This window comes from Mauremys mutica, chromosome 5, assembly GCF_020497125.1.
Source record: "Mauremys mutica isolate MM-2020 ecotype Southern chromosome 5, ASM2049712v1, whole genome shotgun sequence".
Taxonomy (NCBI): domain Eukaryota; kingdom Metazoa; phylum Chordata; order Testudines; family Geoemydidae; genus Mauremys; species Mauremys mutica.
Genome location: NC_059076.1, coordinates 79,111,817 through 79,183,905, shown reverse-complemented (window position 1 = coordinate 79,183,905; position 72,089 = coordinate 79,111,817). Strand labels below are relative to the sequence as shown.

The following is a 72,089-nucleotide window of genomic DNA, read 5'->3' as shown; positions in this document are numbered from 1 at the left end:
CTCCCACCCCCAACTTGCATCTCATAATCCAACAAGAGTGGCTGGCTGATTGGCTCCAGGGATCTTAAAGGAATAGCCCACCTTGTTACACATCCCAAGCACATTCTGTCATTTAAAACCATCCTTCATTTACTGTCCAACATTGAGAGAATTCAGGCCCTTATTCAGAATGGCACAGTGGGGTGGGAGTGTTTAAGAAAGGGATTGGGAAGGGAAGAAGTCAGGAGACAGAGCTCAAAGTTGGATTATATTTTACCTATCTCTGTAGTGGGCTGAAGTAAAGCTCCCTGCCTACACAGTGACATTTTGGAGTATTCAACATCTGAATCCCAAATCAACAAAGAAGTAGAACAGTATTTGGGCTGTCTGATAGAAACAGTGTTAATAAATCATTGGTGCTTTATGTATGTTATGATGTTATGCTCTCAGGAGGGAATTCACGGTGATACAGAGCCAGGCACAAGATCTATGTACCACCTAAGGCCTAGTCTACACTGTGAGTTTAGGTCGAATTTAGCAGCGTTAAATCAAATTAACCCTGCACCTGTCCACACAAGGAAGCCATTTACTTTGACATAAAGGGCTCTTAAAATCGATTTCTGTACTCCTCCCCAATGAGGGGAGTAGCACTGAAATGGACATTGCTGGTTCGAATTAGGGTTAGTGTGGCCACAATTCGACGGTATTGGCCTCCGGGAGCTATCCCACAGTGCACCATTGTAACCGCTCTGGACAGTAATCTGAACTCAGATGCACTGGCCAGGTAGACAGGAAAAGCCCCACAAACTTTTGAATTTCATTTCCTGTTTGCCTAGAGTGGAGAGCTGAACAGCACAGGTGACAATGCAGAGCTCATCGGCACAGGTACAGTCCGAGAATCGAAAAAGAGCTCCAGCATGAACCATATGGAAGGTACTGAATCTGATCACTGTATGGGGAGACAATTCCGTGCTAGCAGAACTACGTTCCAAAAGACAAAATGCCAAAACATTTGAAAAAATCTCCAAGGGCATGATGGAGCAAGGGCACAATAGGGACTCAATACCATGCCGTGTGAAAGTTAAGGAGCTCAGACAAGCGTACCAGAAAACCAAAGAAGCAAATGGACACTTCAGGGCAGAGCCACAGACATGCTGCTTCTACGCTGAGCTGCATGCAATTCTGGGGGGGGGCGCCCCCACTACCCCACCCCGACCGTGGATTCCGAGGAGGGGGTACTCTCAGCCAGGCCTGAGGATTTTGCGGACAAGGAAGATGAGGAGGAGGAGGACGACGAGCTTGAGGAGAGCACGCAGCACAACATTCTCCCCACAGCCAGGATCTTTTTCTCACCCTGACTGAAATAGCCTCCCAACCCTTCCAAGGTGGTATCCCGGACCATGAAGCTAGAGAAGGGAGCTCTGGTGAGTGTACCTTTGTAAATATAAAACATGGTTTAAAAGCAAACATTTTTAACAATTAATTTGCCCTGAGGACTTGGGATGCATTCACGGCCAGTACAGCTACTGGAAAAGTCTGTTAACGTGTCTGGGATTGGAGCGGAAATCCTCCAGGGATATCTCCATGAAGCTCTCCTGGAGGTACTCTAAAGGCCTTTGCAGAAGGTTTCTGGGGAAAGCAGCCTTATTCCGTCCTCCATGGTAGGACACTTGACCATGCCATGCTAGTAGCAAGTAATCTGGTATCATTGCATGACAAAGCCTGGAAGCGTATGGTCCCGATGTTTGCTGGCATTCAAGCAACATCTTTATCTCACTGTGTTATCCTCAGGAGAGTGATATCATTCATGGTAACCTGGTTGAAATACGGGAATTTAATTAAAGGGACATTCAGAGGTGGCCATTCCTACTGGGCTGTTTGCCTGTGACTGAAAAGAAATCCTCCCCGCAGTTAGCCAAGTGAGTGGGGGGGCATCGGCACTGAGCTGTTCGCGTTTGGCTAGCCGGGATTTTCCTTAATACCAGCCACGCGGTTGGGGGAGGTGTAAAGCGATCGTCCCAGAGACTTGAAAGGGGGGCAGAGGTTAGTTTGATTTCTGCTAAACCGCAGCACTCAACGGGCTTTGCTTGGTATGGGAAAGAAGGGCACTGCTTTTATGAAGATTGAAGATGCCGAAAGGCTATAGCTTACCATGGCCGCATGCAAGCCGAATTCTGTTGCCCGGCCCTGCGTCTGTGATCTCTAACACCAAAGCCGCAGGCACTCAATATTAAGATACAAAATGCGCCCTTGTACCGAAATCACATGTGCTATGTAATGTGAATAGTGTTATTCACCATGAAAGAGTATACATTTTACAGAACAATGGGTATCTTTTTAAATACTTTTCTCCCTTTTTTCCCTCCCGCAGCTGCAAATTTTTCAAGCCTCCCTCCTTCATCCCAAAGACTATCTCAGATAAGGATCCGAAAAAAACGCGCACACGATGAAATGTTCTCTGATATCATGCAGTCGACCCACAATGAAAGAGCTCATCTGAATGAGTGGAAGGACACAGTATCACAGTACAGGGAAGCGGCCAATGAATGTGACGACAGGAGGGATGAACGCAAGGACAGGAGGGACGATCGAGATGAGAGATGGCAGCAGGAAGATCAGACGAGGCAAGATGCAACACTGGGGCTACTGTGGGGTCAAACGGACATGCTCCGGCATCTGGTGGAGCTTCAGGAATGGCATCAGGATCACAGAGTGCCACTGCAGCCCCTGTTTAACTGCCCTCCCCCATTCCCAAGTTCCACAGCCTCCTCACCCCGACACCCAAGAATGCAGGGGGGGGGGAAAGGCTCCGTGCACCCTGCCACTCCACCCTGGTGGAAAGCCCAAGCAACAGAAGGCTGTCATTCAACAAGTTTTGAACTGGCCTTTTCCTTCCCTCCTCCTCTCCTCCCACACCCCACCTGGGCTACCTTGTCAGTTCTCTCCCTATTTTTATAATCAATTAATAAAGAATACATGGTTTTTAAATGATAGTGTCTTTATTTCCTTTGCAAGCAAGCTGTGATCGAAGGGGGAGGGTGGGTGGCTTACAGGGAATGAGTCAATCCGGGAGTAGGTTTTCTTCAAGGAGAAACAAACAGAACTGTCAAACCGTAGCCTGGCCAGTCACAAAACTAGTTTTCATAGCTTCTCTGATGCACAGCACTTCCTGGTATACTCTTCTAATCACCCTGGTGTCTGGCTGCGTGTAATCAGTGGCCAGGTGATTTGCCTCAACCTCCCACCCCGCCATAAACATCTCCCCCTTACTCTCACAGATAGCAAGCAGCAATAACAATGGGAATATTGGTTTCACTGAGGTCTGAGCGAGTCAGTAAAGTGCACCAGCGACCCTTTAAACATCCAAATGCATATTCTACCACCATTCTGCACTTCCTCAGCCTATAGTTGAACAGCTCCTGACTACTGTCCAGGTTGCCTGTGTATGGCTTCATGAGCCATGGCATTAAGGGGTAGGCTGAGTTCCCAAGGATAACTTTAGGCATGTCAACATCCCCAACTGTTATTTTCTGGTCTGGGAACTAAATCGCTTGCTGCAGCCATTTAAACAGGTTAGTGTTCCTGAAGACATGAGTGTTATGAACCCTTCCCGGCCATCCCACGTTGATGTTGGTGAAACGTCCCTTGTGATCCACCAGTGCTTGCAACACCATTGAAAAGTATCCCTTGCGGTTTATGTACTGGCTGCCCTGGTCCTCCGGTGCCAAGATAGGGATATGGGTTCCATCTATTGCCTCACCACAGTTAAGGAATCCCATTGCAGCAAAGCCATCTACTATGACCTGCACATTTCCCAGAGTCACTACCTTTGATAGCAGCAGCTCAGTGATTGCTTTGGCTACTTGCATCACAGCAGCCCCCACAGTAGATTTGCCCACTCCAAATTGATTCCCGACTGACCGGCAGCTGTCTGGCATTGCAAGCTTCCACAGGGCTATTGCCATTCACTTGTGAACTGTGAAGGCTGCTTTCATCTTGGTATTCTGGCGCTTCAGGGCAGGGGAAAGTCAGAAAGTTCCATGAAAGTGCCCTTACGCATGCGAAAGTTTTGCGGCCACTGGGAATCATCCCAGACCTGCAACACTATGTAGTCCCACCAGTCCGTGCTTGTTTCCCGGGCCCAGAATCAGCATTCCAAGGCATGAACCTGTCCCATTAACACCATGATCTCCAAAATGCCGGGGCCCGTGGTTTGAGAGAATTCTGTGTCCATGTCCACATCACTCTCGTCGCCGCGCTGCCGTCGCCTCCTCCTCCTCTGGTTTTCCAGGTTCTGGTTCAGCATAAACTGCATGATAATGCGTGATGTGTTTACAACGTTCATGACTGCTGTGTTGAGCTGAGCGCGCTCCATGCTTGCCGTGGTATGGCGTCTGCACGAAAAAAGGCGCGATACAATTGTCTGCTGTTGCTCTGATAGAGGGAGGGGCAACTGACGACATGGCTTACAGGGAATTAAAATCCACAAAGGCAGAGGCTTTGCATCAAGGAGAAAGACAAACAACTGTCACACAGAATGGCCCCCTCAAGGATTGAACTCAAAAGCCTGGGTTTAGCAGGCTGTTGATTTCATGGAGGGAGGGGGCAGCAAATGAAAACAAAACAAATCTGGTCTATTTCTTGTTTTGATCCATTCCATCTATCTTTTACATCTTAGGCTGGCAGCAGACGGTGCAGTATGACTGCTAGCCATCATCATCTCCTGGGTGCTTAGTAGAAGATGCTGCATTATGACTGCTAGCCCTCATCATCTCCTGGGTGTTCGGCAGAAGATGGGAAATGACCTGGCTGAGTCACTCCCATCTCTGTATGATGACGATGGCTTTCAGTCCTAATGCACTATCTGCTGCCAAAAGGCAATGAGCTGCTGCTGTGTAGCAATGCAGTCCCACATCTGCCAGCACCCAGGAGATTTACGGTGATGGTCAGCTATGTGGGCTCTATGCTTGCCATGGTATGCGTCTGCACAGGTAACCCAGGTTAAAAGGCGTGAAACGGTTGTCTGCCATTGCTTTCACAGAGGGAGGGAGGGAGAGGGGAGCCTGATAACATGTACCCAGAACCACCCATGTTTTTTGCCCCATCAGGCATTGGGATCTCAACCCAGAATTCCAATGGGCGGGGGAGACTGCGGGAACTATGGGATAGCTACCCACAGTGCAACACTCTGGAAGTCGACACTAGCCTTGGTACTATAGACGCACACCACTGAATTAATGTGCTTAGTGTGGCCGCATGCACTCGACTTTATACAATCTGTTGCCAAAAATCGAATTCTGTAAAATCGCAGTAATCCCGTAGTGTAGACATACCCTAAGTCTCACTTATGACCTCTGGTCTTATCTTTCCTAACAATGAATGTCCACATTCAAAAGGTAATTGTAAGAGAGTATAAACTGGTATAACTTACATGCTAAAGAGCCTCAAGAATAGTTCAACATTTTGTACATTTGTTCATAGACTCCAAAGTCAGAAGGGACCACTATAATCATCTATTCTGACCTCCTGTATATCACAGGTCATAGAACTTCCCCAAAATAATTCCTAGAGCAAAATCCCTACTGACCGAACAGTAAGATGTCCCCTGAAGGAAGATGCAGAGAATAATACATTGTAGTGTGGAATCACCTGATTTCCTGTGAACTCTTATATATTCCAATGAGTTTTCAGTTTAAAGGTCTCCCCTGTACCATTTTCCATATTTTTTCCTTTTTTTAAATTACTGATGAAGTAAGCAGCTTGATTTGCAATTCACTTGCATTCTTGAGCTTGAGCATCCCAAGCTCATTCTTGAGCTTGAGCATCCCTTTCAGGTCACATAGCTGTCTGAATTTCTAATTGTTGGGAAACTGGTAAAAAGGAGGTTTTCCTGTGTTACTTAGAAACGTATTTTCTCTGAGCTACTTATAAAATTCAGGCCTAAGGGTGAACTTCACCCTTTGTGGAGGACAAGCTCAAGGCCACTGCACCATATGAAGCTCCCTATAGCCCTATTTTTGGCATCTTAAGTGGGACTTCATACAATGCATAGCCTTGCATTAGCCCTCTGCAGATATGAATTTTACCCCACAAGAGACTGTGCAATAATTGTCAGTTTAATAAAGGGAATTTACAAACAATTCAGATAATGTGATGTTCAACACTTTTAAAATGTTGTCCTAATCATTATTAATTCCTTTGGTATTTATGGTAATAGTAATTATGATGAACTCACTTAGCACTAATGTGCTTCGGGAACTCAGCATCAATTTGTAACAGTATATTAAAATATTACCTAACAATGTTATATCTTTTATTTTTAAAATGCTTGCAACCATTTCTTAAAAGACCTCCCAAATATACAGTGGTTTATAACTGTGGGGCTTTTTTTTCCTTTCTTTTTAAAAAATAAACCTGTAGTTATTGTCAAGGTTTATGACGATAAAAACTAGCAAGGTTGAAGTGTGTATGCTGAGACTCATGCGGGGAAAATCCTCTACTTTTCTTAGGCATTTCTTTAAATCATTTTATTTTTAGCTTTAATACTAGTGACTAGTTACTCCTTCTGATGGCAGATTAATGCTACAGTAGGATGTGACAATGAAAGAATGAAAAGAGCAATGGGAATCATGGGTTGGGAATCATTAACCAAAATAGTGAGAGACTCATTGAATAGTGGATGGTGTCTGACCTAGTTCTTCCAAGCACTCTGTTCCTTCTTACATAAAGAAATATTGAATTCACCAGATGGCAAAACAAAAAAACGGATCGATCACATCTGCTTCAGATACCGATCATCTGTCCAAGACACCAGGGTATATCGAGAAGCAGATGTCAGCAGCAACCACAATCTTTGCATTGCCAAATTGAAGTTAAAACTGAGAAAGATCAACTTTAAACAGAAAGCAGCAAAGAAAAATCAACAGAACGGAGAACAAAAGAGTACTGTGAGAAATTCCAACTTGAACCAACAAACAGATTTGAGGGACTGCCAGAGGCAGAGGAAGGTAAGGCACTGACTGGACCTGAAGAAAAATGAGCAGTGCTCAGAGACAATGTGATTCAAGCTGCAGCAGTTGCAGTTCGTTTTCAGCATAGACAGAGCAAAAATTGGATAAGACAAAAGATGTGGCATCTTACTGAGGAAAAGAAAGGACTGAAAGGAAAACTCCTGAATGCTAAGACCAATGAAATATTGGAAAAAGCAAAGGAATACAAGAAAGCAGACAAAACAATGAAAAGAGGTACAAGGAAAGATAAACTGAGATATACTGAAAACTTAGCAGCTGAAGCTACTGCTATGATAGGAAAGCAAGAGTTATTCACCAAGTGACTAAAATCCTGTGTGGAAACTTCAAATCAGGAAATGGGCCAATAAAAAAAGATGGAAAAATGCTTATAAGTGAGGTAGAATAGAATAACAGATGAGCAGAGCATTTAAAAGGAGTCCTCAATAGGCCCAGCTCTACCTCAGTATCAGAGTTCAATGAAACATGTGAATCTAATCAACTTGATATTAACATTGGTCCAATAGAGATATCAGAAGTACAGGCTGCAATCGAGAAGCTGAAAAACAAAGAGGCAGGAGATAAAATCACAGTGGAAATGCTAAAAGCACTTACCATTACCACCTGCTCGAGGAGCAGGAGCCTTACTGGGGGTGGGGGCAGGGAAGTAGGTGTGGTATGCTTCTAGATCCACAAAAATCTCAACCAGGGGAAGCTGTGGAGACTGCATGATGTGTAGCAGCCCTTCCCTTCTCCCTGCTTGCAGGAGATGGGGGTGAGGGATGTGTAGGGCTGCCACAGGAGTGTCATGGCTCATGGGGGAGGGTGTCAGGGCCCATATGTTGATGGAGTCATTTCAAGGACACCATCAGGCCCTGGTTCCCTCCATCGTGGGAGAAGTTGGGGAAGCTGCCTCCTCCTCTGCCACCACAGAAGTGCTTGGTTCTGCTGGTGAAAGGAGAGGCACAGAAGCAGTCGGGAGCCGACCCCTCTCATGCCCTGGAAGGCCCCAGTCCAGCCTTCATGGAGACACTGAGTGGTGGCCTCTGAGATGTGCAAGGTTTCCTTTGAGCAGATTTGCCAGGACATTGTGGGATATTCAGTTTTCAAAGGACTTTGGAGTGGATGAGGACCGCTGGCAAAGCAATGATACTGAGGAGGGGAGCTGGAGGAGAGAAAGAACCCCCCTTCTCAATCCCAGATTGAGGAGCAGATTAGAACAGAGAGATCTCAGCAGACAGAAACCAGAACTTCAGCTGTAAACATTCACCTCATGGGTTGGCAGAGAACAGATTTCAGGAGCTCACCTCAGTCACCAGCAGAGATTCACAGATGATTCCCAGCCATCTCATTGAGGAACCTCAGCTTCTGACAGCCATAGGACTAGTTGAGAATGTGGTAATCCCAAGAATATTCAAGGCCTATAAATCCTGCCTTACTGAGTTCATGTAATTCAGAGCTCAGGAAGAGCTCCATCATCTGTGGCCTATTCTTAAGCATCAGATGGTAAGATATGTGGCAGCTTGGATGAGCTGTGGGTTAGCTCTGGGAGGGATGGTCCAGAGGCAATAGGCATAGGAGTGAAGACCACAGACACCCTTATGGGATTATTAAATGCTCTACCCAGGATGGAGAGATGGAGGCTATTCATTGTGGCCTTCTTTGGCTCTTTCAGGATAAGTGAGCTGGTGCCGCAGGCAGACATAGACAGGTCTAGGTAGGCATTTGAATGATCAGAAGTACAGTTGTCACCTGGTGCAATAGTACTGCACTTAAGGTTCTCTAAAACAGACCAACTTGGGAAAAGGTTCTTGGTGGTCTTATGGGAATGTGCTGATGAACCCATGTGCCTCATAAGGGCAGTCAGAAATGTCCAAGGTATATGGAATGTGGAACCAGGCCTGCTGTTTATACAATGGGATGATAACAGTGTGTTGCAGTATTGAAAAGTTTTGGCCTACTGCAGTCTCAACCCAGCTAACTTTGGTACCCATTCTTTCAAGACTGGAGCAGCAACATTGTCAGCATCAGCATGGGAAGGTTTGGACTCTTGCAAGATTCAGGCTCCTGGGCACTGGAAATTTAAGTGTTACAGGATTTAAATCCACCTTGGGGAAAGGTTATTGGGACTGACAGTAAGTGTAAGTCTGATTATGCTTTGAAGGGATATTCAAAGAATGGCTGATTTTGGCCCTACAAGAAGTTGGTCAGGGCTTGAAAGCCAAATCTGTATGTATGCAGTGATTCAGCAAACATTCAGCTGGAGAGGTACATTGTGAAAGCAGCTCTTGGTATGGCAGACGTGGCATGAGCTGACCCCTGCACTCATTAATGATGTTGATGTTTGGTTGATTAAGCTAATAATTATGACAGGACATCAACTAGGCAACAGGCAACTGAGTTTCAAGGCTGAAGCCATTTGCCTTTAATCGTATGGCAGATGGAGCATGAGCTGGTCCCAGCATTCACTGAGGGCTGAGCTACAGCCAGCTGATGTCCTGATGATTCACCTGAGCAAAAGTGATCTTGTTGACTGCATAATGGTGTGGAGTTGATTATACAGCCACGGCCTTTCCCTCAATTACTTTGGTTGGAGACGTTCACAAGATGCATTTTACAGAGGGCCATCAAGCCAGCCTGCATCGACAGGGAAAGCAAAATGTGAACTTTGAGGTAGTCAAGATAATTTGAGAGGCTGGGTACTGGGGGGTGGGAGGGCGGGCGGGCAGCAGGGCTAACACATGGAAATATCCAATAAAAGGCCTTGAGCTCTTTAAGGAGGTTGGAGTTCAACTGTCAGATGTTGGTGCTGACATTTGGCTCTATGACATTAAGTATCAGGCCAAGCAGAAGATGAGTGGCCAGACATGATGGAAGTGGAATGTGTCCATGCTAATCTCTGGTGCTCCCAGTGGCCTGTGTCAAGTGCAGATAACGCTAAAATGGCCATCTTCAAGAGGTATATGAGACCCGGGATTGTGCAGTTGGACCCTGAGCTCATGGTGGGGGAGAATGAACTTGAGGTATTTACGGACTGAGTTCCCCCCTCACTCAGCCATGTCACTCCACCCACCCCACCTTACATAAGTGGGGAAGAGGTTTTACCACTGAACTGACTCCATGGGATAGACCAGAGAGTGTCTACCCCAACATTATTGTGCAGTTTGTGGTATAATCCCTGTAACCTGCACTAGAACCAGTTATATGCCTGGTATGTGAGAGTTTGGGGAAAGCAATGTATCACTCCTTTTCAACGTATAATTAATAAAGTTGTGGCTTGCCCTTTAAACCCTTCCCATGTGTCTGTCAATAATTCACCTGCTTGTCCTGGTAAATTTTTTAGTTACCTTAGGAAGAGAACAAACCCTAGATGTTGAACAATTCACTGTAGAAGAACCTAAACTACAATTCTAAAACTCAGAATCCCTGGGTTTTATCTTGCTACATGTCACCATAGTATATGAGTGCCTTCCACCTAAAATTAACAGCAACAGCAGAGTCTGAATCATTTGTGTAGATTTTTTATCTGCATACTTTCTCCATGCTCGGGATAGTATCTAGCATCCTTCTCTGTCTATCCCAATGTAGCTGGTAGTCTCTTGCTTTTTTCAAAGCCCTTACACTTTGTAAGAGCCTAGAGCATTGAGTAATAGCCACACCTGTGCAGACAGCCAGTGTAAAACCTATGCACCAGTAAAGTTTCATTTAAACCTACATGCTATAAGTAAGTGGTGCATGGCCTTTCTGCATAGGCGTGGATTTCACCCTGTGAGAGGTGATAGAAAAAATAGGAGATATTGATTCAAATTCAAGAATGAATTTTGATTTCCCCATTTTATGACCTTTTCATTTTCACTTTCTACAAACATTTGCACTCTAGAACTTTACTACCATGAATACTCACAACAACAAAAAAGAAAAAAGGTTTCAAACTTGAGCTTTCTGCCATTCTAATGAAGCAAGGCAGCCGGAAATCTACTGAAGCTGATCTTGTCAGAATCACTCTGATGTCAAGGGAATCTTTGAATGGGTTAGAGCCACCATCATGATTCTGTATCACCACCACCCTTTCATAGCCCCTGATGTAGGTTGCATGACTGGGGGTGGGGGAGGGGTATAGCTGGAAATCCACTGTGCTGCACTGATCCCTGGGTGCTGGAATGGCTCCTCTGAGCCATGGACAGCAAAGTATATATCAAAGCAACCCCCGTGTTATATTATGTTGGTACTAGTAGCAAGGTGCTGCAAAGGTGTCTTAAAGTCACCTTTGCCACTCCTTCCCATTCATTTCTTCATCTCTGTTCCTTCAGCTGAAGATCTGTATTCCCTGACTGAAAATAAGTGACTTTAAAAAAAGTACAAGGAGAAGAAATGGGAAATATGAAAAAAGAACATGCTTCATATATCTCAAATATATTCTATATAGTGTACATATTAGGAGGAATTAAAATAATTTCTAATAGAGGAAAACTTTATATTGATCAGTGTATCGTGTTTTGCTAGTGAAATCTTCAATTAAGATCTTTAATCTTTGTTAGTCTGCTATCCAAAAAGGATCATGCAAACCATCATCACAAAACATGCAAGCAAAAAATGGCAGGTTATCCTTGCAGGAGACAATATTTGAAATGTTCAGTCTGTTTCCTATATGTTTGTGGCCAAACTATAAAGCAAAATTTTCAGTAAAAGGGAAGACCTTGCTGAAGGCAACAGATATGAATGATTTCCTACCTGTGATTTTTTTTTTGTATCAGTTGTTCTACCATGATGGCAAATGACTTGCTTTTTCCAGCAGATTGTTAAAGTATTCCTGTAAGGTATTGTGCTGGAAAGACAAAAAAAATTACCTTCACAGTTGCTATTGACACTTGACATTATTCTAGACATTGTACGTGCAATACATACATTGGACCAAATTCTTCTTTGTTGTAAATCCAGTGAAGTTGGTGGAGTAACTCCAAGGATGAATGCTGCCCGTCACCTCTATATTGAGCCAAAAATCCCAATTTACTCAAGTAGATGATTCTAGTAGATACTTAGGCCTGAACCTGTCCTATAAATCCCTGATTCATTTTTTTTTTTTTTTACAAATTCTCAAACCATATTTTATTTCATCCCCTCTTGCTGCACAGAAGACCCAAATAACAGGAAACAGCAAAACTGACTGTACAGAGTGCTGTCAAATGCAAAACAGTGAATAAACTGGAAAAAAAACCTCTCAGTTAATTGTAGGTTTTATTTGGATCTTTAAATTGATGATGTTCCTTTAAGTAATAATATTATATAGTAGAAGTAAGTACGTGGATCTACATGGCCACACAAGAGGAGTAATCAGGTACAGAGATGGAAAACTAAACTATAATTACCAAGGTTTTCTTTTTCTACTGTACTTTTCTTTATCATGCTTCTATTTTGCTTTCTGAACGTCAGCTAAGAAAGAAGCTATTAACTGTTTCAATAGGCTGTTTATTATATCTGTTTGTGGAAACCAAGACTTTTGCATCTGTTACTCCCAACCTGACTTTTAAAATGTTTTCTTCTAGCTATTTCATCTGTACTGCTATTTCTTTCCTTGAGCTTTTTACTCTGTTTTGGTGTAATTTGAATTGCTTTCAGTTTCAGCACCCATTTATCTACAGCATTTTTTACTCCTTTTTGTTTAAAATAACAAAAACCTAAAGTGGCTTAGACAGTAGAATTTTGCATTTCATTTTAATGTTCTTCAACAGCATATCAAACTTTTGAATTTGCTTTGAAAGTATACTCAAATTACCATTTGTATTTACCACTTCACTGTGTTGGTATTAATCAGGAGAATTAAATGGTAAATACAAGGTAATGCATCTTTTATAGTTGGATAATCCTATCAATAAGGAACAAAAATACCCTGTTCTCTTTTTTAAAAAATAGGCTTCAAAATGCATCTGTCTTACAATAGACATCATACTTCACCAACCATGTAAAAATTAATTCTGTTGTCATTATTTAGTTTGTTGAAATATAGTTTTTAGGAGCCCATAAATTACTTATTCTTGCTGAAGGAGATTATCTGTTCTATACCCAATAGATTGCACTGGAAAGCAATTTAAATGGCAGGAATACAAAGAAAACTTTTGGTCATTACTCTTGTTGAAGCTGCTAAGTAGTCACCATAAAACTAGTTGGAAAAAATATCAGTGTGAGGAAAACGACATTGTGCAAATGGATTAAAATTCTTTAAGGATTTCTGATATTAGAACTGTCAAAAAACAATGTCTAGGGCCAAATTCTGTTCTAGAAGCACAGGCGTATTACAATAGGGCCATGAGGCCCCAACAGAGATCAATGCTAGGCAATTGTTCAAACAGATAGCCAGAAGCAATCTCTGCCCTGGAGAGGCCCCAAGCTTTCAAAGACTTTGGCCTTGGCGACACTGAAAACTTACATCTACATGAATCAGGGGTGTGAAGAACACATAGTTGTCAGCGTAGATACAGCTATGTCAATGGAAGAGGGCTTCTGTTGACATAGCTAACTTTGTTGACTGAGATGGTGAATGTACACCAACATAAACTGCCCTTCTGTCAGTCTAAACTGAGTCTACACAACAGGGGTCATGACAACATTATGCCAGTATAGTCTCCATAGTGTAGACATACCCTTCCATAGTCTTAATTTATATGTTAATTTCAGTGGGTCTACTCGCAGAGCATAAAGTTATGCATGTTTGTAAATCTTTGCAAGAGTGGGGCCTCAAGACTAAGCCCTGATCTTGCAAATGGCTTCTTGCCACAGGGGGCTCAGTGAAGTCAATGGGGTTTCTCATGGATGCAATCATCCTCTCATATGTGGTCAATGGAAGGATCAGAGCCTACAGACAAAGGATGAGGGAAAAGGCAGGATTATTCTCCATTTCACAGATGGGGAACTGGGGCAGAGAGAGATTAAATTATTTAGCCTCATCACAGAACAATCTGTGGCAGATGTGGAGTAGAAATGGAAAAGAATTTAGATTATCTATCCCATTTCTCTGACAATGCACGATTGTTTCTCTACTTTTATAACAGCCCAAGTGATGAAACTTTCCTTCCTTTCTCAGGAGATTATTTCACAGCCTCAAATCTTCTAGTCAGGAGGCTTTTCTTGATATTCAGCAAAAAGTTTCTCTTTTTAATATCATTGAGTTATATGTCTTTATACTAGCCTGTCATAAACAGATAGTAAGAGTTAAGGTCTCTTTTACCTGTAAAGAGTTAACAAGCTCAGTAACCTGAGGAACACCTGACCAGAGGACCAATCAAGGGACAGGATAATTTCAAATCTCTGTGGAGGGAAGTCTTTGTCTGTGTCCTTTGTTTGGATTGCCATTCGCTCTTTGGATTTAAGAGAGGCCAGACATATTCTTCAAGTTCTCCAAAGTTTCCTGAAGTATTTTCTTCTATTCAGTATAGTGAGTATTAGAAAGGCGAATTAGTCTTATAATTAATTTCTGCATTTGCAGTTGTGTGTTTGCTGAAGAAATATCTTTATTTCTGTTTGCTGTTACTTTGATTATTCTGAGGAGGAGGGAGGGGCAGTCTCTCCAGTTTTTATAAGTTAGACCCTGTAAATTTTTCCATCCTGGTATTACAGAGATAGTGTACTTTTTTTCTTTCTTTAATAAAATCTTTTCTTTTAGAACCTGAGTGATTTCTTCCCTTGTTTGGATTTTCAGGGGAAGGGGAGGGGGAAAAGTGAATCCCTCTTTGTTTGATTCAAGGAGTTTGAATCAAGGTATCTCTCCCAAGGACAAGGGGAGGGGAGGAAGGAGGAGAGGGGGAATGGATTATTTCCCTTTGTGTTAAGATCCAAGGAAGTTGGGATCTGTGTTCCCCAGGGAAAGTTTGGGGGAACAGGGAGTGTACTAGACACTGGAATTTCTAGTTGGTGGCAGCGTACCAGATCTAAACTAGGATTTTAGTTTAGAGGAGCCTATGCAGGTCCCCATCTTGTGAATGCTAAAGTTCAAAGTGGGGAATAAACCTATGACATAGCCTATACAATTCCTTTACCTCTTTGGTGTTTAAACCTTTGAAGTATTTGTAAGATCCTATCAATTCTTTCTTCAACCATTCTCTTACTGAATATCTTTGTTTAGAATTACTTCTCCCGTATGGTTTATCTTGCATTTTCCAGTAAACAGCTTATTGTTATTTTCTACCCACATTTCTAATTTCTCAAGACCCCTTCTACAATTCTTCCTCATTTAGCATTACCTTCCCCCCACCTATATTTTTAGTAGAGATATTCAATTTGTTCAGAACAAAGTTGGAGCTCTGAGCTACCCTTCGAGATGTATCACCCAAAGTTGAAACTTTGCATAGAGAAGAACGGCATTTCTTGCCAATCCCCTTGTTAGTGTTCTTATTTAGGGATTCAAAAAGGTAGAATTTTTGCAGAGGGCAAGTAAGAGCTTATTAATCTTAAAATTTTGAGCATGTTTCCATTTAATTTTACATCGCTAATTGTGCACCATATGAAGGCATTCGCATCAGTGCAAAATGACTGTAAGGTGCAATCAAATCTGAATGGGAATATTAACACCCACTTTACACTGGCATAAATTACTACAGAGGAGCAGGGCAACGGACACTGGTGTCTACAGTCTGTTAGGCTCTGAGTACTCTTCCTGGTGTGTATGTGTGAGATTCACATAAGGGATCAATGGTAGTTAGCTCTCCTCCATTTTCTCTAAATCACTACAATATTTTGTTTTTCCAATCTTTCCTCAGAGCGGCAATGCAACCTTCTATTTTCTCAGTTTTAAGGGACCCAGTGGAGGCAGCTTAGCTGAAGCGGGGAAAAGAGATTGATGCTACTGCAGAAATGCAAGCATCTTAACCTCCCACTCTCAACCCACCTCCCACTCTCAACCCATAGCTCTAGAGGCTACATTTGCTGATGAATTGCAAGTGGCTTCCTCTCTCTACATTGCTGTTGAAAATTCAGCCACTGAGAACTGATGACATGAGACAGCAGTCAGCCCAGCTGTGGTTAATTCAAGAGTCAGGTGCAGTAGACCAGTGTTTCTCAAGGACTGGTCTATGGATTAGCAGTGGTCCCTGAGATTTCCCTCACACAGTTTAGGAAGGCAGCAAGCCGGTAACTGGTATCAAAAAGGTTGAGAAACATTACAGTAGACATCATCCTACAAGGTAGTATGTAAGAGTCTGCTGTATAAGAGACCTGAAACATAACCTGCTTCTGCTGGGAGTTCCAAAGGAGGTAGGACAGGCTTAGCAGCTAAGCCCTGGATTTTGGGGATCTCAGACACTATTTGTTATTTTTTTACTTTTGTCAATAAATCTTTAGTGTTATTCAACTTTAAACTCAGTTTGTTCTAATCATCTGTTTGCAAGCCTATTCCAGTCACTTGACTGATGACAAAGTGTTGACGGTGCAACAGTTTATTTTCTAAAGATAGCATGTTCCAAAGTGTTCTTTTGGGAACTAATGATTTTTAGCCCACCAGATGAGGAAAAAAGATAAAAGAACAGCTCTCTGCAAAGGAGTTTATTACACACATCTTCAATATTTGTTTTGAAATATTAGATTTGCTACCAAGTCCTCTATGAGGCTTTGTTGCTGCTGATCAAGAGAAATCCTTCTCTATTAAAGTATAGGTAAAAATAAATGAAAGCTTGGGGCTGTCTATTGTATACCAAGAAACAAAAATAAATTGCAGCTAAAATGAAGAATTCCAATTTGAATTGAGGGGGAAAACAAGTTCTTCTAACTATCTTCATCGTATGAGGATCCAGGGAAATCAGGTATGAAAATTCCACTAGCTGAAGTCTCCAACTAAAGTAATCGTATCAACTCTCAACTAGAGAAGGTCTAAAACTCTCTGAATAGTACTGTCTTCTTTCCAAGTTATTGCTGAGCACAGTCAATGATACAAAAAGAGGGGCAGACTTGCACGCAGTCAGTCATCTAGGACTTTGCGGATCCTTTGCCAATCCACAAGCCTACGGTGACCAGATGTCCCGATTTTATAGGGACAGTCGCAATTTTGGGGTCTTTTTCTTATATAGGCTCCTATTATCCTCTACCCCCGTCTTGATTTTTCACACTTGCTGTCTGGTCACCCTACAGAAGCCTGAGAGGAAGCAATGAATGAACCAATGAAAATTTAGTCCAGCAGGCCAGCCAAGGACTGGATCTCAGTGTGCAACTAATTTAAGGCAAGAGATGCCACATAAGCAAAACATGTCTGATGCTCTATCAGATATTATGAATAATTTGAGTCTATGGTTTGGAATGGATAGTTTTTGTTTGTTTGCATTTGTTTTTTAAATATAGGAGGAAGCTATATTAACTGTGCATGCATTGTGGGGAGCTGATTCCCAACTGGTTTATGGCCTAGTTAACCTCCACTGAGATACCTACATGTTAAGCTAAGTGCTCAAAATAACTAATGATTTTGGCCACCCAACGTGAGTGCCACAAAGGGGCCTGATTTTCAACAGGAGGTTGATCAGCACTTTCTTAAAATTGGGCTCCTTTGAACTGTTTGAATTTAGGCACCTAAAGATCACTAGTTACTTTTAAAAAATATTAACCATATGCCATGTTCTCAGGCTAAAATGTCTGTGACGTTGCATTCTATATGATTTTATGAAAGTATGCTGATGAGTGTGAATATAATGTAACTAAAATATGCTTCATGCAAAAGGTCTCTTGTAAGGTATCATTACAAAGCTTATAATCTACTGAATTTGGTCATCCTAGTTATATAAATGTATCACTCTTGTATCTGAAACTAGAAATACGAAATATAACTCTGAGGTCCTATTGTAGTTATGCAAAGTGTGGGCCATTAATGGTGGTTTGGAATCTTGATGGTTCCCATTAACCAGGACAATTGACTGTAGATGGCTGTTTTACTTGTAAGTCTTCCTGTATACTTGTGTGCAGGCAAGTGGGTAATGAAGTCTTACAATGACATGTGATCATGTCACCTGATCTGGAATCCATCTTTAACCTGGTCTTTTTCCATTGAGAAGGAGGGGTGGGAACCCAGAGAGGGACAAGGGATTCCTGCCTTATGCAAAAGATATCTAAGTGGGTGGAACAGAACAAAGGGTGCTGCAATCATGAGAAATCCCCTAACTACCACCTGAGCTGGAACAAGGGCTGTACCTGGGGAAAGGATTGTGCCCAGACTAGGAAGGTGTCCAGTCTGTGAAAGAAACGTATTGAAACATCTCTGAGGGTGAGATTTTATCTGTATTCAGTTTTATTACTGTACGAGGTTTAGACTTGTGTGTTTTATTTTATTTTACTTAGTAATTCACTTTGTTCTGTCTGTTACTACTTGGAACCACTTAAATCCTACTTTTTGTATTTAATAAAATCACTTTTTACTTATTTAACACTTATTAACCCAGAATATGTATTAATACCGGGGGGGCGGGCAAACAGCTGTGCATATTTCTATTTCAGTGTTATAGAGGGTGAACAATTTATGAGTTTATCCTGTATAAGGTTTATACTGGGTAAAACAGATTTATTTGGGGTTTAGACCCCACTGGGAGTTGGGAATCTGAGTGTTAAAGACAGGAACACTTCTTAACTGAAAGCAACTTAAGTCTGCAGCTTTGGGGCATGTGGTTCAGACCTGGGTCTGGGTTTGCAGCAGGCTACCAGGTCTGGCTCAAACCAGTCAGGGCACTGAAGTTCACAGCTCCCAGGGCAGGAAAGCAGGGGCAGAAGTAGTCTTGACACATCAGATGGCAGTTCCCAAGGGGGCTTCTGTGATCCAACCCATCACAGTGTCACCTTTACAAGCCCACCACCTCTGTGCTTTTCACAAATTCAGAGATGAGAAGCTGGTTAGCTACCTATATATATATATATATAGCTGATCGTAGATGATGTTAGGAAGGACTAGATCTTATGTTCCAAGTAATAAAGAGCCATGAAATGTGCACAGTTGCTGCCCTGGGGCATGAGGAAAACAGAAGAAAACTTTTTGTGTTCTCTGCACCCTCTCTCAGGCACCCATGGAGCAGTTGAGCACAATCTAGTGTTTTTTTAAATTCTCATTTGATCACTCATCTCACACCCAGAGCAAAGGTTAAAAACACCCATGCATAAATGTGGTGTTAATGAGGCTGCTGATACAGTCATGGCTATAGTAGCACTAATCTGTGCCACTGATCAAGTCTATTGGGAAACGTGACTATTCATTAGCCAATCTGGTGGTAATTGTTTTTTACCCACAAGAAAACAGCAGTTAGTTTTAGTGCCAGACTGACAAAGTACAAAAGAAAACCATGTGGTGGAGAAGGGGGTGGGGTGTGTTGGGCACTGTCAGTAAGATTAAATGTGGGCACATGGACCAATAGTAGGATTCACAAGCACTAGGCCAGTGCTTTGGAGGATAGGATTAAATTAAAAATAATCTGGACAAATTGAAGAAATGGTCTGAAGTCAATAGGATGAAATTTAATAAGGACAAATGCAAAGTCTGCAAATAGGAAGGAACAATCAACTGCACGCATCTAAAATGGAAAACGACTGACTTGGAAGGACTGACTTGGAAGGACTGACTTGGAAATGGATCCTGGGGGTCATAGTGGACCACAAACTAAATATGAGTCAACAGTGTAACACTGTTGCAAAAAAAGCAAACATAATTCTGGGCTGTATTAGCAGGAGTGTTGTAAGCAAGACACAAGAAGTAAGTGTCCAGTTCTGAGTGCCACATTTTAGGAAAGATTGGACTTTCTCCAATTTGTCCACGAGGAAAGCAACAAAAATGAGTAAAAGTCTAGAAAACATGACCTATGTGGTAAGGTTGGAAAACACTGGATTTGTTTAGTCTGGGGAAGAGAAAACTAAGGGGGGTCACAGTTTTAAAGCACATAAAAGGTTGTTACAAGGAGGAGGGGGAAAATGTTCTTCTTAACCCTTGAGGATAGAACAAGAAGCAATAGACTTAAATTGCAGCAGGAGGAGTTTAAGCTGGACATTATGAGATACTTCCTGTCAGGTTAAGAACTGAAATAAATTGCCTACGGAGGTTGTGGAATCTCCATTATTGGAGATTTTTAAAAGCAGGTTAGACAAACACCTGTCAGGGATGGTCTAGACAATACTTAATCCTGCCATGAGTACAAGGGAATGGCCTAGATGGCCTCTTAAGGTTCCAATCTTGTGGGAATGGTTCAATTTGGATGAACTTCTGACAGAATCCTTTGGAACAATGCTTGCCAGCTCCTCCTTGCCTAGTTTCATAGAATCATAGGACTGGAAGGGACCAAGACCACTTAGAGAAATTGAGTCTGCTCTACAGCCTTAGCTAATGGCCAGTTGGCTTTTATCTAATGTGATAGAGACTCATGCACTAAGCTGCATAGGCCCCAGGTTCGATCCCACCCACTGACGACAGGGTTCTCTCAGTGTTACATGAAGAAATGCTTTTATTTCCTCTTTTGTTGAAGTAATACCCCTTTTTGCTACTCTTCCTGACTTACTTTACTTGGAGAGAATTGCCTCTTACCCCACAACAGAAGGGAAAAGATCTCAGATATTTCCCAGGTGCTTACATTCCCTTTATAATATGATTTTACATTAGTAATACATGTAAGACTTATTTAAAATAAGCTACTGGAAAAGGAAAGAGAAGAAGCGCCAAACAGTTCCACTGCTGAAAGTCAGAGGGAATTAAATTAAGGCAATAAACTCCATGAAAACAATTCTCTCAGGTCAAAGGGGATATTCACAAGGCAGAGGCTAATCAGGCCTCAACTTCATAACAGACACACAAATGACCTGGTTTTCGTGGTAGCTAGGACTCTGCAGCTCCTACTGAAGACTATATTACTGGCATAGACACAGCATAACAAGCATACACAGGTTAGTTGCCCTGTGTATAGTGTATACTGGAATGCAAAGAACAAATATAAAACATTGTCAGATAATATGAAGCATAACTCATTCCCAATCTGTTTTGATTACAATATTTTGTTGTAATTGAACATTTTGTTTAACAAATATTTTTTATGAAACAGAGAAAGTCAAAATTGTGTGTGGGCTCAGCCAATCAACGATCCAAAATCAACGCCAAGTAAATAGGCAAATGCCAATCAGCTCAACTCAGATTTCTGAAAATGCCCCGTGACAAGCTGTAACAAAGTTTCCAAGGGAATACAGACAACTGTCCTTTCACAGTTCACAAGTGATTCATAAACTGAAATACACTGGCATGAGACATTGGTTGAATAATTTAGAACAATGAACAAATTAATGGAAGATGTACTCTATGCTATTCATGTACAATTTGCAAGGAGAAAACAGAAGTGAGCTAAATTCCACAAATAAATTATTTGCTGTAAACAATTTGCCCAGCCTTTGCTCTATATATTCAATTCATTTTTTTCTATTCATTGCCGTGAGACAGTAAATTCAACAAGACATTTTTCATATTCATGGCATTTTGCAAAGAAAATAATGAAATGAAAATATTTAATATGGATTCATTTTGATTAAAGCATATGTATACCATTGTATTACTTATACAGAGAAGCCTAGCTTAGCTTATTGGGTACTTTTAAGTGGAAACTTGGTTAAAAGCAAATGAAAGGCAATATTCAGATCAATTACATTGTTTAAGCAGTTTTGTTACAATTATTATAAGCAGCTAAGAATCTGTTAAGCCAAAATTCTGAGTTTCATCGGATTAATCTACAGAGATACGAATGCTTCCAAATTTAAGATGCTGAAGAAAACAAAAGTGCTTCAGGATAAAAATTCCCATCTTGGCTCATATAGGAAAAATGACATCTCAAACAAACCCACCTACATTCCCCCAAGTTCATAGCCATTTACTTGTATTTTATCTGCACATGCTAGATAAATTTACATAAGCTTGGAAAATAATAATTCTAGTTAAAGCAGAATCACATAAAGCAAATAATATTTAACATTATCAATCAACTGTGTGGCGCTGTAGCATCCTGAGGCTTTAACCTGGATTAGAATCTCATTGTGCTAGTTGTACTGTACACAAATTGGAAGACATAGCCCTGTCCCACTGAGCTGACAATCTATTTTAAGACAAGGCACACCAAGTGACTGATGAACAAGAAGAAAAGGAGAGGGGATACAGAAGAAATAAGTAAGCGCTAAGTTCACGTGTTACAGAGCCTGGCTATTGAAGGCAATGGGAGCCTTCCAATTACACATGACACAGCACTGTGAAACCTCTGTAGCAAAATATAGCTGAGGCAGAATATTTGCTTGTGATACTCCTCCAATTGAACAAAGGTGCCAATTGTTTTTAAGAGGGCAATTTGTTTTTACATGTATACCTACATGTACATAATATAGCTACCATATTATCCTAACTGTAATATCTCATATATAGCAACTGATACTGAAGGAAGCAGTTTATAAATTGAGTCAAATGAAATACAACCTCTACAAAGGGAGCACAAAAATAGTGGAGAGGATGGAAGGTGCCATTTACTCCCTTTTATCAGTGGGCCATACCACTGCTTCCCATGCACTGACTCCACAGGGCTGCTACTTTCTCCCTTCATGCAGGTAGCCGGAGAGGGGCAGAGAGTGGGCAAACCCTTAACAGTCCCCTCAATGCACTAGGTGGTATAGTTATGTCAGAGAGCCTACATTGTGTTATGTATAGACTGGTTACAGTTTACTCTCTCCTGGAGCAGCAGGGAGGCTCTCTCCTGGGCTGTTCCAAAGGCAGCATAGCAAAACACTACTCTGTGGTATGGGCTAGTTTACAAACTGACTCTAGTCATTTATCAACCACTGAAATGTAGCTGACTTTCTGAGCAGGGCCCATAGATCTGGTTAAAAAGCAATTGAGTAATTGTCACCATTACATGGTGAACTGAGCCTGAGATCACTTTTAGTCTCTCTTGAATGAACGCTTTAGGTGACAGGCCTCTTGTCCTGTACCTCACTCTGGGTATAACCACATAGTCCAACCACTCTGGGCTGGGATCTCTGCAGTGCAGCCCTCTGGCTCCCAACTATATTAAGGGCACAGACCCAACTTTATTTTTGCATCTGTGACAGCATAAGTTTGCAATGACACAGAAACAGTGTCTTCAAAACCAGATATTATTAATTCCTCAGAAGGAACAAAGTATTGCCAAGCAATGGGTAAAAAACAATAAAAGGGCCATGTATGTGGGTGTTTCTTACAGCTCACACTTTGCTTGCAAGACTTTTTAAGTACCACCCAGCCCAACCAACCTCCAACTCTAGTTGGGAGAAGATTGACTGAATCACAACATCTGTATTTCACAGTCGATCTGAGTGTCAGTCTCAGGCTGCTGACAACCCTTTCACCCCCTTCCTTTCTTCAGGCTAGCATTTGAGCCTAGATTCAGCCTGGGAAAGCTACAATTTGCCAGCCTAGCTGGGACCAAGCAGGGGATACTCCTCAATTGATAGCTCCCCACACTGTCTTATCTTTGCCATTGTTTCATTTCCTGTTGGCTTCCCCCTTTACAGCCTCATGTGAATTAATTCTTGGCAGTCAGACACAATAATGTCACCCAGATGAACTGAGGTGCATATGATATTTATAAGAAATAATACCAATTTCCCAGTTCTCTACCATTCTGCATTAATATTGCTGAACAGGGTCAATCACATCAAACAGCCTTCTGTGAGGAAAGTGACAAGTGACATTACCTCTGAAAGTAACAGTACTTATGATCAGAGTCTTTAGTCAGTAAAATCTAAAAGCAACAAGACTGCAGATTGTTTTCTATAGCTTATGAATCAGGGATACTAATACAGAAGAGTTCAGATTTTCATATTGTGAAGTATCCTTACAGACACCTCCAATTCAAATACTAACTTTGTCAGAGGTTCCACCCCCACTCTGAACTTTAGGGTACAGATGTGGGGACCTGCATGAGACCCCCTAAGCTTAATTATCAGCTTAGATCAGTATGCTGCCACCACTCAAATATTTGAGTCATTTGGGAAACTCTGTCTTCCCCCCAAAAAACCTTTCCCTACCTAGGTAGCCTTGAGAGACTCCTCCACCATTTCCCTGCTGAATACCGATCCAAACCCCTTGGATCTAAAAAAAAGGAAAAATCAATCAGGTTCTTAAAAAAAAGGCTTTTAATTAAAGAAAAGAAAGGTAAAAGAAAAAAACCTCTAGGAGAGATTAGCATACCAGCTACTCTCACAGACAACAGATTCAAAATACAGACGATGCTCCCCTAGGCAAAAACTTAGTACACAAAAGAATCCCCAATTTGATTATTCCTCTAATTGCACAAAGACAAAGTCACAAAAGAAAATAAACATAAACCTATTTATTCTTTTATAAAACTCACTACTCTGATAAGAGGCTGGTTCCTTGATCTTTTCCACTCGGGCTGAAACTGAAACTGACCAAGACAAAGGGAACTTCCCTCCTTCCTTTTGAAACATCCTGTCCCCTCATTGGTTCCTCTGGTCAGGTGTCAGCTAGGCTAGGTGAACTTCTTAACCCTTTACAGGTAAAAGAGGCATTAACCCTTAACTATCTGTTTATGACAAACTTACTTTAAGTTATCCCATTGCTGCTAAAAATTCTTTGAAAGGGTACCAAATAGCATTAATCTCTGACAAGCATTTTTCTCAAGAAGAGATGCTGTTAAAATACATTAAGATGCCAGAGGTAAAAAAAATCTTGTAGTATCCACATAAGAAAAAATACACAAAAAGAGATACTTACCAAAAAAGAAAAGAAAAAAAACCCGCACACAAACCACCTGAACATTTAACTGGTTTTAAAGCAGGAAAAACATTATTTGGGGAACAAACAACATTACCAGTTTCTTCCCCACTAAAAGCCTTCAGACTGATCTGACAAACTCTTACTCAAGCAAGTACTACTAGTGAATCATCAAATTACTTGCAATTCTAAAGGCTACTCACCTGAATGGTGGTTTGCAGGATCAATCCCCTTCTTTCTTTTTTTCCTATACAGCAATATAATTCATAGAGTTTCATATATAATGGATCTATTAGTGTGTCTAGACAAACCCAGATTTTCTGGGCTTTGTATGGGCTTGTCTACACGGGGCGAAGCAGGGGGAGGGGAGGGGTAGATTGCACTAACCCAAGTCAATGAATATTGAAAATGCCTGCATACACCTGATGCAAACTTTCAACATGCACTAATTCCCTATTTCCTGAAAATTCTGTACTCTGCTTTTAAAGTGGAGTAAGTTCACTGATAACTGAGTTAGTGTGGACTACTGTATGTGTGGCCTGTCGTGGGGTAGGTATACCCCATCACGGGGTGTCAGGTCATGTAGGGTTAGATGAAAGGGCAGAGGCGATTCTGCAGCAGGTCAGGTCATACACTGATGACCCTTAGTGTAATATGGGATTAGTCAGTGAGCGGCCCTTCCCATCGGGGTAGTGTTGCCGAATGGCCAGAATCAGTGAGTGGCCCTTCCCATCAGGGCAGTGTGGCTCAATGGCTGGAGTCAGTAAGCATCGCTTCCCATCAGGGCAGTGTAGTCCAATGGCCGGAGTCAGTGAAATAGTCCACTTCTGAGAGATTGCACGGTTGGTTGGACCATTGAGGGGGTAGGGCACCACTCAGGGGTGTGTGGCATCACGGGTAAGGGGACTCAGGCCCTTCCTGCTCCTCCAAGCCACAGCCCAGGGCCCTGTGATGGTGGGGGTGCTCACTATGAGTCAGCAGGGATCCTCCCAAAACATGCATCACTGACCAGTCCCCTGGTTCACTCACTGGCAAAAAGTTTGAGTCCCCTGGGCTGCTTCATACCCTTTTCCCCTCATCAAAACTCCCTGGGTGTCCTGGATCTCTGGACTCCTCAAATGGCTGGGCTCCCACTGGTGCTGTCTTTTCTTGGGGCTCGTCGGGCAGCCTGGAGTCTCCAGTCAGGAACTCTATGAGCCATAGTCTTGTAGTTGGGGTTTGTAGCAACTCCCTGCAGTCACTTGCATCCTTCCCCATCAGCAGCCTCTCCAGACTGAGCTGGGCTGCTACCTTTTATATCAGGGATCGGCAACCTTTGCACGCGGCCCACCAGGGTAAGCGGGCCGGGCCAGTTTGTTTGCCTGATGCGTCCGCAGGTTCGGCTGATCGCGGCTCCCACTGGCAACGGTGCACCATTCCAGACCAATGGGGGCTGCGTGAAGCAGCGGCCAGCACATCCCTCACCCCGTGCTTCTTCACAGAGACCCCACTGGCCTGGAGCAACAAACCGCGGCCAGTCGGAGCCACGATCGGCTGAACCTGCGGATGCGGCAGGTAAACAAACTGGCCTGGCCCACTAGGGGGCTTACCCTGGTGGGCCACGTGCCAAAGGTTGCCAATACCTTTTTATATGCTGCCTCCAGGCTGAGCTTGCCCATCAGGGTTGGAGAAGCAGGGCTTCCTCAGCCTGCAAAGCAGAGTTAACCCTTTCAGGGCTGGTGTGGGGTAGGTACACCCCATTACATGAACTCAATACTTCTATGCACTAGTTTGGCCACTATAGGCCTATTTGTTCCTGAGTTTAAGTACATTATAGTAATATTACTCCAGCAGTGTTACACCATGCCTCATGCAACCACTTGGAGCCATGCAGAGATCCTTGATCTCCTCAGTCTCCTCACTATCTGGGACAAGTGATGGTGCAGGCAACTCTTGTGATCAACCACCGCAATAAGAAATTTTACAGGACTAAGTAGATGCCCTAGAAGCGTCACAGCCAGGATGATGATGAGTGCTGTATAAAGAATAAAGAGCTCAGGAAAACTTACAAGGAAGCCAGGGAGGCTATAGATAAATCTGGCATTTGACCTATCTATTTTATGAGAAGTTGGACAGGTAGAAGGACTGGAAGAAATTGCCTATGGAGGTTGTGGAATCTCTCTCCTTGCCGGTTTTTAAGAACAGTTAGACAACATCTGTCAGGAATGGTCTAGTTCAGGGGTCGGCAACCTCTGGCACGCAGCTCGCCAGGGTAAGGACGGGCAAGGACCCTGGCGGGCCGGGCCAGTTTGTTTACCTGCCGTGTCGGCAGGTTTGGTGGACCGCGGCTCCCACTGGCTGCAGTTCGCCATCCCAGGCCAATTTCCCTGGTAGTTTACACTTTGCAGCTGAGATCTTGCTGGCTGCTCATACAACTGAGCATGTCTCTGCAACTCAGCCTTACACCCATTATTAAGACATCCTTCCTTACTCTCACAAATATTGTGCAAAATACAACAAGCAGCTATAACCCTAGGTAAGTAACATTCTGTAGCCTCTAATCTAAGCCATAAAACTGGACCACCTCACTTTGAGATGACCAAATTCCCACTCCATTGTCATTCTGCTACTGCTGAGGCCATAGTTAAACAATCTTTTCTTCTGTCCATGTTGCCTGTAAATGGTTTCATTAGACAGGGAAACATAGAATTAGCCAGTCTCTCCCAGGACTGTCAAAGCAACCTCTACACCATAATGAACCTATGGGCAAATTCTTCATTATTCATTAAAGTAAACAGGTGAGAGTTCTGAAAGATCCTATCAGTGTGAGCCTTTACAGACCAATCAACCAAACCATAGATCACCATGGAGAAAATTAACCCTTTTTAAACTGAAGCTGTGGGGGCAAATAAGAAGCACATGGGTCCAATCAGTTGCCCCAATACAATTTGGCAACTCCATGAGTGCAAAGCAATTAGTAATCTTCTGAGCACTACCAAGATTTATAACCCAGTGAAATAGTACCTTCTACAGAGCAGCACACGCCTGAATGACAGTGGTCCCAGCATTTAATCTTCCCATGTTGAATTGGTTGGCTATGGACAAGTAACAGTCAGGGATGGTCAGTTGTTATATGGTGACAGCAACCTGTTGCTCAACGGGTATGGAAGTCCACTTCCTGTCACACTGCTGCAGCAGCTCCAAGACAAGTTCAGCACACATATTAAAAAAAAAAAAAGGTTGCCTTCACCGTCTAAAATTCTGTCATCATTTGGTCATTCCAGGTCTTCAAAACAATCCTTTCCTACCCATCAATGCTGGTTTCTGAGACCAGAAAGAGCACTGCGTGAAGCTGCTTCAGGAACCATTCAAGCAGCTGTTGCTCAGTATTAGCCTCCCATTCCTTGTCATCCTCCTCCTCCTCCTGTTGGAGGAGCTGCTGTGATAGTTGCATCAGCTGCTCAGCAGTGTAGTGGTTGAAGTCCAAAGCCCACGCCACCCAATGCTAATAGCTCAAATAAAGCCCCACTTGTCTCTGTGTATATGTGGTTGCCATCATTATGGTGCTAGCTAACAGTAATTCAAAAAATGGGAGTAATCTACCCACAAACAGAAACCATGGGATAGAGGGAGTGGAATCACTGGACTTATGGAGTTTGATCCCAAGTCTCAGAATCCATTGGCTTTCAATATATATCCTACAATAATATGTAGGGATTAAAGTCCCACAATGCACACAGCAAAGCAAAGGACCACAGAATACCAGCCCAGAATACCACATGCTTAGTGTGCACCAAGCCCTGACCATGTGTACACAATGACGCACAGGTATCTTGTGAGCATTACTGAGACTTATTTACTAGGCACCAACTAGTGCATGTCAACTCAATGTGTATTAACCTCCCTCTTTTCCCATGTAGATAAGCCCTTACTGTGTCTTAAAAAATGTGATTTAAAAAGAGACGAGGAACACGAGGCCTATGCCTGGCAGATTTTTTTTTTACAACCTTTTTAAGAGACTGACATTGGTTTGAGTGAGGCTTTTTTTTTTTAATTTAGCAGAAAGGATTCATATCTCTTTATCTAGGTTGACTGATTTTTGATAGTATTTCTGTTGCAACTTAATTTTTAATTTAATTCTTCTGCAGGTGATTAATCCATCATGAGGATTAATTACTTCAGCTATTTTGAAGAAAACAAATTAGAAGAAAGAGTTGGCTGAAGCCATCAAGGACTTGCTTTGTGAGTTAATTTTAGAGAGATCATATGAAAGGTTTCTGAGGGACTATTTGACTTCTGCATGCTCATGTCCATGTCTGGAGTGAAATGTCTGGAGTGTCAAAATGAAGCCCTGGGCATTCCAACTTGGATCATTCCCCACACTTCCTTATCTTTGAAATGGAGAGGATCCACTGGCAGAGATAGGAGGGCTCAACACCTCTTCTGTATTGCCTTCCCCCTCCCACCATCTTCCTCGGTGTCAGTATTCAGTTTATCCAAGGTCCAAAGTGCAAGGGGAGGGAGTAGTCTGGGTAGGCTGCAGTCAGGGATGTACAACCCCACCCCCTGGACCATGTAACATAGCAGAAGAAATAGAGTCTGGGGCTGATTTACTTTTTCTGCAAATCTCCAATAAGTGTCCTTGGTTCAGCCACAGGCAGGAGGAATATATGGTAGCATGGTTCCAACAAAGGTGAAGAAGCACTCAGGACTCAAACTGGAGCAGAGATACAGAATCTCTTCTCTGATGGCTTTGGCCTCTTGTGGATTCACAAATGGACCTCCCCATCCTTAACTGAAGTGGAACCAAACCCCCTCCCTCTGATAAGACACAGTATCACCCCTTGAGAGGATCTTCACTCCGATTCTCTGAGTCTCTTTCCATGTGTTTTACACCACAGGATGAATTCTTTGTTTTCAAGTAATTGTAACTGAAGAACCAGAATCTTCTGCCCTAGAACCCTCTGGAGAGGTGATTCCAAATAGATACTGACATGCACAAGAGCAGGCAGGTGGCACTCCCCTTCCCTGCCCACCAGGAGGAATCTACTTGTTTCTGATCTTCTCCACTCACAGAGGCAGTCAGGCAATAGGACCTTTCAAAGCCTGGATGCAGATCTGTAGATTCCATAACAGAACTCCACCACCACTTACCTTTCCTCCATTAAAAAAAAATCAACCACCAACTTTTAGCCTTCTCTATCTATCTTATTTATTTTAATTAAAACATAGCCTGCACCAAAGCTACTGGCAGTAGCAAAACTAATCTGATGTATTTTTGCAGAAAATAAGACCAATTATTGCAAAATAATCATTATAAAACACCTCAGCAACCAAAACATTCTCTGTATAACTAAGACGTGTTAAAGAAACTCCGAGAAATATAAGGTAAATGTACTGTAACTGAAGCAGAAAGAGCTACATGACCTCTCATTATTGCCATTAAGTTAGTAATAAAATTGCTTTGGATTGCCAGCTTGCCTTACTAAGCAGCCTAATATAATCTGAAAAGTGTGCTCCTGACACAGTCTAAGCTTTTCATTGCAACCATTCACATTGTTATTCATCGTACTGACTTATTGTGCATATACAGCATCCACACTGTCCATAAGGATTGTCATGGTGGATTTCTATTCCGTGAGTAGGCCGCAAGAAACCAATGCTTTAAATAGGCCTCTCTAAAAGAGATTTCGATGGCTGTTAAATAAACACACTTTTTAAAAGCCCATTATTGCAAAATTTACATCACAGTGATTTTCTGACAGACAATGCTGTTTTCACATCCAAATAAATAAATAAAATTAAAATAAACTTTTTTCACTAAAAAGTTTAAATTTTGATGAAAATTTGAATTTTCCAATGAGAAAATGAAATATATTTTGGATCAATTTGACCTATGTTGGAATATTTTATTTTATTGAATTGATCTGAAATGCTTCACATCAGTTCAAACACACTTTCAAGTGCATTCTCTTTAACACTTTGCCTTATGGGGGTCCAGTGAGTAAACCTGAACCCCTCATTATCTCCTGTGGACCAGGTTCCCTGGCTGTACTACCTCTCCAATGATGAACCCAGTGATATGAGTCCCCCAATTACCCAAGCTGCTCAGACAGCTGGGTCCACATTGCATTGTGGGAGATGTAGTCCTCTAGGAAGCCCAACCCACAAGAAACATGGGAGCGTGAATTACAACTCCCATAAAGGCAAAAGAAATATAAAAGTGTAATGTGGATCTTACTCCAAAAACAAAACAAAAACAACACAAAACTGTGACACTGGCTGACCAGGTCAGAGACTCAAAGTGCATTCCATACTCAAAGGAAAAGTCCATGAGGGTAGAGACACTGTCTGCTTGCTTTTTGTGTGAAGATACTATAAATATGGATTCAAAGAAAGACCCTGTGTCTTCAAACTGTTTGGATTCTAACAGGACAGAATAACTGAATGAGAAGACAGAGATCCACAGAGTTTTCTAGGTAGCCCTGATAAACTTTTGGTAACCAGGCAAACTACATCTCTGCTACCATTTGGAATTACAAACCGTGACTCACCTATCCATATATTTTACCTGCTCTAACCTCTCAATAGCTCTCACTCTTTTTTTGTAGGCTATGTCTACACTATGAAATTAGGTCAATTTTATAGAAGTCGATTTTTAGAAATGGATTTTACACAGCCGATTGCATATGTCCCCACTAAGCGCATTAAGTCGGTGGAGTGCGTCCTCACTACCGTGGCTAGCATTGACTTATGAAGCGGTGCATTGTGGGTAGCTATCCCAAAGTTCCCACAGTCTCTGCTGCCCATTGGAATTCTGGGTTAAGATCCCAATGCTTGATGGGGCAAAAACATTGTTGCAGGTGGTTTGGGGTACATGTCATCAGTCACCCCTCCCTCCGTGGGGACAATCGGCAGATAATCGTTTCGTGCCTTTTTTCCTAGGTTACCCATGCAGATGCAAGCATGGAGCTCGCTCAGCTCACCGTCACTGCTGCTGTTGTGGGCACGTCTACTGTGGGGGCTGCTGTGATCCAAGTAGCCAATGCAATCATTGACGTTCTGTTATCAAGGGTAGTGACTTTGGGAAATGTGCAGGCCTTTCTAGATTTTAAGTGCATCATATTCCTGTCCTTTGTTGCTGGTGAAGAAGTCTTGCAGCCGTACATTCCAGTCCAGTCAGCGCTGTAACACCCCATAGCACTTCCTTGGTTGACACATGTAACAGCTCCAGGGCTCTTGCTCTTTTGCCTTGGCCGAGGTACCTTGCCCTACCAGGACCTCCAAGCATTCGCACAGAAGCACCTGCAGCAGCTGGTATTGCTACACAGCAGCAGCTCCTTGCCTTCGCAGCAGACAGTGCAGTAGGACTGGTACCCATCCTCGTTGTATATGTAGGAGAGCACCAGGAATCGATCCCTGCAAGTCTGACAAAGGCCCCTCACAAACAGCGGGTGGAATGTGGCTGGGTTTTTTCTCCCACATGATAAACAACTGTCTTCAAGGCTCCTGTTGTTGTTTGTGACTTCGGAAACCATTTGCTCTCTCCTCTGGTCCTCCTCCACCAGCTCCTTGCTGTTGTTGCAGAAGTTATTCTTTAGCTGCTTGGCCAGGGGTTCTGGGAACATCTTCCCTGCCCGGATCCTAGCAACCTCCAGGGCATGGTGTACGGCTCATCAATAGGAGACCAGCTTATTAGACGTGGAATGGTTGAAATGCTGCCTAAAAGCCATCAGACCCACCAGCTTGTCTGCTGAAACCTCAGAGAACTTCCCGTCCAAAATTAACGCACCCAGTGCATTCCAGAGATTGCCTGACGTTTGGACGTGACTCTGTAGGAGACAAAGATTGGAGGCCACCAGGAGAAGCCCTTGACCTTCCCCCACACTAGCTCCCCAATTCCAAAATCTTTCCCATCCTGGTATTCCACCACTTCCCCTTCAACTCTGATCTCCTGCTCCCCAGCGATGAGCTCGGGCGATCTGTTCTGGTCCTCCAGTGTGCTGCTGGCAGACTGGGTGCTGCTGGCAGGCTGCTGTTGCTCTGGGAGGACTCCTTGGAATCCTCCTCAGAGAGGTCGATCAGGGGCACCTGCACAGACATGACCATCCTCCTCTTAGAGCGCCGAATGGGAACCAGAGACTCCAGGTCACTCTTGTCTTTAAGTTTCGTCTCATGGAGATTCAGTCCTGCCTGGAATATCACCTACCCCTGCCTATCCCTTGCTCCCATGGCTCAAGAAGCCTGGATAGTAGTAAGGAGCAGTTCAATTATAGGCTGAGAAAGTGCAGAATGGTGGTAGAATGCTCCTTTGGACGTTTAAAAGCTCACTGGCACTGTTTGCTGACTAGGTCAGACCTCAGCGCAGTCAACATTCCCATTGTTATTGCTGCTTGCTGTGTGATCCATAATATCTCTGAGAGTAAGGAGGAGACATTTATGGCGGGGTGGGAGGTTGAGACAAATCGCCTGGCGTCCAATTTTGAGCAGCCAGACACCAGGGCGATTAGAAGAGCACAGCAAGGCACGCTACGCATCAGAGTGGCTTTGAAAAACAGTATCATGACTGGCCAGGCTTTGGTGTGACAGTTGTGTGTGTTTCTCCTTGATGTAACCCGCCCCCTTTGTTGATTTTAATTCCCTGTAAGCCAACCACCCTCCCTCCTTCGAAATAAAGCAACTTTTGTTTTGAAACCATGCATTCTTTCTTTATTAATTTAAAAAAAATGAGAACGGACAAGGTATCCTGGGTGGGGTGGGGGAGGAGGGAAGGACAAGGCCACATTGCTTATTGTAGCCACACTAAAAATCAAACTGTTTGAATGACAGCCTTCTGTTGCTTGGGCCATCCTCTGGAGTGGAGTGGCTGGGTGCCCAGAGCCTCCCCACCCCGCATTCTTGGGTGTCTGGGTGACGAGTCTATGGAATATGGGGAGGAGGGTTGGCGTTTATACAGTGGATGCAGCAGGGGTCTGTGCTCTTCTTGGCATTCCTGCAGCTCCAACAGATGCTTCATCATGTCCGTTTGCTCCCCCATTAACCTCAGCATCATGTCCTGCCTCTGCTCTTCACGCTCATTTAATTCTTTCCTTGCCTCTGCCACTGAATGCCTCCACGCATTAAGCTGTGCTCTATCAGTGTGGAAGGACTGCGTGAGCTTGGAAAACATGGCATCACAAGTGCATTTTTTCCGCTTTCTAATCTGTGATAACCTCAGGGATGGAGATGATAGGGGGAGCATAGAAACATTCTACGATTCTGGGGGGACCACATGGTCACCTGTGCTGCTGAGTGCTGCTGAGTTCACCACGCTGACCAAACAGGAAATGAAATTCAAAAGTTCCCAGGGCTTTTCTTGTGTACCTTGCTAGTGCATGGGAGTTCAAAGTGCTGTCCACAGTGGTCACAATGGAGCATTCTGGGATAGGTCCCGGAGGCCAATACCATCGATTTGTGTCTTCAGTACCCCACATTCGACCCAGCAAGGTCGATTTTAGCGCTACTTCCCTTGTCAGGGAGGAGTACAGAAGTCGATTTTAAGAGCCCTTTAGGTCAACAGAACAGGGTTGGTTGTGTAGATGCAGTCATTTTTAAATCGACCTAACACATCTAAATTTGACCTAACCCCGTAGTGTAGACCAGGTCTTAGCTAATAAACCTACAGTTAGTTTACTGTAGAATTGGCTGCCAGCATTGTCTTTGGTGTAAGATGTGGGATATCAGTTGATCTGGGGTAAGTGACTGGTGTCTTGAGACTCGTAGAAACCTGATGTGGTGAGATTTTATGTTTAAGAAACCTTTTATCACAAAATTCAGTTTGTCTGGGTGGCAAGATAGGCTAGAAAGTTTAAGGGGACTGTCTGTGACTCCATGGTAAGACTGTTACAGTGATTCAGGAGTTCACATTTATCACTGGCTTGGTGATCTAATCTAATTATAGAACACACCACCAGCTTGGGGTATCTGACAGTCTGCCCTGGGGAACGCACTCACAGTTGTGTCACTCCAGACAGTGTGACAAAAACAAAAAAACTGTTTCTGGTCAGCTCAAAACATTTTAGTTTTAGGAATGTCAAAATGTTATGTTTTGATCAAAGTAGGTGAATTGAAATATTTCTGAACCGATTTTTTTTTCCAGATTTCCATGAACATTTTTTAATTATCAGCTTTTTGGAACAAAAAAGTTTCAAACTGTTGGAATTCCCACAGGATGGAAATTTCAAATTTCTCTCAGCTCCAATACTCACCCAGCCCAATTTGTTCCTATTTTACTTTTTAAACAACTTAAAGGTTTCAACATGGAGAAGAGACCCTGCCTTTCCTTGTTCCCTTTCCATTCCCTCCTTCATGCCCTCTGTTCCCACCCCACTTCCTTCCTCTCCATGTCCCAGTGGTCTCCTTAACCCTGCATGAATTTGCCTGTCCCAGAACCACTCTCTTTCCAAGACTAAAAAAAACAGGAGTACTTGTGGCACCTTAAAGTGAAGTTGATGGATTTCCACTCCATACGGCTAAATGCAGTTTTGCGGATACAGGCTAACACGGCTGCTACTCTGAAACCTTTCCAAGACTAGTGAGCATGGCTCTAAACCATCTGTTCATATGTCCCCAATCCCTGCCAACAAGGCTGTCCCTGTCAACCACTCCATACTTACTTGCAGACACTCGCCTACATTTTCTTCTAGTCTCCCACCCTCTGCATCCATCACCTCCCTTCTCTGGCTCAGCTAAGTAGTTAAAATAGCATAGCCCAGAATAAGCCACATGTCAGTTTATATTTATAAGTATTTTCAGCTGTTACTTCTGCATACAACTGAAGGCATTTGTGTATGACTGTGGCCTGGGACAAAGTCAGAGGTAAAAGGAATATAAGAGGGTGGAGCAGACAAAAGGAAATATGACAAAAAGCCTCATCTCAAGGCACATACATTTCCACACACTTTGACTTGCTCGATCAGGTCAGGAACTTGCTCAAAACAAAACAAAAAACAAATGGCGAACAAAAGCTGGCTTGCTTCAGCTGAGGGAAATCAAGCAGTTTATAACTTATAAAGTCTCTTGTAAACAAAACAGTCAATTTCTTTTTGCTTCCTTGGCCTGACAGCAATGTCACCTGGCTAAGGCTGTGTATGCGTTCCTTCTCTTTATATATCTACTCTAATTATTCCCCATTTAACCAATTCCCTGTCAACCTCAGTGTGAAGTACGTAAACACCCTTACAAGCAATGTTGTATAATTAAAATAAATAACGTTAAGGTTGCAAAATCAAGCACTCAAAGTTATGGAGTGCCAGAATTAAGGTTGCCTGTGCAATCTTAATTCAGACCCTTGTAATTAAAGCTGTACATACACACAATTATGTACTATTTTCCCACAAGACCCCTATCAATGCACAGAATGGACAATACTAGCTTATTGAGTAGCTATTCAATATTTTGTTTCATTCTCAAAGTTCAGTGCCCGTCCCCACCCCCACCCCAGCCTTATCTATTGCATACTTTTCAAACCCTTCTCTAGTATAGAACTATTAGCTTTTGTCATAGGCTTTTATATTGTGCCCATTATTATAGTATCTGAGTGGTTCACACATTAATACATTTATTTCACAACACCCTGTGCAGAGAGGTGGCATTATCACCCCCCATTTTACACATGGGGAACTGAAGTACAATCAAAAGTCTCCACTAATTTTGGGTGCCTAGTCTGAGATGCCTAAGAGACTGATTTTTCAGAGTGCTCAGCATTCTATGGCTCTTTATATACTTAAAGCACAGCTCCATTGACTTCAATTTCAGATGTCTCTGTCCAGCACTTCTGCAAATCAGACCCCTGCGACTCAAGTTGGGCACCCAGAGAATGAGTAACACAGCTAGTGACCACCTCTGAAAAGGTTGATGTAATGACTTGCCCAGCATCATACAGGAACTCTGTGGCAGAGGCAGGGATAGAATCCAATTCTCTTGGGAACCATTTACCTGTGATCATGTAATTAAAGACTGTACCATAATGCATATGCACAAGAGGGATGAATTAAGATTACATAATTTTTTCAAAGAAGTCAGTGGCAAGGAAATTTTTTAACACTTCAGGTGAAAATCCGGTCATACTAAGGTCAGTGAAAGTTTTGCCATGAATTATAACAGAGCCAGAATATTACTCTGTTACTTTAAAATGCCCTTTCTGATTTTCCCAGAAAATGTCTACCCTAAAATGAATAATAGCATGTGACTTTTCATGGAAGTGGAGAGGAGCTGCTGAGTTCCGGGGATATTAGTAGTGAGTAAGGGGAAAAAAACCCTCAGTTTTATAACAAAAAACTAACTTCAGCTTTACACATTGAGGCTACCACCATTCCAGAATACACACATGTCCAAAAATCAGACTTGGTGTGAGTTGGTATAACTTTATTAGCTTTCCCTAGTTAGGAATCTGGCCCACAATCTCTGTCCATTCCCACTACAAAAAAGAATTCAGCCTGCAGTGTGGATTTTTCTTGTGCACTTTAAAGTCAGAACAACCAATAAACCTGACTGTCAAAGTCACCCAGATCCTATAATTGACTTTATACACATCTACAAATTACTTTTCTTTCCAGCATGGAATATAATACTAATAGTTCTAATCTCCAGGCAAATAAGTATATATCAGAAACAGCCTGTTTCATAAGGAAATCTGCCTTAATCTATGTAAGGTGATATGAGTGTACCCTCAAACTAACCTCTCCTTCTCAGCTTTCTTTTGTCAGAACAGGTTATTGACATTGTAGGAGATTGGCAATATTCAGAGAATATACAGTAATGTTTACTTTAAAAAATGAAACTGTTCAATCAAAGAGAGCAGATAGCTAGGACTTGCATCTAAGCCAAAGTCATCTCAATGGGAACTTTCCCGCAGTGCAATGCTCCATATTCTAAATTGTTACCATGCTGTGTCTGTCTTCTTATTTTTAGCTAACAGATGCAGCTCATTGCTTGGAATACAATTTACAGATTTTTATAATAGGTGTATGAATTATTAATCTGCCTTTCACTTGTAACTTTGTGTGTTGTAATTCAGTAAATAATGATCAGCAAGAAATCAACAAGCAAGCTATGGTATGTTTTTGAAAAATCAAACAGCTATGACAGTAACATTGGAGGAAAATGTGCCCATATGGTGTCGGCCTAAAGAAAAATGCATAGTCACTTTCTCTTTTAGGAGCAAGTTGTTTTACTCAATGGAAATATGCTTGGTCCAAAAACTATAAAACTCTGGTGTCTCTAAATCTTTCACATGCTGTCAGAATAATGTTGAAACAATTTGTATGTAATGTTTTTTGTTGGTGTTGTTTTTGTGGGTGTGTTTTTTTATTTTGTTCTATTTTGTTTTAGAAACAGCAAACAGTAATTTCATGTGATCTTTAGAAGAGATTTAGGTGGAAAAAGGCAGTTTAGAAAAAATATTTTTAGTTCTTTGTATTCACTAGTAGGTAACAACAATCAAACTATCAAAAACATCTCAAGTAGAGTATATATAAGTTCTGCAAGCAGCTTTCGGGTAACATTATTTTTGATGGACTATTATTGTTAGACATAATCATCAAAATTTGCTTTTGAGATGCTATAAAGAATCATTCTGGTTCAGGCCCTGTTCCAATGCCCAGTGCAGGCAATGGTAGGACTCCCTTTGACTTCAGTAGGCTCTGAATCAGGTTCTTAGGTAGATAGTAGATCTAGTGGTTAAAGCAGATGACTGATATCAGATATTCTGGGCTCTATTCCTGCCTTTCCCACTGACTTGATTGTATACATTTTTGGATTATTTTAGTTTACCTCTTTGTCCCTCAGTTTTACCAATAATACCTGATATCTACCTAACAGCAGTGTTGGGAGAAGGGAAAGGCAGATGTTCCTTTAAAAAATATTTGGGCAAGCATTAAATCATGTTGTGGGATTTTGGAAGAGGGAGAAGCCCCTAATAAATACAAATAACTTAAAGAATACATTTTTTTCAGAATATCCAAGGGGAGGGATATTCTTAAAATGTAAAAACCCTGGATTATGAGAGACAAAGAGATGATAGTAGCCAGATCTGAAAAACTACTTCTCAAAAAAGAATAAAAGAGTAAGAAAGGAGACCAGGGAAATATTTTTTAAAAATGGTTTTTCTGTAAACCATTTACAGTCTTTACTGTAAAATATTAAGTCTGTTATAGTTTTGAATTAGAACATTTGATGGTTAACCTTCTGCTTCTATGTCCATTCGTACTCTCAGAATAATCATGGTGCTGTATTGTAATTTGAAAGAAAACAATTTGTCCTTGTATTTGCTCAAACTTTATCAAAAATATATAACATTAAAAAAATCTTCCAGCAAGTTTATTGTCCATGGAAACGAATTACTAGTAGCACTAGTTTTACCTATTAAAACACTAGAGTATTCCTCAATAATCTTCTAAAACACATTAGGGACACAACTTGTGGTATGTTTATAACTGTTGAGCTATATGTAGCATAAGCAGATAACTGGCAAATCCATCACACAACTCTGCCAGTACACCGGAGTCCTGACCCATAGCACCTGAATTACTGTAGACCAGAGCCTATTGTGCTGAATTGCACAGTGGTTTTGTGATAGAGACTAAGATGTGACCACTGAACTTGTGACCTATAAATAACCCCCCATTAAAATCAAGCTTTTTGTAGGTGAAAGTATAGTAAAGAGAAAATTGTTACATTTGACTATGGTCTTATTGCAGTCAGTCTCTGAATAGCTATTCTATAAAGGAATGAAAGGTTGTAAACTTATGATTTCTTTATCAGCAGGACAGCAATAGTCTTGGTGACAAAATGGTATGACAGTATTATAGTAGAAGCTTTTGTAAATTAAGTTTTATAAGATATTACATCTCAAGCACTAAGCTGAAGTGGCCCTATAGCCCTTACAAAGCATCTCACCCTTTATTAGTCTTTGTGTTTCTGATGTTAATCACATTTACTGGTCAGATATGATTTTGAGTGACCCTGAAAATATTTCAATATTTAGAGAACTAAAGCTTATATCTACCCAGGGGGAAATGTATACCTGTTCTTGAGATTCTGTCTTCAGGCAAGGACTTTCAAAGCTAGGCATCCTGTTTTGCATTTTATTCATTTCACACCAACTGCATCTGATAATCTCATCCATTATTTGGGGTTAGGAGTGCTTGAACACTCCCAGGAGGTTAAACTTCAGATATGCATGCATGAGTTTGGGCAGAAAGTTTGCATACAGTATTATCTTGGAACTTGTCTGAATTTCAGTCTGCTAGGTAGATTCAGAACAAGATGAAGATTTTCTCCATGACCCTTTCCTGCTTTCTGTAGCACACCTTCACATAATTTTGATATTGTCATTAAGTACTATCAGTGATACACTGTAGGTATTGTATTAATTAAATATAATACTCATGAAAGATGACATATTGAAAGTCTTGGGAATTAAAGGGTCCCATAACCTTGTCTTAGCTGTGCTTAGCACAGTACCCAAGAGCAAGTTAGAGCAGCCCTCAGGCTGCTCTAAATGAAGGGAGGCTGAAACATCTTCCAAGGGTATGTCTACTCAGGAGTTGGAAGCATGCCTCTCAGTCAGGGTAGACAGACTTGCACTAGCTTTGCTCCAGTTATCATGCTAAAAACAATTCCAAGCCCATCCCACCACTCGAGCCCACGTGGCTAGCTTGAACTGCCACCCATACCGTAACATGCACACTGCTATTTTCAGTGTGCTTGTGTGAGCAGAGCTAGCATGAGTGTGTCTATATAGCCTGGGAGGTACACTCCAAACTGAAGTGTAACCATACCACAAGAACCTCAAGAAGCCTTTCTGATAACCAGACATCACTGGAGCACATTAGTGCTGTGACCTCATCCTCTCCCTTTACTAGTCCATGCCATATCCCTTGCCAGAGATTGCAGGGGGAGCAAGGTAATGATGTAGCACTGACTACACCCGTTCTATGCACTGGATGATTCCCTCTTTGTAATAGGAATCCTCAACTGGGCAGTTAGGTTAGTTTATAGTTTGCACTGGAGTGGCAAAACACAGATTTACCAGAGGTCAATGTCTCGCCCCAATTCTCTATTTATTCACTAGACGTGCATAACATGCCTCACAAAGGTTCCTCAACCTGATTCCTAGAGACCAACTTTAGGGGTGAAATTACACACTGGGCCAAAAGGTGCTACACTTTCTTTTATGTCAGAGGGTTAGTGCTGAACTAAATGAGTAGTGCTATTTAGGGAGGATAGGATCCACTCAACAGGCCCCATCACTTGTGCTCTTATGTTTTGGCTGTAGCTTTAAGCTGTTCCCCATGGCAGAAATCCCAGAGGATGGCAGCAGCAATATTGCCTTCCCTACATCAGCATGACTCCTTCATGGGCACAGAACCACAGACTGACACCTCCATGGGCCAGCTTCAGTGATCATTAGATTTTAATGACGTATATTACTCATCATGAGATGTGGGAAATAATGATGGAGTTCTGCTAGGAGAAATCAGAATAAAATATTTAGAAATCAAAATCCAAGAAGAATTAGTTTTAGCTGCTCTTCAAACAAACCAAACTATTATAGGTTTCATTTATTAATATATAAACACCATATATGTGCAATAATGGTCGAGCCTAATTTTATTCCCATCATAAACTCTTGCAGTAGAAGACTGCATGAAGCCATGTTGCCACAGCCATTCCCAGCATCAAGATTTATGGCAAACTCTCATGAGATGTTGCATAAAATCTTGGGATTGACATGACATTAACTGTATAGAGATTTTGTTTAAAATATACTTAGTTAAAAAGCAAAAGAGTATTTAAAACGAAGGCACAGAAAATGGTATACTGTTGTACTGCAGCTTCTAATTATTAGTGCATTCAAGAGACTTCAGATAGAACAAGGCAGTTGTGGTTCATGATGCATAGCTACTCTGTTCCTTGCATTTCCTCTGAGAAAAACTTAGCTCACAGAATAAAAACACAGAGCAACCAAACACCTACCAAATATTGCTTTGTAGACTAGCTTTTTTTCTTGATTGTCCATAATATTTCACCTATCAATATCTTGCATTTCTTTAGAGGATAAAAAGAAACAATCCAGACAGTGTTTTTTCCCCCCAAAGTAAAAACAGAAACTGCACTATGCTATTATAGCAACCAGAGTTCTATTTATTCATTTCACACTTGGTTTCGGGAGGAGACTGGTTGTTTGTTTCTGTCCCTGGAGAAAGTGCCTGGTATGAGGTTTGAAACATCAGGGATAATTAAGACAAACTGTGCTTTTTACTCCAGCCAAAAGAAATCTTTATCTTAAAATAATTCCCAACTGAAGACTCTGAACAAAAAGAGAGCCCAGTACTATTAAGGCAGCTTACAATGTTAAATCTATCATGAGCATTAGCATGGCTCTGAACTGGAGCATCTTACAATTTCATTGCAATCCAGCAGCTACGGTACTATCAGCGGGCACAACTACAGATAAAATGCTGAACAGTCAAATATGAGAGAGCCAGTGTAGGAATCAAATAAAAGACACACAGTAAGTATGTTTGTGTCTCAGAAACAATCCTGGTTAGAAGCTACAAATGTATTATTGTTGGACAAAGTTTAGAGCTCAGCAGATTACATGCTGATAAGCAATCAGTATCATTTTTCATTTACCCACAGTATTTAAGAAGCGTAAGAATTCATGTCCTCTTAAAATTTGTGTTAATCGTTGTGGATTCAGCACATTCAGCTCCCCATTGCCCAGTAATATGTGAACCCTTCCAAAAAGCATTGGGCAAAATTATCTGCTGGTTTAAAGTGGGACAGCTCCATTGAAGTCAGGGAATTTAGTCCCTTCCCCCGCTACACACTAGAAACCAGGAGGATGCCAGCTTTCACTTCTATACCCTGTTCATCAATCCATCTCTGAATCTTCAACCAGCTTTCATTCTTTTTAAAACAATCTGCCACAAATATATTTCATTTGTTCCCCTCCAATGTGGAATTTCCTCTCAAAACTACACAGCTTGAGGTCTAATCTGGCAGTGCTGAGTCCTGCATCATTAACAGTTCTAAGGCCCTATATCTTGCAACCCTTCAGGAACAGAAGAGTGATTTTCATATTGCTGGAAATGGGCTTTCTAGAGGCACAAATAATAATTAGGCTTTTCATTTGTAAATGTTGATTTTACCGTATACACACAAATTCATGAAAATATATTTCCAACAGTAATAATCTAAATGTACAGATAGGCAAAGAAACTAAAAATACTGCTTGACTTATTGATTTAAGGATATTTACTTTTTTATGTTTTGACATGTGATGTTGACAATTTGTGTTTTAATAGCTATACAGTTACAATGTTTTAATCTCAGTGTCTACAAAAAGATATTTTATCCCAGTTTCAGATTTTTCTACCATTGTATTTGTGATAATGTTTATCTTACCCTGAGGCCTGTATTGTTGGACTAATAGTAACCTGGTTGTAGAGGCAGAGGGACACAAATGTTAGTAATAACAATGCTTAAGATCTCTAAACAATTTCTAAAGTAGTTTTTTGGTGTAATAGCAGACAATTTTTCTATAACCTTGAGAGATTCTTTGTATATGAGACAACTACCCTAGTTCATTCTTTGTTCATCTTCTATAAAAATGACTTTCATGGACTCTGGTATACACAGAATGGGATGCTATAAATATATATCTATGAGGGTCAAAATGTGTATGACTGAATTTTATTATTTGGGCAGGAGCATGCGTTCATGTAATAATCACTAGTCTGATTCTCTGATGCCCTGAGCTTTATTTAGTCATTTACGCCAGTACAGAGTGACTGAAAGGGCCGTGTAAAATTCTACTATGTTATTACGGTGGCATTTTATATACATCTTGCATTGGTGTAAATGATTTCTTAAGGTGCAGGGAGATGTATCTGGTCCTCTTTCGTAGAAGATGAACTAAAGCATGCAGAATTAAAATTACATGAGAATTTTATGACTTTTGCTTAACAATGCTTAACAATGCAATCAAAACATTTTTTTTATGTAAGGGTTTTTTTATGGAATAAGTCAATGAAATAAATGACTACCATTTACTAAGACATTTCAGGGTAGGATCACAATATCACACTGCAGTTGATGCTGACCATTTATTTCAAGAAATATGGGCATCTATTTGGAGTTGTGGTTTATTTTCAAGTATACAAGGATGCCTGGTGTGTTTGGTGATCACTTAGAGACAGAGTCTGTCACCATTGCCTTGGGCAAAGTCACTTAGTGTCTCTGTGCCTCAGTTCTTTCTGTAAAATGGGGATACTAGCACAAGCATTTTGTGAGGATAAATAATTTAAAGACTGGGAGGTGCTCAGTTATTACAGTAATGGGGGCCATCTAAATACCTAACAGAGAGAGAGAGAGAGACAGAGAATATAGTAGTAGAATCTGACCTTAAATGCTCTTAAATTTCTTGAGGCTTTGCAATATTTATCCACTAGTTTTTATACTAAGGAGCACTTTGAATTCATGTCACATTTAAGAAATTGAACACAATAGCTCTACTAATTAATATTAACATAGCTTCTTGAAACATGCACAGTGACATTAGTGGGGAAAGTCGTAAACCCACACACATCACTGTCGCTGCCATAGAATGGGCCAGATTGTGACAGACTTTTGCATAGTTAGAAAATAACTAGGAGTAAAAAATCCACTATATGAACTACATAGGAGCAGTTGCAGAAGCAGCCAAAGCAGGGACTACTGAATTGGTGGGAGGGAATAAGATGGAACCCAGTTGGGGCTCCAGTACCTTCCCCCCCCCACACACACACACTCCTCCCACATACCTAGACTGTGCAGGGGAAACTCCCCCCTCTGTGGAGAAACTAGGATCCAAGTGGTACCTCCCCTGCCCAATTCCCACCATGTTGCCTTGGGGAAAAAACTGCAGAGAGTAATCAGACAGAGACTGGTAGAGGCACAAACAGCCAAACTAGGGACTTCTGGACATTCACAGAACTTCTTACAATGCTTGGACCGGACTTTCTCTGCCCTATCCTGATTGGCTGTTTGCTCCAACCCTCTCCCTCCCTCCCTTTCCCCCATGTCTCTTCACCACAGCTTCACTCTCCATGCCTGTCGCTCTTACCCTCTTCTCCCCTTCTGCCTGCTTCAACCCCCCTACCCTTCCCTTTCCATTTAGTTTAATCCCTCCTAACTAAACTTACAAAAATAAATTGTGGCACAATCATGACATTTGTTGCCATGAAATGGCTTACTTTGCTTGTGTGTTATCCCTTTTTCTCTCTACTGTGTTGGTTTTGTCTGTTTAGATTACAAGCACTTTGAGGATGGTGGGAGGGAGGGTAACTGTACAGTATATTGTGTTTATATCCTAGCTAGCACATTTTGGCCCCATTCATGGTTGATCCTTAAAAACTACTTTAGTAAACATGATTTTTAATAAATAATGTGATTATTTCTTTCATGTCTGACCATATTCACTTTTGCATGTATAAGGATCTACAAATGGTGCTGCAAAGAGAGCTAATCTGGAACCAGGTTCTGCATGAAGAATCAGGACACCTATTCTCATCTGAGATATAAAGTCTGGCTGTACTGCTCATGTCAGCTTTAGTAATAAATAACCTTTCCAGAAATATGAAAAAAAGAAGCATTAGTACAGTGCTGGGAATTGCAAGCAGTGGAACTATGACAAGGTCTTTCCCCCTTGTTTGTTGCATACTGCACACAATTGCCAGTGTTGAGTACAATGAAAAAAATATTGCACATACAAAATAGCAATAAAACAAAGTTAGATATTCACAAGCATTTTTATAGTAGAAAAGCCTCATGCTGTTTTCATGCAAAAAATTGTGCATTTCATCCTGAAATACTCTAGAAATACTGCAGCCACAAACATATTTGGCACAGCTATGTGCAAGCAATAGTTATGGACATTTTCAGAATTAGACAAGAGAAAAAAGTCTTAAATCTGAGCAGTGTGCAGCCATTCAGAATCTGTCTGTGCTGCCCTCCCATACTCCAGAAGATATCAGCCAACTTGTACCTGGCACTGACAAAGGGAATACTAATAAGGACTCTCTGTGACATCCGGAGGTCATTTGATAATTCCACAAGGTGTATGTTGATATTAGCCAGGCAATTCCATTGATCTGCCTGATGAAAAAAACAAGGAAACTGACAAGAAAGGTCTTAGACTCACATGAAAGTGGTTTGATGCACTGAAGAGTAATGGCCACATCAGAGAAAAAACAGTATTACATTCTGGCTATGCAGGTGAAACAGATTCAAAACCAGAACAGGTTCTTTCGTGATAGAGAGACACATAAACCAGTAGATAGAAAGACTAATTAACAGGGTGTTTGAATGCATTTGGAATGGCCATGAACCAAATAACATTGCTTTTCACAGAGCACAACAGCAGTAAGAAGAACATAGCCATTCAGAGGGAGAGAGGTCTCTGTGGGACAGCCTGCAACACTTTGAACTAGTTAGCATCACTCCCATGTTTCAGGAGGTTTCAGATGAAGCTAGGACCGCACAGATATTTCCAGGATACTATTGTTGTTTGCCAGTTCAGACCCTTTAATATCTTGGCTGTTTGAGATGGATCTATAGCCAGTCCTGTTTCAGATAGCTCAGCCTCGCAAAATTCTCATGAAAGTTTATGGGCCAAGATACAAAAACCAACTCAGTCACTTTTTGTCATGGCTTAATTACAAATGTACAAATGAGGCTGGAGCTGCACCAATTTTTACCAGGAGAAAACATAGCTCCAAATATATGCTTGGACAAAAACTATGTTCATATGGAGTTAAGGTTAAAAGTATGTATCAGTAGTTTAGGTTAAAATACATTACAGGGATGTTACAATTTTCCCCAAACCCAGCATTATAAATTCAGGAAATTCAGAATCAAGGTTAAATTTAAAAGAAATCCAAACACCCTAAGGTAAGAACTGCAGTTAAGACCGCAAAACTATCTTAACTCTTTCCTGTAGTGACACAAAGCAATAACCATTTGATTATTAATGAGGCATTTTAGTGTTTGTAGTTGTATTTTGTGGGATTTCCAAATGCAATTCCCACTAGTCCAAACTGATGTATCTTCTAAGAGATTAATTTAGCAATGTAAAATACTACTGTAGAGAAATGTTAGGTTCCGAATTGCCTACAATATCTTTTGAGAAACAAAGTTTACAAAGTTTGAGATTACTTAAACGCCTGCTTCTAACATAATATTTTAAAGTGGTTTTGCCTTTACAGTCATTTGTGTCTTGTGAACTAACAAAAAGATGTTATACACCATCATCATGCCAATGAGAAACATCACTGTGAGAAAAAAGGACAAAAATATGTTTTGAAAACTTCACCTATATGAAACAAACAGGTATTGACTTCCTCTTTGGGGGAACATTAAGACCTCTTGAATCTCCAAGCAAATTTATCACAACATTAGTTACAGCTCTCATCACTGGTAAGCAAATCCTGACAGCAATTCATTATTTGCTTGATATGTTCTATGTGCATACGTTTGCACTTTTTTTTTATTAGGAAAGATGAAGCATGTCAGCTTTGAATTGGCCTCCAGTTATTTTCATAGGGGACATAATTTTGCTATTGGAAAGAAGTATCCAAATGTTTCATTCCAGAAGACAAGGTAGCTAAAAGCACAATAGAAGGTTAAAGAGGATTTGCATACTGAAGAGATCAGCAGTATGACATACTGACCTTGCACATTAGTTATTAGACTATTTATGGTGTTACAGTAAATGAAAAGGGGGAGGGAGGAAAAGGCATCCTATTAAACTAAACATTCCTGTGGCTTGCACATTTAAATTATTTCTTAATGAAACACCAGCTCTTTCAAGGAAATTTATTTTAGAAACACCAAGACTGGAGTTATCCTGAGCAGATGAAATCAGACCTCAGCACAGCATTTTGAATTTATTCTGGATTCAAATGGTCTTTAGTATGTGCAAATCATTGAAGTGCCAGTCTGTGCCTGAGGAACCTAAGGCTTTCTTCAATATTTTATGGGAAAGATTTTGATCTATGATTTATCAGACAGCACTAAGGGCAGAGGGTTTTGGGTTTTTTTTTTCATTCAAAATTAATCATTCTCCTGGTAAATAGATTTTTATACCATTCCCATTTTTTTCCTATTGAAAAAGTCTGCTTTGGGATATGCCTGTCAAGTTGAGTGACCACCCATAGAAGTTCTATAAAATGCAGGTTCTCTTCAAGCTATACAAAATATTACAGTGTGGCACAAGCAGTTGGACATTTTCTGATTTGTAGGTGCTGTTGAACACAGGGACTAGTATGTCCCTTATCTTACTTTTCCCCTTTTTTATCTCCAACTTGCCACTATATGTTGCTTCTTTATCCTTCTTTTCTGCCAGGGTGTAGATTATTTAGGCAACAATTTGGTGGGCCGAAGAGCATCTGCAGCAAGCTCTTTAGATCATGTTATCTCTAGAACAGCTTTTCTAGTCTTTGGTGTTTTCACATCTGGAGATTTAAAACAAGTCATCCCAGTATTTTTCCTTCTACAGCCATGTCTGACTGGAAAGCATTAGCAGAAGCAAAATGTGCTTCTATTGCTACTTGCTTGAAAAGCAAATAGGAAAAAAAAGCAATATCTGAGTTTCAGGTTTTATAACAAGCCTCATGAGTTGGTTCTACTGTTTATTTCTGCAAACAAGTCTGAATGAAAATGTGCTAGCAGGCATATAAAGCTGCTGCTACCTAATTAGCTGAATACCAAATATTTTGAAAAAGTATTTCATGCCTTTTTAGATTTGATAAGAAAACGTGCCAGTTGTTGAGACTTTTTACTTTCCCAAACTAGTGTCAATGAAACTAACACCCTGAACTGTGCTGGTGCTGTTACTTGGCTGAAATGGAATCAGAGACTTATCTCCTTCTACTGAAGTTTCTAGAATAGCCTCTAAACTATTGTGGCATTTCTAAGATACCTTGCTATTGAGCAGGGAAAGCGTAAATTTGCTTTGATTAGCCAACACTAATATGAGTCAACACTGTATCCTTATTGCTAAGAAAGCTAATGGCATTTTGGACTGCATGAGTAGGATCATTGCCAGCAGATCGAAGGACATGATCATTCCCCTCTATTCGGCATCGGTGAGGCCTCATCTGGAGTACTGTGTCCAGTTTTGGGCCCACACTACAAGAAGGATGTGGAAAAATTGGAAAGAGTCCAGCAGAGGGCAACAAAAATGATTAGAGGGCTGGAGCACATGATTTATGAGGAGAGGCTGAGGGAACTGGGATTATTTAGTCTGTCAAAGAGAAGAATGCGGGGGGATTTGATAGCTGCTTTCAACTACCTGAAAGGGGCTTCCAAAGAGGGTGGATCTAGACTGTTCTCAGCGGTACCAAATGATAGAACAAGGAGTAATGGTCTCAAGTTACAGTGGGGGAGGTTTAGGTTGGATATTAGGAAACACTTTTTCAGTAGAAGGGTGGTGAAGCATTGGAATGGGTTACCTAGGCAGGTGGTAGAATCTCCTTCCTTAGAGATTTTTAAGGTCAGGCTTGACAAAGACCTGGCTGGGATGATTTAGTTGGGGATTAGGTCCTACTTTGAGCAGTGAGTTGGACTAGATGACCACCTGAGATCACTCTGTTGACTCATATCCAGCTTCTTCTCCACTGTAACCCCTAGGTCCTTTTCTGCAGAACTGTTGCCTAGCCATTCAGACCCTAGTCTGTAGCAGTGCATGGGATTCTTCTGTCCTAAGTGCAGGACTCTGCACTTGTCCTTCTTGAACCTCATCAGATTTCTTTTGGCCAAATCCTCTAATTTGTCTAGGTCCCTCTGTATCCTATCCCTACTCTCCAGCATATCTACCACTCCTCAAAGTTTAGTGTCATCTGCAAACTTGCTGAGGGTGCAGTCCATGCCATCCTCCAGATCCTTAATAAAGATGTTGAACAAACTGGCCTCAGAACTGACCCCAGGATATTCCACTTGATACTGGCTGCCATCTAGACATCAAGCAGTGGATCTCTACCTGTTGAGCCCGACAATCTAGCCAGCTTTCTATCCACCTTATAGTCTTTTCATCCAATCCATACTTTTTTTACTTGCTGGCAAGAATACTGTGGGAGACCATTTCAAAAGCTTTGCTAAAGTCAAGATATGTCATATCCACCACTTTTCTCATATCCACAGAGCCAGTTATCTCATCATAGAAGGCAATCGGGTTGGTCGGGCATGACTTGCCTTTGGTGAATCCATGTTGACTGTTCCTGATCACCTTCCTCTCCTCCAAGTGCTTCAAAATGGATTCCTTGAGGACCTGCTCCAGGATTTTGCCAGAGACTGAAGTAGGCTGACCAGTCTGTAGTTCCCGGGATCCTCCTTCTTCCCTTTTTTAAAGACAGGCACTACATTAGCCTTTTCCCAGTCATGGAACCTCCCCTGATCGCCATGAGTTTTCAAAGATAATGGCCAATGGCTCTGCAATCACATCTGCCAACTCCTTTAGCACCCTCGGATGCAACGCATCCGGCCCCATGGACTTGTGCTTGTCCAGCTTTTCTAAATAGTCCTGCACCACTACTTTCTCCACAGAGGGCTGGTCACCTCCTCCCCATGCCGTGCTGCCCAGTGCAGTAGCCTGGGAGCTGATCTTGTTCATGAAGACAGAGGCAAAAAAAGCATTGAGTACATTAGCTTTTTCAACATCCTCTGTCACTAGGTTGCCTCCCTCATTCAGTAAGGGGCCAACACTTTCCTTGACTTTCTTCTTGTTGCTAACCTACCTGAAGAAACCATTTTTGTTACTGTTAACATCTCTTGCTAGCCGCAACTCCAAATGTGATTTGGCCTTCCTGATTTCACTCCTGCATGCCTGAGCAATATTTTAATACTCCTCCCTGGTCATTTGTCCAATCTTCCATTTCTTGTAAGCTTCTTTTTTGTGTTTAAGATCAAAAAGGGTTTCATTGTTAAGCCACAAATGTAGAATGATGTAAAAAAGAGTAACTGCATTTAACAATAAAACAATGTAAAACTTTAGCGCCTACAAGTCCACTCAGTCCTACTTCTTGTTCAGCCAATTGCGCAGACAAACAGGCATTCAGTGTTGGGGGAGGATAGGGGAGGGAGGGAAGTAAGCCATAACTTGTGCAGGAGGAAGGTGAGGAAGATGTCTTGCTGCTGCTTTTGGAAGGGTGGTTTCTGGTACTGGGCTCGTGAGGCTCGCTTCCTTTTACTGGGGTAGGTGGGCTCCCTTAAGCTGAGTGAGCTCTTGTTTGCAAGGGAGTGTGGATTTTACCTCAGAGACTTGTCATACTGCAGGGGAGGAGAGGCTAGTGCAGGGGAGGAGAGGCTAGTGGAGGAAGAGCTTACTAGGTCATGTTCTCTATGGGTTACCCCTGGAGCAAGCGGCTGGCTAGAGGCAATGGGGCATGATCCGGGGGGGGGGTTAATTCTGAGAGTGAGGGGTTGGCCGGGAACAATAGGGCCCACCATGGGCAGTTCAGAGCTTGAGGGGGTGGGGGCAGCACAGGGCTCAGCCCCAGATGCAGGCAGCACGGGGCAGGGGGTTTAGCTCCAGCCCCAGGATGCATGGGGAGGGTGGCTCGGGTGAGCCCTGCAAGGCAGGGAGAGGGGCAGCTCCAGTGTGCCCCTGGCCATCCTGTTTTTATTTAAAAAACACGGGAATAAGAACAACGTTACTTTCTGTAGCCTCATCTCTTCCTGCCCTCTGGTGGAGGCTTGTGTTACTGCTCATGACCAGACAGGTTCTTTGGAGCAGCTCATACTGCCCTCCCGCTCAGAGTGTCTGCGATTAAATTGCACCCGTTAACAGCAGTTAATTGATAAGCCTACTATATATCTATATTACAAATGTGTTTATATCTGGGGTACGCCCACTAGGCAAAAGTCTCTCAGTCTAGATGACTGTCTGGGAAGGGCCCATTCAGGTTAATGAGCCATTAGGAGAAAACAATAGGCCTTAGAAAAAGTTTATCTCCGACCAGGAAACCTTCCTGACGATGCTACAGACAGCCTCTGAGTTATGGCCACTGGAACGCTTTTAGGACATGTGACCAGGCCACTAGTGCTGGACTCCATCTTGAGATACCAATGTTTTTCCACTACTAGCATCGGAACCAAGCTTTGAAACAAAGGGTTCCCGCCATATGCAAAAGATATATAAGGCAGGGAAGTGACATTATTGTGTTTCTTCACTGATTCCCCACCCAAAGACACTCTTGGAAACACCTAAGGAACAGAGAGACTGAACTGGGGGAAGTGCTGGACCCAGGCTAAAAAGATTTTTAGCCTGTGAATGAAACGCCTGGAGATTTTAAGCTGTAAGTTAGTGGCAGCTTGACCCTTAAGAATCTGCAGCCTGCTGGTATCATCACTTAGGGTGAGGATCTGCTATTCTTATTCAATCTCTTTAGTATATTAAACTTAGTTTGTGTGTTTTATTTGCTAGGTTATCTGCTTTGATTTCTCTACTATCCCTTATATTCACTTAAAATCTATTTTTTGTAGTTAATAAACTTGTTTTTACTTTGTCTAAAAGCAAAATCATAACTCAGGGCAGAAAGCTGTTGTATATTTCCTCTCCACATTGAGGGAGGGGGTGAATTTCATGAGCTTATGCTGTACAGTTCCCTGTGCAGTGCAAGATTGTATAATTTTGGGTTTACACTCCAGAGGTAGGTATGTGCCTGAGTAGCTGGGAAGTTCCTTAGCCAAAGCCTCCCCATGCAGAGCTGATCATGGTGTCTATAAATAACTGCTGCTGGGTGTGTCTCTACCTGTATGCGTGCTGGTAAAAGTGCAAGCTGGAGCCTGGCAGAGGGCTTGGCAGGCTGGTCACAGCAATACAGTGTAAAGGGAGCCCAGGCTGGTGGATTGGGGGACAAAGCGGTACCCTAGTTCCAGGTGGCACCCCGGGGGGAACCTATCACACTTTCCTCTTGCTACTGCTCTGTTGTATAGATTTCTACTCTTCAGTGTTGTTGACTTGCTGCCAAAATCACTAGGCACCTACATGCTACCAGTAGCAATACCAGTGTCCCAACTGTTCCCACCAGCCGCACTGTTATAAGCTCATTTGCCAGCATAACAAATCCAGACCTCCTTCTAATCCAGATCTTTGAACTATGTGATTCATAACTGCTTTGTTCCTACTATAACAAGCTAAAGTTAACTTAGACTCCTGCTTAAACATTGGATGGCATTAAGCAATTCAGGCATTAAACTAGCTGCAGACTAAGTGTAATACACATCCTTTTGTAGTTGTAGAAATGACACCAAAATATAGCAAATACACTTATCTTTAAAAACAGTTAAACATGATCAAATTTGTGGTCAGCCTAGTTAACCATACATGCCTATGCCATCCCATCAACACTGGCATATTAGTCCTAGTCCTTCAAATACTAACTGGAAAATATACACCAGAATGCTGGGTGTTGTAATAAACTTCTGCTTATCATTTACATTTTTTCAGTTGATTTTATTAGAGGCTAGATACAAGTATGGTAAATCAAAGTTTTCTTATATACTTGACATATTGGTATTACTTTTTGTGCCAGGTGTTATATGTATATATGTTATTTATTTTGCATGAAAGGGTATGGTGCTTTACACACCAGTTATGGAGACCAGTTCTTGGTTTGTAGAAATTTAATATCTATCTTATAGTAAGAGAGTACAAAGAGTAGTTAGAGGGTTAAAGGACAACAGTTAATGATCAGGACATGACTGAGCATACTTTGATATGTATGTTTGTAATGTTCATGCTGACTTTGTGCAAGGTCTGAATGTAATGTTATGGCATTACTGTTGATTTGCATATGTTCTGATTTGTATTTTTATGTAGCATTTACAATGACTTTGGCCATGCTCCTTTGTGTATTTTTATAATATTGCTGCTGTCACTGTACTCTAAAATGTATTTTATATAATGGTTTTATACATGCTCTAATATATATTTTTTAAAGAATTAAAGCTGGTTTTGTGGGATATGTATTTTTATAATGCTCCTGCTAGCTTTTGCACTCTTTAAGTTATATTCCTTTGGTTCACATAGAACTGTCTTCCACTTAGTCCCCAAACCCTTTTTGCTCTTTTCAATTATTTTTTCAATAAACCACTTGGATGTAAATGAAAGGAAAACATTTTATAAAATACAAAAGACATTTTGCACCAGCAAACTACAGAACATATGTCACAAAATCCCAAAATGTACTAGTATTTCTCTACTGTAGAGGGGGTCACACATCAATTCTGGGAGATACGTTTCAGCTTTATCCTATTGTTATATATTTCTACTGTCTATAAGAACTTGTGAAAATTTGTTTGGATTAGATTGAAATGATGACACTTCACAAGAGCTTGATGAACAAATCCAGAACAAAATATATTAACAAAATCCAGAATTGCACTAAAAAGGAATGCTTCATTTATCCCTAATTAGAAGCAAGATGAATAAATTCCCAAAATTCTCCGTTACCTCAGTCTGACTCTCACTCATTCAACTCCATTCCTTGACACAGGTAGCATAAAAACATTTGTTTACACATACGTACAAGAGGACTAAAAAGGGAACTATAGGAGAAAGTTAACATCTATTTCTTACCTGAAACATAAATTTGTAATGGCTCCTCATAGGTTATATGTACACTGCTGCTGCAAAAATTCTAACAGGCCTCATAGGAACCTTAGAGCCTGAAGGGGCTTCTAAAGCTGCACCTGCTCATGCCTTTGATTATGTGTCACCAAGAGTCCCAGTGCCTTTAGGCTGAGTCTTTCTGATTGCCTGAGCTGCACCCGGAAGCTCTTTGGTTAGAGTGAAATCTGTGATGTAGGGCTTGGTTGGTATTAGTTTTCTTATCCGCTTACTTGAGTTATCCTTTAACAGATTCAGCCTTATGACAGTTCCCTCTCCCTTCTTAATCTCTTTTCCCCTCCTGCACATCTATTATAATATTAGCTTCATTGTTATGATTCTGCTGATTATTATTTAATCACCAATTATATACTAAGCTCTATAGCACAGAAAAATACAGGGTAAAACTTTTAAGAGTGTTTATAGCTCCACAAAAGGCACTCAGGCACCTAACTCCAGATTTAGGCACATAAACTCCCAGTTTTAGGCCTCATTGCAATTCACAGAATCCCTGCTCAGCTGCTGCTTAACCCCATAGGCACCTAAACCCACTCAGTGAGTATGTTTTTGCAGCAAAAGTTCCCTAGGTACCTATGTTTTTGCATCCAAGCATGTGCAGTGTTGCCTCACTCTCCAGACATCCAGAAAACCATCCCATGCCCCAAACTAACTGCAATCCACTAACCCAGGGAAGATAAGCACCCAAACAACTGTCTTGCCTATGGGGCCTAATCTATTAGGTGTACTCAGAGTCTGCCTAGTTCAGCAGAAAACAACCAAAGAGGGACTGGGGTGTAGAGAAAGACCGCCTTACAACCTTTAGCCTAGTGTTTAGGGTATTCAGTGAACTATAGTCATTCTAATTCTTGCTCTGGCCCAATTAATCTTAATTATTCAATTAGGTAGTTAAAGTGGAACAACTTCTCCAGGAGAGATTGAGGAAGACCCATAGCATAATATCCTATAGCTGAGTGGTTAGAGCACTCATCTGAGAGGTGGCTGATCCCTGTTCAAATCCCTTCTCCTCCTCAGGCAGAGGTGGGACTTAAATAAGAGGTCTCGTACATCCCAGGTGAGTATCCTAACCACTAGGATAAAGGTTGTTAGGGAGTGCCTCTTCTACCCCCTGGCTGTTTTGAGTATAGATAGGTCACCTCTCAGCATGTCTACTAGATTGGGCCCCGCAGGCAAAATAGGCAGGCAAACACCTATCCTACCTATAGTTTGTGGATGGGGGCTTAGGACACACCCTTCTCATTAGCATCTCCCACCGGCTAGTTTAGGCTGAAAGCCATCTAGCCTCCTGCCTTTTGTAAATGTCAGTCTAAGCACCTATCTCTCCCCATTCATCATATTGGGAGCCTATGTACCCAACTCAGGCTTTGTGGATAACAGTGTGATTTTCTAGACACCTAAAAGTTAGGCATTATGACTCTCTGCATTGCAGTACCTAAGTCCCTTTGAAGACCCGGGCCTAAATGCTGTAGGCAAAGTCAATGTGACTAAACCTTGGGACTTAGGTTCTCAAGTCACTTTGTTGCTTTTGAAGATTTTATCCACAGTCTCTTCCCAGAGCAATTTGTATTTGCATGCCTATGCTTCCCTCCATGTCTTCCTGAGAAGGGGAGCCTGCACCTGCAGGAGATAATTTTGTGAGTCACACAAGAGAAACTGATTGTCAGATACATTCAGCTGGCCACTAGATTTCAATGAAGGTTCTCATCTGAATATTCATTTTGCGAAAGTATCTGACCTTCACTCCCCCACATCCTGTGATGCACTGATTTCCTTTCCACTAACAATTTTGTTGACAACAGCTGCTTTTTGCAGATGTAAAAATTACTTGATTAGAGCTAGATGAATAATTTTGAACAAATCAATTATTAGATTAATTTTGTGTCCTTTTCAGAAATCATACATGAACAGATGACATTTTCTTGCATTTGTTATGCCAAATTATTCATAGAATAATTTCTGCAAATATTTTTTGTCTGTATCTTGTTCATGAGCAGTTTTTTTGTGAGTATTTAGAATTCTAAATTTGAAATTACAGTTACTTGAGCAGACATAAAGGTCATATTGTATGTTTTAGTTCCATGATTTGATGAGCATAACTCTTAGAATCAAGTTTCAGAGTGGTAGCCTTGTTAGTCTGAATCAGCAAAAACAACAAGGAATCCTTGTGGCACCTTAGAGACTAACAAATTTATTTAGGCATAGGCTTTTGTGGGCTAGAACCCACTGATGAAGTGGGTTCTAGCCCACAAAAGCCTATGCCTAAATAAATGTGTTAGTCTCTAAGTCTGTTGAAGTGGGTTCTAGCCCACAAAAGCCTATGCCCAAATAAATTTGTTAGTGTCTAAGGTGCTACAAGGACTCCTCTTAGAATCAAGTGTCCAGTGTGCATACTTATGATTGAGTTTGTGATCAGATTGAATTTGTGGTCAAATTCACCAGTAGGCTTTGACTGCTTTGCACTATACTAGTGATGCAAAGCTGTTGTAAGCCCAGTTGAGAGACAATCAAGGCATTCTGGTGAGTGAAATTCATTTACCATAAATATTCTGCAGTCTTTGCTGTTTCTGGGAGTGATTGTGCTAGTAGACTTGTTCACAATAATATACACAAAGCACACAACCGAAAAGGACACCAACACAAAGTGAATTTGTTTAAAAATTACTATGAATATTCATAGATTCTTTTTGCAATTTTGCTCAGTTCTAGTTCTGTTGATGCTACTTGAACAGTCAAATCAGTAGTTTTGATGTGCCTTATGCATTCTTTGAAAATGAGGTTTAGCCTTTCATAGAGACTATTGTGATGTGAAAAATTCAAATAAATCTATATCAGTGATGGCTCCAAAAATAGTTGATTAGCCTATATTTACACACATTGACTCTTTCATATAACTCTAATTTCATTTGAAACTCGACTCTGACCCACATGAGTCCTACAGCCCACCTAAGGATCCATCCTACAAACATTTATTAGCAAGCAATATATTTAGTACCATCAGTAATTCCGCTAGCATGATGCTTGACAGTATGTGCTTGTGAAATAGGCCTCCAGGCCTCAAACCTGCAAATGCTTATTCCTAACTTACTGATATATATATAGTAGGTGCACTGATTTCAGTTAAACACATGACAAATGTGTGCATGATCAGGGCCTTGAATTGTAGTCTCTTCAGGGCAGAGCTGTTGTGTGGCATTGTCTATAAATTGTCACATATTTTTAAGCACTCTTTAAATAATAAATAAATGATAATAGATTAAAATAAATGTACACTGTGGCCTTCTAGTGAACAGTGCATTTAAAATATTCATATTTTCCAGAAGTCTTTTCTTAACCCATCACTTTGCAAACTTTACTGAATGGAACCCACAACAACATTAGAGTTCAACCTTTTTTGATGAATTATTGCTGATTTTTTTAAATTATTGTTTTATTAAAGTACCATTTTGTATATTACAAAGCAAAAAAGCTGCAGTGATCTAGGAGGAAAGCAATCTTTCATGTATGAGAACAATTGTTCATAACATTGGCTGAGAAATACTCAAATTATGTTAAATATGCTTATCCAGATGCTTCAGTCACAGATAGAAAGCTGTAGCCTTCAAATAAATAAGTGATGCTCCTAATGAATACTTGGTGACAGCTAGAGTTACTGACTGCTAAAAAATTTTATGGTTTCAGGAAACACCGTAAGTATATAATAGCAGTAATTCATGTTCAAACAGACATGAATGTGTTATCCTAATACCAGTTACAGTACAGTATATATTAATATGCCACTGTCTACTGCTCAAACTACAATTAATGGTGTACTTTAAATGACAAAGGAAGGAAAGCTAAGGAAATATGTAATCCAGGCACTAGTACAGAAACAAAAGAAAAATTATCAAACTACAATTCAGTGTTTAGGGTGTGACTATGTAAAAGTTTGCAGACAGTACCTTTTTTAAAAGGAAAAGAAGGACAGTGTATTTGCTTAGAACTACAGAACAAAAGCAAGAAATAGTCAGGAAAGTACAGATTCATTCAATACTGGCCCAGTAATTCAGTGGGTAATGTAATATTCTGCTGCACAAGATACATTGGTTTGAGGTTCACACCGTGAATTTGCAGGGCTTAGAAGCATTAAAGAGGATGTGGATATCAAGCATCATCATTGCTTTGGAGGAGACTAGCCTTTTTAGGAGTGAGATGGATTATAATGCTACAAATGTGGGGTGTGCAGAGATAAGGGAAGGGAAGTTAATAGGGAGAAATGGCAGCCCAAGACCACCAATGGAGAAGATATGATAATTAGATGAAGTGCATATCTTTTTTTTACACACTATGATCAGGGTCAACAAAAATAATGAGAAGCCCACATTTAAATGATGGAGGGTCTATAACCATGTGAAATTAGTCACTTTTGCTTACAGGTTTTCATGTAGACATTTTTCTTTGTCTTAGTCCATTATGTTTTGTGTGCCAAATCCCATATTTCACTTCAGTTTCAAGTGAAACCCAAATTAATGCAAAATATCAGATGAAACGTTGAAAATGTCAAGTCTTTTCTGGTTTTATTGTGAGAAAGACAAAGAATATTTCCCTTTATTTTATATGGCCCCAGCTTTGACATGAAATCATAAACCATGCTGTGTTCACTGAGAACTGAGCCTAGGTTCCCTCAAAGGGTTGTGACCCTTGGAAATCTTTAAACAGATGTAGTCAGAGATTTGAGTTTGTAAACCCAAAAGGACACATGTGTGAAGCTTGATCCTGTTCCATCTGAAGTCAATGGCAACATTCCCAGTGAGACTTTCAGAAAGCAGGGGAGGAAAAGGTGGTGTGGTGGTATGGATACGTTCAATGAAGAAAACATAGGTTTTCATATCTTATTTGTACATTAAAACAAAAAACTCTTTGTAAAATTATATTATCACAGATTACACCAAAGTGTCAATGCACTTTGATCTCCTGTTTTTGTTTCTTGTCTATGGAACTGTTCCACTTTGTGACTGGTAACTGATACTCCTCTGCCACTAATCCTTTCCACTATGAGTGACATCTTTATGATATATTGTAACCTGAACTATATCCTTATATTTGCATACCATCTGTCTTCCAGAGTTTAGTTCTTGGCCCTCTTCCTCATTTATCTCATCTCCTTTCAACACTTCATTTCTGCATTCCACCTTAAATACCACTTTCATGCAGATGGTACCAAGATTAATATTCTCTTCACGGTTTGGTTCTTCACTCATTTTCTAGTTGTCTCAATCACATCAGTTCCCTTTTCCTCCATACTTTCTTCAGCTCAGTGTGCTTGTCAGGCACTAGGTGGACAGATTAAGTAATAGGACTACACATTTACTAATTATTCATATGGCAAGAAGGCATCATTAGGATGGTTTTATGAGATGAGATTAAAATTCAAAATAAAGAATTTATCCTTTTTCTGCCCATGGAATAGCCACAGACAGATAATGAATTCCTTCCATTAATCAATCATTTGATTAATTCTCTTTCAATTTTTAACTCTATGAATAGATTGCAAAGAGTTCTCTGAAATTTTAGATATATGTAATTATTTCTCTTTGAGAGGTGTTGGTCAGTTGTGATTGGTCAAATAATTCATATGGTGACATTTCACTTTCCCAATTGGATGATTGTACAAGCAAATACTAATTTTCCTCCCAGCACTTAAGCACTTGACTCTGCCAACATTCATGCCAGTAAAACTTGATGCCGGAGATGTTCCTGTCACATGACTCCAAATCCAGTATGGCATGGCTCAAATGAATTTATGGTATTGGAGAAAGTATCGATGGAAGAAGAAATCAGTATTAGGTCAGTTCTTGTTTTAGAAAATATAACAATGAGTATTGCATAGAAACCAGGGTAGGAGGGCCTCAGTAAAGTTCCTTATGACTCTCCCAACTCTATATGCTTTTTTAAAAAAAACACATTTTTGGCTTTACTATTAATTTTTCCCCCATCTACTTCTTCTTGTGTCTCAGCCTTTCATCTGAGTTTGTTTCTGCAACACTCTCTTTAGCTCTGTTGCAGCACCCAGTCAAGCACCCCCTCTCAGCCACTCACTAGACTGCTCCAGCTACTGGATCTCTGAAGTTTTATATCTCCACAGCCTGTCCCAGTATTGGGGTTCCTAGGTCTGTGGCCTAAGAGCATGCCACTGAAAGCTGCGGGAGGCCATGCCTGCGGACGGTCAACATAAACAAACTATCTTGCAGCCCTTCAGATTACCCTGATAGGCTGTGTGCCCACACACCACAGGTTTCTCACCACTGCTTTAGAGTAATTCTCACTCTCTTTTCTTAGCCCAATGACTCTTCATTATCATTATGGATTATGAATTGCCACTATGAATGACAAGTGCCCCAATTTCAATTCCCTAATACAGTGACTAGGTAATTATTACAAAAAGTGTAACACCTTCAACAGGAGAGACTGAGGTTTGCCCACATCACAGTATCCTTTAGCTTAGAAGCTAGGGTGCTGTCTTGTAATACAGGAAATGCATGTTCAAATCCCTTCTCCACATTAGGCGGAAGAGAGAAATTGTCTCGCACATCTTATGTAAGAGCCCTAATCACTGAGCTAAAGTTATAAGGAGTGCACCTCCTTTTCTGGCCATATTGTGATTCCAGGCTGAAAAATCAAAATGGTTCAGAAACATCAAAATGACTCATTTGAATCCAACATAAATGAAACATTTGATTTTTTCAGTTCAGTCAAAATGATTCAGTGAACTTGACATGAATTTGGGCACAGCTTTAGGTCAACTGAAAGTGCATTTTTTTTGGTAACAACATTTTGCTCAGCTCTACTCCAAACTAAAATCTGTTTTTCCTCCCAGCTGCTTTTCTCCCCTTCTTTGGATTTAAAAAAAAAAAAGTCACATGGTGCACTCTGTTGCATCCAGATTATATACACACAATCTGAGAGGCTGTCTCTGCCCTGAAGAATTTACAGTCTAAAGCTTTATTCCCAATCAATGAGACCATCCACAAGCTTGGCACTAGCCTGATTGGGATTTAAATTGATTAAATTAAATTATTTAAATGGCAAAGGATAGGAGAAAGTATTATTATTAGAGCTAGCCAGAAAATGGAAATCTCTTTCTAGCAAATAAGTGAATAAATAAAATAAATGGCATTATTGTGTCTTAAATCAAAGTCAAATATTGATTTTTTTCCCTGGGAAATCCATTTGGGGAGAACCAGATCAGAGATTTTTTGGCTTGCTGGCAGCCTGCTGGGAGGGCTTGGGTCAATTTTACTTTACAAGGCTACTGGAAAGGCTGAGGGCTGGGATCACTGGTTCCTCAGGTGTGGGGTAAGTAAAGAGAAGAAGAGTTCCTGCTCTCTGCTTCTCTGACCTCCAGGAGAGGAGAGAAGCTAAAGTGAAACTAACAGGAGACTTTTAGGCTGGCAGCAGGGGAGAGATGATTTTGGCTTTCCAAATGGAAAACTGAAATTTTTCAAAGTTGAAATTTTCCTGTGACAAATTTTGGTTTTACCAAAAGGGCATTTTATGTTAGAAAAATCATTTTGGTGGACAATTCCCAACCAGCTGTAATTATTATCCCTCTTTTACACGTGGAGAATGGAGGCAGAGAATGACTAACTCTACTCATCTGCCTTAATTCTCTTTCTTTCCTGCCTTCTTTCAACTTCCTTCATCTCTTTCAAATCCTTCCTTAAGGCCCACTTGTAGCATGATCCCTACAAGAAATCATCAACAAATATGACAGATAGGTAGATGGCCAGCATGGACTTCTGATATTTATCTTATATATTTGGCCTATGTGAATGCAAGTCCCATTACTGTTTCCCTTTTCCCTCCTCCTCCTCCCCAGTTCCTTCTATTTTTTATCACATCTATTTGTTTAAATTACATTAAGTTATTTGGAGAAGGCACCATCTTTTATTTTCCATTTGTATAGTACCTAGTACAATGGGGCCCTGACTCTGTGGGAGGCCTCTAGGTCTATCAAAATAAATAGATATAAAGCCATCAAGGAATTCATGTGGTCCCTTGCCATTCCTTCCATTTTCTAACCTCTTCCTCATATACAATTCTCCTTTCTTCAGTTTCTTCCTCCTTTTTGTATTCATCAGCCTCTTGACTACTTCCTTTATTTTATATTCATGTTCACCTTATTTATTAACCTTCTTTTGCTCTTCCCTTTGGTTCACAGTTTCCCTGTATAACAGAGTTCCCTTATCTATTGCTTCATGCTTCTATGGTGCATTCTGGGTCTCTACAACATTTCTTTATTCTCTAATGCCATTGGGGCATCCTAGCAAGAAAAACACATCAGACCTAAGTCAAGCTGATGTCCTAAGAACTCTTCCTGGGTGTATTTACTTTTGCTTAGTTTTCTTTAATGTCCTGAACAAATTTAAGTAAACAGATCTGTGTGGGTATAGCTGAGGGGTCTGATATAATTACCTGACTCAATACTAGGGCTCAATGGCATTGGAGTTCTTCTAAAGAAGCAGCACTCAGTCTTAAAGACAGTTTTCTAAAATTGCATGTTAGTCTGATGCCCTAAGCATATTGCACCAAGGGCACCTTGTTGGCTGAACCTTAAGGAACTAAAGTGATGTTCTCAGACATGATTAGAGTTGCATGGCCTTGGGGCTTCCTAAGGCTAAAATGGCTGCAGAAAAGATAAATAAAAGCCATTTTTCTGTTGGACAAACTAATGCTCTCATACCACAGACTTATACATGGACCTTGAATGATAGCAAGAGAAATTCTTTAATACTGGATGCTCTTGGAACCATATATCTTGTATAATGATGCCCCAAAGACATGCACGTATATTATGTGCTAGACATTTATGACATAAAGTAAGAAAAAGAGCTTTTGTATATTTAGATGAGATATAGATATAACTTCTAAAATTGAAGTGTTCATTTTACATTTTTTAAAGATAACGGTTATTGCTCACTGTTCCCTTTAGCTCTCGATTATTTTTTTAAAATAACCATTTCTTTTATTCCTATCTATCATAACTTTGAAGATAGAAGACATCATCTAAAGTCTAACCTTTGGGAGTTTAGGGGGTGTACGGTATGGTGAGTTGTATTGCTGTACCCTGGTTCATCAAGAGTAGGAAACATATCATGGAAACTTTAGGAAGGAATACATAATGCTCATTGAATCTGAGAGTCTCTTTGCAAACAGAAGTTGTTTCCTCAGTGTACTAGTGTGTTGTGATCTGGGTTAAAGATTTGTGCTTCTTTTTCCCAGATCAGTAAATATTAGAAATACTGCATTGGTAGCATGCTTAGCATTTTGCTTTGCTCTACAGACCGATTCAAAATTTGAATTCATTTATGAAAACATCAGCCCATTATCTATTACAATTTTCTTTGTGCCTGAGGCATTCATGGTAAATATAGGGTGCCTCCAGTACACAGCAGACATGGGCTCTGACCAGTCAATCCAAATAGAATGGTGAAATGGCTTTACCTGAAATATGACCTCTAAAAAGCAGAACTTTCAAAAGGACACAGGATTGCTGAAACGTCTTACCTGTAATTATTGTGTGGTACAAAATCCTTTCATGCCTGATTCTAGCCTCAGGTTGGTTTTACACTGGCATAACCTCATTGATTTCAGTGGAGTAATTCCTTATTTGCATGGGTGTAAATAAAAGAAGAGTAAAGACCTTCTGTATATAAGCAGCAAGGTAGATGTTACTACTTGTTCTAACACAATGGACATGGCTCACATGTACTTCTATATTTGTTTAATAGTCATAACAACTCCAATTCAATTATAAAATGACTTCAGTGAGCTTATTGCATTCTGTTGGACAGCAGCTGATCTTGAGGTCCCACAGAATTAATTGCCATTTTTGTTAAGTATATGTAAGCAGTACTGGTGGGTTTCTAATCTTCTGTAATCTTTTATGTAACCAGCTATGAAGATTCATCTAGCTGCCTGGAAAATGAATTAGGAAAATGTCTCTAAAACCAATAGAGAGAGATGATGGAAAAACATATTATGCAAAAGCAGACTTTTGTTTTAGGATACATATAATCATACTTAAATTGTTGTCTGAATACTGTTAAAAAGAATTCACACATTATATAACATGTATAAAATTAAACACACTATTTAAATGGTAAGCTCCTTAGGGCAAGAAAATGTTTTGTACATTGATTAGTCTGTTTGGGTGATTCAGTAGAATCACAAGGGTATATAATCAGTTCCCTGTCAAATAATTATAACATACTGTCCAATATTTTGAACTACCTATGCTATAAAGTGCAATTCATAAATCATATAGCAAATCATGTACATTCCATGTTATGTATTAGGACATTTTCTGAAATACTTAAATATCAGATATGTGCATTGTACAGCAAAGCTCACATGAAAAGTACATTCTGTAGACTACACTGCAGTCTGTCATCAGTCACATAAAATATATGTTTTGAGCCTCTAAATTTAAGGTTTATAAATGTAACAAATAGAGAGACTATTCTGCTCATTATAGCCCCCTTTATTAGATGTTTGTTTTATTATCTGACAACAAAAGTAAGAAGATTGGCAGAGCCATTCGGGGAAGCCAGTGTCATGTCTGCATGTACCGTGCCAGGATCAAGCCAGTGCTATTAGTTCCACAGCTTAATGAGCACAAAATTCACCCAAAATTGTATAAAGCAGAAGTCTATGAGTTTAGTCTTTTTGCTATAAATTGATATGAGACATGACAAAAAGTCAGTATTCCCACAGCAGCATGTAAGTGTATTAGAATTGAAGACATCTGTGCTCTACACTTTGTTCCTATACATTGGAGCCATGTGAACAAGAAAATCCACTTGAGGAGAAACCCTCTGAATCTAGCAGGGCAGGGGTTTAATTAAAGACAATGGTTTTGCATAATTATTCACTTCCTTTCATTGTTCCCATCCCTTTGTTGAACTCTTCTCCCCTACCAGCAGCTCCTTTTTCCTTCTCAAGCCATTGCTTTTACTTTTTATTTCTGACCCCATCTTTATTTTTACATATTTAACTATGCTTATTTATTTAAAAAAAAAAAAGGTGTCAGGCTCTACTCACAAAGGTGCCTTTAATACATTTTAAAAGCAACAGTCATAGATCAAAGAAAAATTCAGCAGCCGGTCTACTATATATCAAAATAAACCAGTCAAATCCAAACAGAAAAGGTGACAGCACATCCCCCCACCTTACCCAGAAGCCAAACCTGTGACATCCCCCACTCTCTGCCTTAAAGCCCCGCACAAAAAAGCATTGCAGCATAGCCTGAAACAAAGGACAATAGGTCTAGGCTACTATCGAAAGAGCAAATTCCAAAGTCAAAGGCCTTCACAAGTGCTGTCAAATGGAGGGGAGCTCATCAATGTATGGTGTTTCATCAAAGCCGAAACATTTTACGGAGACTTATTTGTTTAGATAAAGTTTTCAGTGGAGAGGTTTATGAGGTCCAGGGCTCTGAGAGAGAGAGGGAGAGAGAACCAAATTAAAAGTTAGAGCTCTTTGTTCCAGGAACAGCCATTTTGAAACAGTTCAATTTTGGGAAGACTTTCCAAAGGTATTGCTTTTATTCCGATGTGGATCAAAAACAATTTTTGAAAATTTGAAAGTTGTCACAAAACAGAATGGTCATCCAATGGCAAGCTCCACTGAGGAGGGCTCAGCTCAAGCATCTCCACAGATCAGAGCTGCCGTACAAAAAAAGGAGGTCTCTCATGTTGCTTGGTCCTAAACCCCTTAGGGCTTTATAGGTTAAAACGAACTCCTTAAACTCTGTCCAGAAATGAACAAGTAGTCATAGAGCATCAGTATTCTTTGCTTATGGCAAGATGCCACACTTAACAAGTTGGCTGCTGTTACATTAGCTTCACTTTTCAAGAAGATTCCACCTTCCCCTTCATCTGTCTTCTTCTTTCTATGTCACACTTTCTTGTCTGTGTCTCCCTATTCCATCCTTTTTCAATTGTTTGTGCTCCACTCTCTACTTTCTCACCATCTTCCCCTTAATGTTTCCACTAATTCTTTCTCTTACTCTCTTCTGCATTTTTACAGCCCTAATGTCTCTTTACCTCTTTCTAGCTACTAGTTCCCTGTGGGCTTGTTTTTGTTTTTGCAATCCCCAAATCTCTGTTTTACTGACCTTTCAATTTCTTATATTTTCCTGCAGAATAAGAGAGGTTCATGTGAACAGACCCAGAGATTATATGCAAATTGTTAGTACAGAAATTACTGCTGCTTGTAGCTGCAGAATTTACAATATCTTCAGCTTAAAAGAAAAATTACTTATTTCTCTAGAACTATATTACATAAGGGTCTAAACTAATGCAAAGAAACTAATGAACAAATCCGTCAAATAATGTGGGCAGTTCTTTTGGGGGTGTTCCATGGACTGTGCTATACAGGTTAGATTAGATGATCACAATGGTCTTTTCTTGCCTTGGAATCTATTAATGGTGTATGTGACCATTTTAATTCATTTCCCTCCAAATATTTAGACAAGAAAAATTTTGCTGTCCCGAAAAGTTAGTAAGAAGGCTCATGAAGACTACCACAAATGTGCACTAGAAGCATTCACACTGATGTTATGAAATCTCTTTGTGGATTGCAGGTTGGAAGAAAAGGAAGCTGTCTCTGGAAGATAAGCAGGAAAAATGAGGATATTTTTATAGCAAGCAGCAGCAATAAAAAGGCTATGCTAGTTTGTGTTCAGATGTTGAACCACCACTGCCGCCATGAGGAGAGGATAGTTACATGGCCCTGGAAAAATGGTTGAGTGCATGGAGTTTTGCTAGTTAATAAGGCAGGAAGTTCAGTGCCTTATGGCCCAAGCCCTCTGTCACTACCTGGAATGATACTGTCCAGAGGTGTATGCCAGCTTGCATCCTGAGGCATCTCTACAACCATCTCGGGTCAGCTGAGTTTCCATATAGCAGCAATAAATTAAGAGATAGGGGTAGGAGAGAAAAGTAAACAGATGTGCTAACAGAGTAATTCCCAGCTACCAGTAACTACCAAGTAAGGGCAGTTACTCAGCACTGTGGCTGTTCTTTTAACCACAGGGAGGTATATCAGTTGCATACAGGAACCTTGAACAGTGTTTGCAGCTGCTTGATAATGCTACTGCACCACTATTTCAGATAGCAGTGATCAAGAGAACAGTGAATGGAAATTGCTCATGCCGATATGCTCAACAGCATGTGAAGAAATGCTAGGAACATGGTTGTGGAAATCATAATGATGAACATAACTTTTCATTTAACTTTTTAATCACATCCACACAAGAATGATGGGGTTTTGTTTTGTTTTGATTTAATATATTTGAGCTTTTAAATTGAAAAAAAGATTACACAAATAATCAAGTACCCCTAAGCAATACTACTACTATATTTGTGTGTGTGTGTGTGTGTCATTGGAGAGACATACATGCAGGCATCCAGTTACATTCATGATGGCATGTGTGTTCACCTGGAGCTTTATCCCTGTGTTTATTGACATTTATTTCAATATACTCTGGTAGCTTCAAATGTATTTTTGTGTACAGATATACAAAACATACAGCTTGAATGTATTTCAATGTGCATCAGAGCTTTACAGACTGAGTGGGAGATCTCCAGAAATGTGTGTAAAAACTATGCATGATGCATAAGTGTGATTATTTAAAAGAGCTATAACTGTATTTCTAAACCAAATTTCTTCAAAATGAACACATACATATTTATTCCATTGAGGACTAAGGAGGATCTGTTCCTCTATACGTATACATATCAGTAACTTTAGGCACATAGTCATCCCATTGAAAACAATTGTTTGCAGGATTGGGACTGAAGGCCTTGTGTATATTCAAAATTCAACAAAAATGCACTTATTCAATATCAGTGGGAATTGTACTCCTGGGGGCCACGTTTTTAAAGCTATTTAGGCATCTAAAGATGCAGGTAAGTGCATGGTGGGTGTCATGGAGTGTTGGGAAGTCAGGGCCCTGCACCCCCTACTTCTTGTGATTCACCATGACTCTCAGCCAGCCAGTAAAACAGAAGGTTTATTAGACAACAGGAATACAGTCCAAAACAGAGCTTGTAGGTACAGAAAACAGGACACCTCAGTCAGGTCCATCTTGGGGAGTAGGGAGCCCAGATCCGGTGCTGCGCCTCCCTCCATTTCTCCAGCCAGCTCCAAACTGAAACCCCCTCCAGCAGTTTCCCCCAGCCACACCCCCGGCTCTTCCTCCAGCCTTTGTCTAGTTTCCCAGGAAGAAGGTGTCACCTGGTCCCAACCCCCTCCTGGGTTCAGGTTAAGTGCTCAATTATCATCCCTCAAGTGAAGTAGTGAAGTCACACTTTGATATCCCACCACCATCAGCATTAATGGAGGGAGTAAACTAGTGTGACTCCCCTACAACATTACCAGATTAATACTCCCTACTCCATCACAGTGGGATTTTCAAAAGCATCTCATTCCCACTGAAAACTTTAAAAATCTGGCCCTGACTGCCTAAATCACGTTTGAAATAAGATTTAATCTCCTAAATCACTTAGTCATTTCTGAAAATTGTATCCAAAATGAAGTTTCCCTACATGTTTTGCACTGATTTAACTAAATCAGTTTTTAAACTTTCAATATAGACAAGGCCTATGTCTACTGAAACATTAATGTTTAAAATTATGGGTTTGGTGTGGTTGGTTGGTTTTATTTGATTGTCTGAGGTACGTAAAGACATTTTACAAACTGAAACACATTTTTGTGCTATTCAAATTACTAAAAAAGAGCCATATTACCTAACTTTCCAGCAACATTCAACTTTGGACTGTGAAAAAGCCGATGAAACTTCACTCCAAAGAATTATAACTTTCTGAAAAATATAAGCACCTTAAAACAGACATCCAATGCAAGTGGCTTCTTAAGCATAACTATAACTTGTCCACAGAAAAGCTATAAAAAAGCCAAATAAATGTATGTTGGTATTAGTTTATTCAATTGTGTTGAAATATTTACAGATGTGTTTATTAGTATAGCTATATTAATAGATATGCTTATTCCTATAATTGAGCTTTATAAAAAAAATATACTGCCACATGAGGTATAAAATGAGTAGTTTCATTAAACACTTCCCTAGTACATTTTCTTTCAAAAAAAATCTAAATACATAAAACTGACAGTGCAGGAAGAAATAATGAATATATGCAGCATCTTCATCTCTATGCAGATGAAGTGCAAGCTCTTGTCCTTGATTTAATATTCACAGAAAACCAAGCAACTTAAAGAGTAATATGAAAAAATATTTGTCAGCATTTTTAGTCTAATCATGTATTTCAATATAGCAGTGTGCTGTTTAATGAGAATCCCTTCAAAATAAATCAAAGTACTGGTGTACTTTTAGAAGGAGTAACTCATCAATGGAATGTTCAAAACAATTCCTGACAAACAACATATAGACCTTCAAAGAATCATGAGATGTGAACATAAGAACCTTTATCTAGTATTTCTATTTAATAATACATTTACAATTAATGACATGTACACAGTTGATATTAGGTTGAAGTACGAGTTCAGATTCTGAAATCTGTAACCAAAAGCAGGTTTTCATATGCTACTCAGTAGAAACAGATTGTGGTAAACAAAGTGTCCAAGGTTATTTATCTTATTTTCTTCATTTATTTGTAATTTTGTTTTTATATTTATGAAGCAGCCCAATTCTCAGTAAATAAAAATGAATTGAAAACAAATACTTCAAGATTCAACTGGGAATTGTGTGTTATCTTCACCTCCCAACTTCATTCTCATCTTTATTTGTCTTTGGGGGGTTGCTGCTTACTTATTTTCTTTAATATATGCATTGACTAGCGCAATTTTTCTCCTTCTCATATGCAGTAGGAAATTTCCTGTTTTGATAATAAGTGGACACGCAACCTCATATCCCCACAATCTTATTTCTGACATTTTTTACTATGACAATGATTTATCAATGACTTCCACAGTTCCCCTGTGGCCCCCTTTGGGGTATTTTAAATGGTTTTACAATAAATATGTTTAGTGACTGTCTACTTTGACATATATTTTGACAAAGTCAATCATTATGTGCATTTAATACACCTTATCATAAGAAAGGAAGCCTACTAACTGGCAAAACTGCTGATTTTGTGAAAACACAGTGTCAACCCTTTCTGGGGGAAGCTAGGATAGTAAATAAAGGTTAAACAGATCAGCAGATATTTAATTATATCTTTAAAAATGTTAAAATTATTCTCCATGTAATAAAAGAACAATTATTTATATTTCTTACGGCACCTCTCTTTTATAGACTAAAGTTCCTGATATTATACACATGTGCATTTTTAATTTAGTTGGAAGAAGATATCAAACTTAAATGTAGTACTGATAATATGCTGCTGTAAATGTAAATATAGCATGAAAAATGAATGAAGAATGCATTGGATACTTAGTATATCAAAAATATTAGGTACAAATAAAATATTTATAGAGTGTAGCTGTGTTTTCAATATATCTGGCAAGGTGTTACCTACTAACTTCATGCTCCACTGATCTGAATTTTAACTGGGAATTTTTAGTGTCGGGCTTAAATATTATCATTTAATGAGACTTTAAGAACTAATTTACATAATCCTCAAGCAAAATATTGTTCTATATTCAAAAGAGCCATCAGTATTCCTTTTCAAAGCTCATATTAATTCAATTTCAAAAAGAAGATGTTTATGACACCGAGATAAGAAAATACAAATACAGTTGGTAATCACTTTGTAATTACAAAAAGTCTTTTCTTAAAGTCATAGCACAAATACCTTGCAGGTGTTTGTTTCACATTCATCTACTGATTTTAATTTCTCTTGTTTAACCTCTAAAGGAAAATTATTAAAAAAAAATCTACAACAAATATACTTTAGATAATGGAAGAGAACTTTGTAACAACTAAGACTGTGTACTGTTAAAAGACATTTGACTACAAGTAGCATTTGTTTCTTCCTAAATGTGTCCTATATTGGGACACATGATGATTTCCTGCTTCAGGTATCTGTAGTATACATGGCAGCACATATAGCCCTCATTCAGCAATGAGCTCTGTATAGAAAGGCCACTGTGTCCACATATAGTCCCATTGAGTATGTGCATGGGTGCATGCAGTCGTGGTATTTATGCACATAAATTAGGCACACACAATTGCTTAATGTTAACTTTGTAAATCTGACATAAATTGTATAATTGTGCACCTAAATGTTATTTGAACACGTGGGATTTGTGTGTGTGTGTGTGTTTCACTGAACCTTCCAATATGGGTTCTGATTTTATCTCTGCGAGCCTCATTTTGCCATCCTACTCATGTTGAGTGCCACTTTACTCCACATATAGACACACTAGGCTAGACTGAGTCTTTAGCTGTAGCCTTATTAAGGGGCAGTACAAAACTGTTCTGCACTAGCAGCCACTCTGTATGGGAACTGTGACTCTCAGTCAATTTCCTTCTCTGTTCACCCGCTTGCTCTAGGGGACAGCAAGTTGCAGCAGCCCCTAGAAGCTTAATTCTCCCTTCACTTCTGGACAGCTTCTCAAGTCAGTGAGTAGGCATGGGTGAAGCCAAAGGTCTAAGCACTCTCTACCTCCTCCCATCCCACCAGGAGGAAACTTTCAGAGAGCAGAGACTATACTC

The 72,089-nt window shown here is 40.6% G+C and overlaps 1 pseudogene; it reads right to left on the bottom strand.

The window, feature by feature from the left end:
- Positions 1–31,806: 31,806 nt before the first annotated feature.
- Positions 31,807–59,652, bottom strand: LOC123371776 (annotated as a pseudogene).
- Between the last annotated feature and the right edge of the window lie 12,437 nt (positions 59,653–72,089).